General features: G+C 39.0%; 1 protein-coding gene across 1 annotated transcript; it reads right to left on the minus strand.

The window, feature by feature from the left end:
• Positions 1-12,830: 12,830 nt before the first annotated feature.
• On the minus strand, positions 12,831-41,563 carry LOC139701727 (cytoplasmic polyadenylated homeobox-like protein 2). Its single transcript, XM_071601273.1, has 3 exons — positions 41,443-41,563; positions 15,622-15,815; positions 12,831-13,700 (listed from the first exon to the last, which is right to left on the minus strand). The coding sequence occupies exons 1-3, from the start codon at positions 41,561-41,563 to the stop codon at positions 12,831-12,833; spliced, it is 1,185 nt and encodes a 394-aa protein (XP_071457374.1).
• Between the last annotated feature and the right edge of the window lie 30,526 nt (positions 41,564-72,089).

The raw sequence follows: 72,089 nt of genomic DNA on the forward strand, positions 1-72,089 counted from the left end.
TTGTGATCATAATTTTTGATTACAAAACAGTGTATACTCATTATTGTCATTTAAGCAAAACCAGGAATAGTGAAGAGATCTTGCATTTATGGTTGTTGTCCTTTGCCCACCCTCTTGGAACCATTGTGAAGAGTTTCACATGCTATGTTTGTCATGTGTCTCACATTTATTTAAGTGTGAAATTCTGAAATGATATTAAATTACTTAATAAAACGTGTTTTGCATGCATTTACAAGGCATGAAACATAGAAACCTTTATTTTGTAAACATCTTCCTTCATATAATGAGACTGAGAATACGTGGAAAAACAGCAACTCTTACAGGGGGAATGTCTTATTTGGACAGTCACTTGCAATAGTGATTGAAGTGGCAGATGCCTGGCAATTCTGCTTCTAGATGTTTCCACAGGAAAATGCTATGCTTTCTTACAGAACACTGAATCCCCAGATAAGAAGGCTCACATAAAGTTATCAAGTTTTCTGACACAACATCTAATAGCTGTGATGAGGCTTATTTTAAGTTTTTTTTTTTTTTTTTTTTATGGCCTGAGTGTTGAATCCAGGGGTCTTCTCCACTTAGCTAGTTTGCCAACCCTCTTTATTTTTGGAGACACTGTCACACTGAGTTGCTTAGGTGGTTTAAAATTTGTGACCCACCTTCCTCAGACTTCAGAGTTGTTGAAATTATAGATGTTGTCCACCTTACCAGAATTAGTTCATGGTTTTGGAGGTTTCAGTCCCTAGTCAGTTGCCATGAATTTCTCATACTTGGTTGGGCATTCCACAGTAGTTTAGCTCAGTGGGAAATTATCAAAGAATACTTAAATACACAAAAATTCTTATAGGTCAAAGTAGGGATTGGTTGCTTAATATTGTGAATTTAAGATTAGAAACACCCCCCCCACACACACACACACACACACACATACACACTTTGATTTCTTGTTATGTTAGAGCACGAAGTAATAAAGTATAAAATGCAAAATATCAAATTCCTCCCTGTCATTAATTTCCTCTGCCCAATAATTCCTGTCCAGTTCCCATAATGTGGTGGTCTCTCCTATTTATTCTCTACATATAACCTGTGTTTCTAGTTTATATGGAGAAAAAAAATATACACAGGGTATCAAATAATAAATATTTTGGTTATACATTCATGTCTACATGAGTCCTAGCATCAAATCTTGGGAGATCATCAAAAATGTGGAAAAAGTTCATAAATGTGAGTACACATAAATCTACTTTATTCCATGTCGGAGCTGCAAAGGATCCTGTGGATGGATATACCATTATTTACCCAGAGAGTGCCCTATTCATGGACACTTGGGGGGTTTCTTTTTTTCCCCAATATAAAACATGCTTCATGAACATACTTGTGCATATATCTTTTTAACAGTTGCATGTATTTATTTATTTAGGTACTGGGTTTTAAACCCAGAGACATTCCACCATTGAGCTATATTTCCAGCCCTATTTAACTTTTTATTTTGAGATAGGGTCTCATTAAGTTGCAGAGTTGCATGCCCCTGAACTTGCAATCCATTGCCCTCACCTCTGGAATACTTGAGATTACTAGCATATGGCTTCCTATATTTTAATAGCAAATTTATAAAAACAGCACAGAAGATGGACAGTATTAAAAACCTGCACTAGCATGTAGGACAACTCAGAAAGGCATAGTGAGTGAAATCCACTATATGATCAAAATTCTACAAATGACATTTAGTGGCTGTCAATAAGAAGTTAATCATTTTTTAAAAAGTGAAAATGCTTCCATGGTCCCAAAAAGAAAAAAATAGCAGTACCTATATTATCCTTATACAGTTGAATCACCAGAAGTTTTTCACTGAAACATTTTGGTCTGCATTCCTGCTTTGCATGCTTTACATTTATATAAAAAATTCACACACAAATAAAAATGGAAAAGCTGCCAATATCTGATTCCGCTCCCCTTGTTTTCTACTTATATTCATCCCCTGAGATGCCTTTTGACACCTTGGGGACAAAGGGAATGTTTAACATAAGATCTACCAAGAGTGGTTTGGTTTGTTGTTTTTGAGATGCTGTGGATCAATCCCAGGGCCTCGTGCATGGGAGGCTTTCTCACAGCTACACATATGCCCAGCCCCATAGGAGGTTCTTATGTAAGTTCTCAATGTGTCAGAGTGCTATTTGGAGGTCATTTGGCATAACTGCTGCACGTTTGGCATGGATAGCATATGTGTGTGATTTATTTGTGTCTTCTAAAAAGACAACCAGAGAGTCTTCATTTGCCTCCCACCAAGCGGGATAGCTGCCCTCTGGAAGCACAAATCTGTTTTTAAATCGGAGCAGTTTCTCGCAACCGACTCTAAAAGGCAAGTAAGTGAATCTGAATTTTTTTTTTCTTTTTTTTTTATTATTAGTTGTTCAAAACATTACAAAGCTCTTGACATATCATATTTCATACATTTGATTCAAGTGGATTATGAACTCCCATTTTTACCCCCTATACAGATTGCAGAATCACATCAGTTACACATCCACGATTTTACATACTGCCATACTAGTGTATGTTGAATTCTCCTGCCCTTCCTATCCTCTACTATCCCCCCTCCCCTGAATCTGAAATTTAGTGGACAAACTAGATGTCACAGCACCACAATACTGGGCCTGTAACTCTCAGTTTTCTTCGTCTCTACACTAGAGGGCACTAGATTCAAGCAGTTTTTGTAGCCAATGACTTCTTGGGCATTTTACCACTTGTGGTTTGGGGGAAGGTGGGCTTTGTTGGAGGACTCCTTTTGAGACCTTCTTGCTCCATTCTACTGGAGTTCAGAGCACTTGAAGCAGTGCAGGTGTTAGAGAGGGAAGGCAGCTGTAAATACTAGGTTTCTTTCCTTCTTTTCTCCCTCCCTTTCTCCCTCTTTTCCTTCCTTCATTCTTTATCTCTCTCTCTCTCTCTCTCTCTCTCTCTCTCTCTCTCTCTCTATCTCTATCTCTATCTCTATCTCTATCTCTCTTTATTTCATTTTCTTTCCCCTGTTCCGGGGATTGAACCCAGGACCTCTATGTGCTAGGTAAATGCTCAACCACTGAACCTCATTCCCAGTCCTCATTTTCATGTATTCTGAAAAGGCTAGATTCCTGGCAGGACAATCACAGAATGAGAGAACCTTTATTTTTTGATCATAAAGAAAACATTGCCCCCAAATCTCACTAAACCTCAGGTGAGCCAGTGTGCTCCCAACTATGACATCACTGTCTGTGTTGGAATAGTGCCAGAGGAGGTGTCCTTTATATAAAATACTTCTGGAGTGGCAGGACTTGAGGTCACAGAGCCAGTTGTCCAGGGCTGTTCCCCAACACCTGTTTTTTTTTTTTTTTTAATAAAATCATCCTATGCTACAAAATGGTATTTTCTTGTTGTTTTTATTTAGTTGCTGCTATTTAGAAGTGAGATTGGGTTGCATTTGCCTGCTCAAATACTTTTACCTTCTATTTCCCCTCTTTTATGTGTATATTTTGATTATTGATGTCAATGTCTTTTATTGGTGGTGGCAATGTTTTCCCCAGACCTCCCTTTTACAATCTTTTTGTTATCTTTGCTCAGGAACTTTAGATATTAGGTAGCCAAATTTCTCAAGGTTTTCCTTTATGACTTCTAGTGTTGCTTATGATTTCACACTTCAAAATTATAAAAATGTTTTCCATGATTTTCTCCAAGTAGTTTTAAAGGTTATTAAAGATGTAATCTCTATTCCATTTACAATTTTCTGTGGTTTTGTATAAATATTTGAAAAATATTTTTAACTTGAATTTTTCCCCAAATGGACATCTAAATATCCTCCTGCTCTATTGTACAGACTATACTTTAGCTGCTAATTTTCTTTTCTTCTTTCTTTTTGTATTAGGGATTTAACACAAGGGTAATTTACCAATGAGCCACATCCCCATATTCCTGGACTTTTTACTTTTTATTTTGGGTTTCTCAATAAGTTGCTTTGAGCCTTGCTAAGTTTCCATACTGACCTTGAAGTTGGGGTCTTCCTGTTTCAGCCTCCCAAGTCAGCCAAGTCATTTAACTGATAATTGAGAATAAATTAAATTGTTGGCTGACTATTCATTCCCAAATGGCATTCTGAAAAATTTTTGGTCTGCCATGGCTGTCCCATGATTAAAAATACAAAAATAAAAATAATGGTATCATTTCAATAAATACTTATCTATTGAAATAAACACCCATTGATGACTTATCTATAATGATAAACTCTGAGGTATAAAGTAAGGGACATATCCATGAATAATTACTTCTGAGGAGGTGGCCCAAGGTACACAGAGACTATTTAGAGGTGTGGGGATTTGCCTCTACAGTGCTAGGGTGTACCAGTGCCCGTGGTATGTACTCAGGTTTTCCGCCTGCTCTGGGGCTTGCTCTTCTGGCTCATGCCCAAAGCCAGGGTCCAAAAGAAACAGGAAGCTGGGCAGTGGCCCTCTCTCTAAGCACAGGTATGGGGAGAGAGCCCAAATGGAAAGCCTCCTGGCTGGGAGTGCCTGAACCCCCAAAATGTGTCCTTGTGTTTGGCTTTTGGCACCAAGAAGGATTCCCAGATCCACCAGTGAGACCCAGCCGGGAGAACCCTCAGTGATGCCCCACGAGGCAGCATGGGCTTTGACTAGGAGGCTGCTAGCCCAAGACACACAGCAAGCTATAGCCAGAGAAGAGAATCAGGGCATCTGGGGCAGGGTGGGGAAAAAAGGAGAGAACTTGGAAAGTTGAGATTTAGGAAGCTTTTTGGTTGTTTATATTTTGTTTTCAAGCTACCATCTTTTTAGTATGCAGTCCCAAACTCCTGCCAGGTGGGAAAAGATATAAGAGGAGAGGAGGGCCTGCTTGGATCAGGGAGAAGTGAAATGCAGGTTCAGGGTTAAGGTTTAGTGTTCAATATTGTAACAGTATCAACAGCTCAAATGCCAGGATTCATCCATTCTGACTTTGGGTTAAGCTCCTATGAAGTGGCATAGAGTGTTTCTCAGTCCTTCTCATCAAGGGCTGGGATGTAGCTCAGTGGTATGTCCAGCTCCCCTGGGCTCAATGCCATTAATGTGGGGAAGGAAGAGGGTGTGATAAAGGTGATGGCTGCATGATCTCTCTACTGTACAATTGTCCTTTTCTAATAAATATCTCATGGGAGATACTTTAATTCTATGTAAGTATCTTATCATGTATTTTTACCTACTAATCCTTTCATTCATTGCTGATTTTCAGCTCACTATTCATGAACACTGTGTTTCCAAAGGGTGGTTTTCTTGATGTAGAAGGGCTTAGGCAGTCAGGGCAATATAGCAAGTGAGGAGGTTGGAGTGGGGCCAGAACAAAGAAGCAGGGAGAGGGTCTTCTGAGGAGGATAACTTCCTGCTTGATGAAAGTGCTCATGGAGGACAGAAGTGGGGGACCCAATCAGACAAACACTTCTGTATTCATGCTCCTAAGTGGGGGATGCAATAGAAAAACTAAAAAAGACATGTGGACAGAGAGGGACATCAATCAATAATATTGAGGAGCACGTGGACAGGAGAGGAGACAAGGAAAGGAGGAAATTCCAGAGATCACAAAAAGAACAAGCAAAATCTCCCCCATCCAGTTTCCAGCACTGGAGTCCCTTCTCTTCAGAGAGGCCTATCTCTGTAAGTCTGTTGCTTTTACAATCAGTCTACTTCTTGCTTGCTATCTCTGTGTCCTGTTCTTCAATTCTTTGCTGAACAGAGAAAATAAACCTAGCACCCCTTGATAGTAGCACATTGAACAATTCTTTATATATTTATTCATTTAGTTCTAGAGTATTTGGGATAGTACCCATGGCTTTTCACATGCTAGGCAAATAATATACCATTGAGCTATACCCTCAGATTTTAAAATTTTTTTGTGAGACAGGGTCTCACTGTGTTGCTCACATTGGCCTCAAGCTTGTGATTCCCCTGCCTCTGCCTCCTGAGACCCTGGGATTACAGGTGTGCATCACTGCATCTGGCCTCTTCTTCTCTTGCTTGGGGTTCTCTTTGTGCCCATTGCTACTGGAGCACCATTGATCCCAGGCCCTCTCAGCAGACACAGCTAGGCAACACAGGTTAGCCATTCTGAAATTATTTTAGAGGTTTCTAGGATTGAGCACATAATAAACATGCTACATTTAGTAGGAGCTAGTTTTCTCACTGTGGATGAAATGAACTACAACAAAGAAAGGAAGAGGATAAAATGAACCTTGTTGTTTTACATTAGATCAAAGATTATCAAGGTGAATTCATGTTTTAGACAGATGGGGAAATAAATGTGACTTAACCATTCCACTCGTTGGTAGAAATTGCACTACTGTGAAAACATACCAATAGGAATGTCCATAAATGTTCTATCTTAATAGTCCTAAATGGAACTACCCAAATTTCAATTGACATCAGATGTGGTAGTGAATATTCTACCACTGTATGCAGAATTGTGGATGAAAACATAATCAATGACAGGAACTTTCACAAAAAATGCTCTGATTTAATTTAAAAGAAATTCAAAAATAGGCAAAATTAATTCAAGCTTTGAGAACTCAGTGTCAAGTTCTTTTGTGGGCCAGGGGAAGGTAGTGATTGTGAGAAAAGCAAGGGAGTCCCTGATATGGTTCTGTCCTTTGACCTGATGCTGGTTACACAGTGTGTTCAATTCTTTTATTTTTTGTATCCAAGATTGAACTCAGAGGCACCGGGCCACTGAGTCATATTTCCAGGCTTATTTTTTATTTTATTTAGAGACAGGATCTCCCTGAGTCACTTAGGTCCTCACAGTTGTTGAGGCTGGCTTTGAACCAATATTCTCTTGTCTCAGCCTCCCAAACTTCTGGGATTAAAGGCATGTGCCACCAAACCTGACAAGTGTGTTCAATTCTGAAAATGTCTTTGTTACTTCAATATAAAATTTTTGAAAAATCTTCATCTCTTAGTCTAAATCTCATGTTGCCTTCATTTCAACTCAGGTGTTACAGAAGCCTCAATTAAAAAAAAAAAATAGAATGATTCTGAACAAGCTCACCCTGCTTCTTCTTTCAGACCATATTGCATAAGCATGATGATGATCCTTTCATGACTGATACCATCTCTAGAGGAAGTGAAAGGATTATTTTCACCCCACCTATCCTGGAGCACAGTGGAAGGGAGGAAAGTGACTTGCTCAAAGGTTACCCCCTGCAGAGGGAGAGAGAGAGAGAGAAAGAGAGAGAGAGAGAGAGAGAGAGAGAGAGAGAGAAGGAATGAAGAGCTGTTGATGGTTAATCCAGCTAGCCATCTTTTCTTCTTTAATTCTCCACCTAGTTAATGTCTTCTAGGGATTTTCCACCAAGGTTAAGGGTGAGAATTAAACTCTAAAGCCTAAGGCTTGTCTTGTTTTTAATTAACATTTAAGCTGTGCATTGTTTGAAAACATATATTTTTAAAGGTCAAATCATGACCTTCAAACAGATATAAAATGAACACGTGCTAGGGATTTTTACTGGATCAATGAGGAAACTAGGCAGATTATAACTGACTCAAAGGAGAAGTCAAAAAGCAAAGACTTATAGCAAGCAAAGGAAAGTTAAAGCAGAAGCACAGATAGCACTCACATAAGCTTCTTCCAGGAATGGAAAGGAAAGTTATTTGAACCTGTCTGCAACAGCAGAATATTTCTGTGTAGAGGTGAGTGTTATTTTGCATTGTAAAAGTTTTTGTGATTTTCAATGGGCTTTATTAGCTCAGCTATCATTAGTTTTATTCCACACCCTTGGTTTGTTTGTTGGTACTGGGGATTGAACCCAGGGACACTTAATCAACAAATCTACATCCTCAGCCCTTTTTTTTATACTTTACTTAGAGGCAGAGTCTCACTAAATTGCTTACAGCCTCTCTAAATTGCTGAGATTGGCTTTGAATTTGCTATCCTCCTGCCTTAGTCTCTGGAGCTGCTAGGATCACAGGCCTGCACCACCACGCCAAGCCTTTTATTCCACATTTAGGACTGATTTGAGAAAGGTGAAAATCCAAAACTGTTCAATGTGAACCCTTAATTAAGAGCCATGTGTGCTTAGAGATAATACTTGTTTTGTTTTTGAAGGGGACATTTAAGAATAAACTTAGAAAGTGACAGGAACTGTAAAGAAGTTTAGTTCTCTACTCAGTGAGGAATTTTATTTTATTAAATAATCAAGGGGGTAATGAAATCAATGCAAAAGTTAGAAAATTATTCTGGAGAAACAAACCCAAAATCTTTCAACATAGATAAGTTACATAGAAAAAAGAAAAACCCTTTGTATCATAGTTGAAGATGGCAAATACCAAATCAAGGAAATGAGGCCATCAAAATTACACAAACTTTGCTAAGATTTCTAAAGTATTTTGTAATGTAAAAAAGTGGATGATACTTTTTATTCATTTATTTGGTACTAGGTATTGAGCTCAGGGGCACATTACCACTGAGCTAAACCCCATTCTTTTAAAAAATTTAATTTTGAGACAAAGCCTCACTAAATTTCTGAAGCTGGTCTCTAACTTGTGAACTTCTTGCCTCAGCCTCTCCTGTAGCAGGGTTTATAGGCATGTACCACTAGGAGTGATTTTGCCTATGATGAATTTTATAAGCATTGCATGTATTATGTTATAAATATTTTTATACACTGTGTTAATTTTGTATGATAAGTTATGTAGTATGATAAAAGCAACCTTTCATAAGATATTTAATATTTTTCATCATATTTAACACATTTCAGTCTCAGGTATTATAAGCAAGTAAGTAATATTTGTTTTATTTAATTATTTTTTTTTTTCCTGTGCTGGTGATTTAACCCTGAGCCTTGCTCATGCTGGGTAAGTGCTCTCCTGCTGAGCAACATTTGTGGCCCTAAAACTCATTTTAAATTCTTCATTAGCCTTTTTCATATTTTGTAACAATATGATTCTTTCCTTAGGATTAATTTTTTTTTTACAATTTCTTTTTTTTTTTTTTTTTTTTTTGGTACTGGGATTGAGCCCAGTGGTGCTTAACTACATTCCCAGATGTGTATGTATGTGTGTGTGTGTATCTATCTATCTATCTATCTATCTATCTATCTATCTATCTATCTATAGTAGATAGATAGATAGATAGATAGATAGATACACACGTCCCCCATGTCATATTTCTTTCAAGCACTTTCTATTGAGAGTAAATGTGTTCCTTTACAGCTGAGTCCATTTTCCATAATAAAGACAACAATCCAAGGATGTCAGTGTGATTCTGAGGGGTAGGCCTATCTACCATTCGAGTATTCATTTTCAGGTGATGGGATAAATATCAGAGATGGTAGATGGATGGATAGATGTATCTCACATGTGTCTAAAATATGGCTGCATTTGAACCAGTGCTGTGGTCATCTACCAAACCTGAAGTGAATTAAGGTGAAAAAACTACATGAAGCTGGGCACCGTGTGGCCTGAATGTAATCCCAGCAGCTCCATAGGCTGCGACAGGAGAATTGCCAAATACAAATCCTTCTTCAGCAAATTAGCAAGGCTCTCAGCAACATAGCAAGATCCTGTCTGGGGGGGCGGGGGGCTAGGGGAACCAAACCAGGATAAATCAATTTGCTAGAGATGTGGCTTATTGATTAAGAACCCCATTTATCACAACAACCTGAATAAAATAATACAAAATCTACTTGGAGCAACTCTAAATTGATGGGAATACCTGTGAAAATTCATATGGGAATTTGTTTGAGACACATCTTATATGGCCCAAATAATGACTCAATTTTCAAACGACTGAATCTTTCATTCACCTGAAACTTCTGCATATGTAGGTCCCAATAAACATGAGAGGTTTTAGAGTAATTCCTGCTCACCTGGAGTACTCAGAGATCTTTAAGTAGATATCATGTTGTTACTAGGAATAGCTGAGATACCTTGTCAGGCTACCTATGTATCACATGTGCCATGCCGGGTCCTACTATTTCCTGGGGAACTTAGTACTGCTGGAGCTGGAAAGAGTCCTTCAGATACACCTGGCAAGGTCAGCATCATTTGTTTGTGACCAGACACAAACATCTGACTATTGGCCTCAGAGAATTTTCAACTGCACCCCTGAGGATTCAGTCCCCCACTCCAGCCAGAAACTTCACTCTGACTTTGCTCTTCAGTGCAGAAAATCCCCCTGAGAGCTGGCAAATGATGATTCATTGCACCTCACTTTGCTAAAGCCTGATTTGGTCTCCAAAAACCATAAGGTGCCAGCTCCTTCCTACTAAGGCTTCATCTCATGTAAGAAATATTCTTGAAAGAAACCTCTAAAACTGCAAACAGAAGACAGAGACAGACATGCACACAGCACAGAGGCAAGAAGAAAATGTGGCCACATCTCTCCACAGCTGCATTTATTATTCCAAAAATTACATAGCCCCCGTTACCCTGACTACATTCTAACTTAGTATTTTTTAACCCCAAGGCTAGGTAACCTGCTAGCGTCCTGCCCTAGTGGGGTCCAGAGAGTCCTGAGGGATGACTGGCATCAGTGAAAAGCAGGAGACAGGAGTCTTTCCATTGGAGCAATCTCCAGAGAGAGAGCTCAAATGCAGGTTTCTCTGGGTTGTCTTTTATTGCACTTTTTCTCATCATTATGTATTCAAAATACGTCATTAACTATACAATTTCAAAACTTTGTCAAGACATGACATTTCCTTAATGATCATTAGGGGACAGAAAAGTGTACTATCAATTTACATTTTTCAAGATTTGATGTTTAGTTTTCAATTATTAAGGGTACAGAATCATTAATAAAATGCATCACTAAATTACATTTTTCAGATTTTCCCAAGATGTACTCTTTTTCCCAAGATATATTATTTTCTTATTAACTAACGCCAAACTATCTAATAATACTCTAAATCTCTTAACCTATCATTAACCATTAATCTTAAAGTACACCTGCACTTTATTTCTAATCCAAACATCTTCCTTCACTCTATGAAGGAAGATGTTTACAAAATAAAGATTTGTATGTTACACGCCTTATAAATGCATGCAAAACACATTTTATTTAGTCATTTAATATCATTTCAGAATTTCACACTTAAATGAATGTGAGACACTCGACAAACATAGCATCTGAAACTCTTCACAATGGTTGCAAGAGGGTGGGCAAAGGACAACAACTATAAATGTATGATTTATAGATGTTCACTACTCCTCGTGTTGGTTAGATGACAATAATTATTAACAATATTATACTGTTTTGTAATAAATTATTATGATAACAAACTAAAAAGGACTGACAAAAAATTCTGTAGCCTTGCCCTGCTTCTACACAAAACACCTCAGGAGTCAACACGATATTCAGGAAGAGCATCACCAGCTGCAATGTGTGAATGGTGCCCCATAGTGATGCGAGGGATGTAGCCTGCAGAGCTGTGTCCACAGGAGCTGTTGGAGAGACAGGAAACTCTCTGGTGGAAGACTTCAAGGTGTTCTATGTCCTTGAAACCCAAATGGTGAAACTCGTTCCAAGTGAAAAGTTCCATGATACAACTGTCTTTGAGGTTTGTCTCAAAAACTCAGATCATCAATATCCAAAGGCTGCCCTGGGCACCCTCACATGTCATGTACCTCACGCACAGGTGACGGTCAGAACACTATGGACTCACACACAGGCCCTCATCTCAGTGCAGGAGCCTCGAGGAGTTCTGCAAGTTGCAATCGCTGGAGCTGTGGCTTCAGTACAAGTTCTGCTTTCAGTGCCAAAACTCGGGGAGCCCATTTAGGAGGATGGAGGTATCCAAATAAATATGGTCAGAGAAAGATTCTGCCAAGAATGTGAATTGGAAATGGAATGACAGAGCAACAGGCACATGCCTGCCACAGTACACCCCAGGTACATTCACTGTGAGCACAATGGGAGAGTTGAAGGCTGCGGGGAAATTTTAAAGGCAAAAGTAAAAAGAACTACAACACATATTTCTAAACAATAAGTCTTGGCAACTGTGTTAAAGAACCAGGGAGATGAGAGTCCAAACTTAAACAGACAGTTTCTGGACACCCATACCAGCAGAAGTCTTTTCTAAAAGGCTAAATTTAAGCACTCTTGTGAGTTCTTTTCAAGCCATTCTGGCTGAAGTGTTTTCTTCATATATCCAGGCTTGGTTTTTGTTTGTTTGTTTGTGAGGGTGGACACACATGAAAATCCATTGTGATGCCAATGGCACTCTCAAATTTCTGAGGGTACGGGCTGTCCTGGCAGGCTACAACATCTTGAACATGTTGTTCTTTTTCAGAGAAGAGAGCAGGAATCTGCAGACCCATCCATACAAAGGCATTTTAGAGGATCTTATATCCAAGTTGGAGATCATTTGTGAGACAGGGCTGTGCAAGATGGATCTACCTAAAGCACACATTGATTTGAATTTGGCAAGTGTTGTCTTTGTGCCTGTTGCTGTGGTAGTGGCTGAGTGAGTCCAACTTTCTCCAGAGCACTACAAGAGGCACAATCCGGGATCTACCACTGGTGGATACTGCTACCCCTCCAAAAGACACTGAGAGTTCAGGAAGCTGTGAGGAGTGGGCTGTTAGCTGGGATAAAGAAGGCTGTATGAAGGATTGTGGGAGTTGTTATTTATTATTTAGTTGGTTTTTAATTTTTTAAAATTTTTGTGGGCATTTGTGTGTTTTTTTTTGTTGTTGTTTTTTTTTTGTTGTTGTTCTTATTTTTCATGGAAGTTTTCTGAACTGAGCAACTTTATGTGGAGATTCAAGAGAGTCCTAGCTCTCGCCCTGAGTCAGATTATAGGATGACTTATGCCTATTGTTCTCTAACTAAAAGCCAAGTACTACATTTATAATTTGTGCCCATTCATCATATTCTTCATACCCCTCACCCCAGGCCTGTTGTGTTGGAGATCTGGCCTGCTCCCTAGCAACTTGTTGTCCATCTAATACAAAAGACTCTGGAACCAAACACATCTCATTTTGTGGAGGAGATGTGCACTGAACCTGAGAACTGGAGTCTTCTCCATTCTCTTGCCAATTGGCATCCTGCTCTTGTTGAAGGGACGGCAACTTCTTCCAGAATTCATCATGCTTCTGATACATTTGAAGTGGGCCCTGAACTGAGAGCTTCTCTTGGTAACTCTGTGGCTGTTGCAGCTGTGGATTATAATAAACCCAGTCACTCTGCCCCTGTCCTTCACACAGACCAGAGGGCTGCTGTTCCTGCTGCCGCTGCATCTTTCCCTGCCCAATACTGACACAGGACAAAGGCAAGTGCATGCTCTGATGGCTTTTTTCTGTTGTGATCAGGACCTTCTCAAAATTCTGCACAGATGAAGCAGAATGACTATAGATGGCTTGACTGAACCTGGGGGAAGGTCCACTTCCTCTGGCCCCTTGAACCAGTGAAGGACAATTTGGTTCTCTTCTAATGCCTGTGAACACAGCATCACATGAGCCATTCTCTTCCCGGGGATGTCGCCATGTCTCCACAGGAACGAAGCCAGCTTTTCCGTGAGGAGCCTGTTGGAGGCCAGAAGACTGTGCAGTGGTGTTGCTGTCATACTGCATCTTGGACTCCTGGTTTTCTAAAACAGGATGATGCCCTTGGACCTGGAACTGTCGTCGTCTCCTGGTGACAAATACTCTCTGTTTCTCTCTAAGTCGTAATCTGGATCTTTTGTTTTGATACCAAATCTAAAAAAAAAAAAAAAAAAAAAAAAAACACATATTTTCAGACAAATATTTCATACTAAAGCTTAGTTTCAGCATTATCACTGATTTGATCCTGACCTGGAGTAGACCCCCAAAAAACAATCCATTCTGAGGTGAATCATGGAGATTATTGTTCAGGTTATAAAGAGTACACAATTCCAAACTCCCAACTCTTCTCAGAATCTGCAACACACCCTTCTGTCCATATTAACACAGGATTTTCAAAGTCTCTCAGCAATCTCTTTACAACCTAGAAGGTGTCCTACACACTTTCCCACAGCCTCTTAATTTTTCTCAAGCTGCCCCATCAACACCCATTCATGACTCCATGTACTGTAAGGTCATTCATAAATTTGTTGCATTCAAAAGCCCTAAACAGAACAAACAAATGTTTGTCAAAGCTGGACATTGCATTACAGATGTGATCCTAATAATTGAATAGAACAACTCTAGTCTATGTTTTTCTTTCCGCATCAATTGAGGATAATTGCAATGCCAGCCATGTCTACCAAGCTTTGAGGGATGTGTTTAAAAATGACAAAATGCTTTTCAGACTACGTAACTTAATTGCGTAGGGTTGTAGAGAGTCACAGTCAATAGTGTCTAGAAGCCTTTTGGATTTGATCGCTCCTGAAACCTATCTCCAAATCAACATGAGTTTAAATTAACATCTAGAAGAATCTTTGATCCACACTTTGGCTGTTTACAATTGTAACTCTACATAACAAAACTGGTACCTCAAAACACATGCTCTCATTTTCTCCTCAAATATAATTAATCACAAAGAAAATAAGATGTGAGCATCCGTAATTTGTCAACAGTTAGTTAGTTGGTATAAATGATGAGACCAAAATGCAGAAGCTTGCTTTCTCATATCCAGACCTCCTAGGATCCTCTCCCTGACCATTGTTTCTTCCAGAACAAATGGGCCAATTCTAAACAATTGCACTGCTTTTCAAACAAATTCCTCTCCCAGTCATTATCTTGTTAAGATTCTCTACTTATTTGTATAGCATCATTGATTTACAGCATGTTTGAAATGTTTCCAGTACATGGAACTTTTGTAATACAATACCTTCATAGCTTACAGAGAATTTGCTATTCTTTTATTTTGCAACACTGTTATTATATTCCCTTTCTTATTTTCTCTAAGAAAATGTTCTCCTGGTCTCAAGCAACAAATATTTTCAATAACCAATGGATAATTTTGGAAGAAATATATATGCAAATCCAATTTACTGTGTAGTAGGGCAATCCAAATACAGTAAAACATTGTGCAGCTTAAACAATAATTCAAAAAAATGACCATATGAGAAATTCCCAAAACAAAATATTGGTTCATGTACCAAATGACTACAACGTGCCTACTAATGCTGTGAGGTACCTCATTTGGGACATAATTCGAACCAATTCCTTTATCCTGCACCTTGGGTGATCACCTCTTGGCAGTTAGATTGGCATACCATACTTAACAGATCTCAAGTAAAAACCTCTATTGTCTCTGCCACGAAACAAATCAGGACAAATTGAAGTGCCATCCTTAACTCCTTTCACTGAATATTCAGAATCTCTGCAAACACCTTGTCCCACATTTAAAATATCCAATCTTCCCAGTTCTCCATCATTCCATAGCCAGCACCATGATCAAAAGCCGGCACAGTTTCTATTCTAAATACTTACTGAGCATGTTAATGGGTGCCTACTCCCAAAGTTGCTTCACAGTTGTTGATTTTTTCATAAAAGTAATATAATCAAGTCACACCCACACGGAAATGAATATTTGAAAAGGATCAACAATATCCTATGTGAAGAACTGACATAAAATATTTTCAAACAATTTTTGTATTTCCTGTATCACATACTAAAAGATATGTTCATGCAAGTTTTCCAAATTTTGACTTACATTGATTGCACTTATGGGGCAATTTATTTGTTTCGCCAGCTCTTCCCGGATCCCAAAATCTGGGTAGGAATTCTGTTCAAATGATCGATTAAGAATCTCCAAGTCATGTTTTGTAAATGTGTGCCGCGGTTTTCCTATTCCTCTTTCCTGTTTTGTTTCTCCTACTTCCATTGAACTATCTTCAACTGAAGATGCTGAAAGTACAAAAACAGAAAGAAAATGATTGAGGGTTGCCAGTAACATCCAGATGAAAATAATACTATTTGTTCTCCAAGATTTTTACAATGCAGAGCTCTGCCTCACAACTTATTCATATTAATAACACCCAAAATGGATTAACTGCTGATCCTTAAAAATATGAGGAAAACATGAGACTATGATCTGCATGGTAGAGAAGAATTTTAGTCTAACTATAATTCAAAATATATAAAAAGAGACCAATTAAAAATGCTCAGTCATAACAACAATAGAGGAAATACAGATAAACCACCTCACATCAATCTGATAACCAACACATTAAATGGTTGGTGGGAGAGTACGGGAGGAATAAGATTATATAAAATAGGAAGGAAGCATTGGGATGGTACAAATATTGATCATAATGACCACTTTGATATTTTGCTCAAACTAGGACATTCAAAGTGAGCTTATCCTTCAACATAATAGTTAAATAAAGGATACTTGAAGTTTGGGGAGCATGTTTACATGACTTACACGACCCTTCATGCTTCAAATGTTTGAAACACATGAGGCATTTGAAGTGGAAGCTCAGTAGTAAAGATGGCAATCAATGATATAGACCTGTGGACTGCAGTAGCCCCATAGGTAGAAGCAGGGCCTCTGGCGCCTGCTCACCTGAGATCCATGATGGCTTTGTGGAGACATTCACATCCCAAACAGACTGCAGTAATTCAACACTGTTGTTGTCTTTGGGGTGAGGGGGGCTTTCCTGCATATTTTTGTCTCTGAGACCATATGCCCAGTGGACTCCTGGGTCCACTATGTTCATTTGGGGAGGAGGGTCATGTATAAGTTGCAAGACAGCAAGACCTGAATGCACAGCCTTCACCTTTCAGCAAGGGCTCATCTACAAAAAAGAAATCAGGACTACAACAAAGACTTTTGAAAGTCCACTAGTCACACAAACGATGTGCCAATATCTCTTCCTGTATCCTAGGTTTACATTTTTCCAATTTGTTTCTAAATTGCACAGAATATTAAAAAAAAAAAAATTCTGAACTCAAAAAACAATCCCCAGCACCACTCATTAAATTTTTCTAGTATATTTTCTCACCCCTCCTTCACCCTTGGGTTCTGGATATCTAACCTAGGACTTGGGAAATGCTAGGCAAGTATCCTACACTTAAGCTATGCCCAGATCTTTCTTTGGCTTTGGTTTCTTTGGATTGTGCTGGAGGAAGCCAGAAGAGACCCAGGGCCTCATTCATGTAGGCTCCTGCCTGCTAGGCAAGCACTCTGCTACTGAGCCACACCCCAGCCTATCCTGTTGATTTGTATTTAGTTTTCTCTTCACTGTGGGCCCTTTACCACCTCTATCCCCATTAATATCTAAAACCCCTAGACTGGCCATGAAGTCAGGATCCTCCCGCCTCAGCTACCCACATACCTGGGATGATAGGCACACAGAACATGCCTGCCTATCTCTTCATCTTACAAGAAAAAAAAAAAAAAAGACAACAAAAACCCAAAGAACTTATCCCTGGACCTCAACCCAGAGCAGTACCTGGCCAATCTTACTTGATCCATTCAACCATGCTGCACAACTTCTTGGCATGCTGCTTCATTTTTGATTTTTTAAGTGGGACTACCAGATATATGGTTTGGCTTGGAAATATTTCAAAATATCTCTAAATATTATAAGAAATCTCTTGCACGCAGACCACACCGTGCCACAAAATATCATATCTCAGTCCTCCAACAAAGAACCTCACCTTTGGAAGCCATGTTGCACTTCTACTCCTCAGGCGTTCTCCCTGATAAACTGAGGAACTCTGGAGCAGCATCCTCTAATATACCCATTCTAGACACGCCCACAGATGGCTCCACCCCCAGTGATGACGCCAATAACCATATCACGCCCCCTGCCCCAGGGCCTGACAAGGTCCCTGGGGCAGCCAACTCAGCCCCGCCCTAGCCCACAGCACAGCCTAGACTCTTCTGATGACTTTTAACATAACATACTTCTTCCAATCCTAGCTTCCCTTTATTGAGCACCCACTGAAAATAAACTTATTTAATCTCTGCAACACCCATAGAATGTCGGTACAACTTAATGCCCACTTGGACTTGAGGGTACCAGAAACACAGCTGTTTAGGCCTTCTTGAGCCACTGACCTCAAACCTCCACTCATCACACTGTCACAGCCCACACACTCTATGAGTTCTGACAGTCTGACTCAAACAGGATCCACATCACTTGATATAGTATTGCTTAAGCAGTTTTGAGCTTAAAAGTAGGAGAGACCATGCACTAGAATTGAATGAAAATATTTTAAGACATTGACTAATATTTTATGAAAATTAGATCATTGTTAAAAAAAAAAACACCTTTTATTCTTGTTTTCAGTAAGGTGGCATGAACATATAGGCACTCTACTGCAAACTACACTCACAGTCGTTTTTTAATTTTTTTTTTATTTTATTGTTTCTTCTTGGCAAGTTAATGGCAATAGTGCAGAAATTAAAATTTTAAAACAAAAATAGCTGAAGGAATACAGTACTCTAACTTAATTCCACGATAGACAGTTTCTCTGTAACCAAAAACGAAGAAGAGTCCCAACAAACAGATTTGTTGGCAGTTAAATTCATGGAGGGCCTTCACAGGCTATGACAAACCAGAAGGTTTGGAGGAGATCAGAGACTGAGAGATTAGAGCAACCAAAATTGGGTTGAGCCAACAGTTGCCCCCAAAGCCATCTGCATTGTTCTGAGATCCCACTCCCGCTAGCCACAGGTTCCTCTGCTGATGGCTAACATTGATCACTTTCATGTATGGAGGTCCACCAACTGGTTCTAAGGAGGCCCATCTCCCACTTATTCACTGCCACCAACAGATGACATGTTCTCTCCTGCCACTCACCAAAACCACAACATGACTGCAACACAGAAGGCTCCTTTCTTTTTATTTCTTCAAAGTACTTTAGAAAGAAAAATTTGTAGTTTTTATTTTCATTTTACATTTTTTTGTACATTTTCATAGGTGTGATGCATATTGAATAACCAAACCAGCCTTTTGAGCCTTTATGTACTTTGACCATGTTCAATATAATCTCAAAGGAGAAAAAAAGAATGTTTTAAAGCAAAATAAAATATGAATGCAGTGGCACAAATCTGTAACCCCAGCCACACAGGTGAGTGAGGCAGAACATCATAATTCTGCCTGGCAATGGAGCCAGGGCCTGGCCTTAAAATAAATAAATTAAATTAAATTCAAGTTCTCACTATAATACTCAGTGTTAGTGGCCACTGGTTCATTCCTAGAAGCAAAGTGGAAGCGGGTATCTTATTCTCATTCCAGAAATTTTTGTGTCTATGTACTTAGCTTGATTATAAGTACATTGTTTGTATGAGACCATTTTAAAGGTCAGAGATTAAGGGTCTTTTTTTTTCTTTTCCTTTATTATTTATAAACTTGCTGTTTTTTAAAATTTGTTGGTGTTTTAGTATAAAATCATTTTGTCCAATTTTATACCAAAATTTGATATTGGTGAGTTCTTCTAACAGTCCAATGAAACGGATGGCCTTACATTGATTTCTCTGGATTTTTTTTCCTTTTTTGATCTCAGTAATTCAAAATTTCCATCATCTTTGTTTCACTCCTTTCGGAGTACCCTGAATTCAAGCCAAGTAGTGACATCCTTTCCTCCCCTCCTCCATCAAATCCACCTGGACAGACACCCTTGCTGCCTTGTTCTCACTCTCTTCTCAACTCCTGTCAGGCTCTCCTCAGAGCTCACTCCATGATTTACACCAAGGAATCAGCTCCAAATGGCCCGTTCTCCTGGGTAATTTTTCCAAGTCATCAAACATTTTGGCCAACCTTTTTTGTTTTCTCCTGGTTCACATTTTGTATGAGAAGCTCGGCTTCAGAGCATGTGATCTAAGTCCTTCATCCTTGTTATAAATGTCTGTGAGGGTAAGAACCCAGCACACACCAGGTCCTGCAGATGGAGCCATGCAGTAAAGGAGTTGTGAACAGCCAATCTCAGGCTCAGAAATATCAACATTCTGGTGAACTCAGTTTTTTTAAAAAAATAATTAGTTGTAGATAAACATGATATGTTCATTTTATTAATTTATTTTTATGTGGTACAGAGGATCAAACCCAGTGCCTCAGAAAAAGGAGGCAAGCACTCTGCCATCAAGTAAAAATCCCAGCCACTCAGGTAAACTTTTAAGAATACATAATCCTGCATGGTATGGGGCTGCACACCTGGAATCCAAGTATTCCAGAGGCAGAAGCAGGAAGACTTTAAGTTCAAGGCTAGTCTGGATCATAGTGAGAAACTAAGTAACTAAATTAGAGCATGTCTAAAAATTTTGAAATAGAATAAAAAGAACTTGGGAAAAGGCTCAATGCCAAAGTGCCCCTAGGTTCAAAATTAAAATCAACAACAACAACAACAACATCACAATAACACTTCTTTGTTTCATGATGGAAAGGAAACATGGTCAGGAAGGCTAATTAATATTCCTGTGGAAGTCTCAAAACCGCACTCCATAAATTAGATTCATTTGGCAAACTGATTACTCAACAGTTGGCTTGTAGAACATTAAATTTTGTTGAGATAATTTGATATCAATTGACCATACACTGAATTTCTATTTTGTCCACCTAAACTTTAGCTGCTTGCCTCATTCTCCCACACCTCAGAATTTAGTTCACTTAACCATAATAATGCTAAGAAAAATAGCTAATATTTATTAGTAGATACTTTGTTCCACCTCTAACCTCTTCAAGGGTACATAAAAACCAGTATTCTTTAGGACAAAATGGAGTAGATACTTCAATTATCAACAAAATTAATCATCGTTACTTTTTTTTTTTTAATTACTTTCTTTACTTGTACTTGATCCAAAGGTCACTTGGCCATGAAGCTCCATTCCTAATAATTTTTATTTTTTATTCTGAATCAGGGTCCCCCTAAGCTGCTGTGACTGGCCTAGAGATAGAAACCCTGTTATAGTCTCACATGTCCCTGAAATTCTAGGAAAAAATTGCAGATTTTAGTCAGAAAATTCACCTCTGGTGTCCCCTTTGCCTCACAAAGTCTCCACACTTATTATGCCTTCCTCTTTGTTCATTAGTTAATCAATGCCCTGAGGACATTCCTGGTCACAATCCCTGAATGCAGAATCTCACAGGATCAATGCAAAATAGTGAAAATTGTCCCTATTAAATCCCTATGATTGATTTTCCTGTGAGGTGAACTACACTGTGCCAACCCGAGAGCCCCCGACTGCATTGACCTTCATCTCTGATGTACTTCTGGGACCATGCATTACCCCTGGCACTAAACAGGCCCTCAGGAATATTTCTTCCAGTGGGGCAATGATTAGTGTGGCACATTTAAACTAAATCACTGGTCAGTATTGAAGCACGACATTAAAATTTGTTTGTCATGGCAGGTGAGAAGAGTAGCAATCAAGTCCCCTCTGCGATCTTTGACATTGTGCATCAGGAAGGGTACGTTTTTATAGCTAAAAACCACAATCTACCAGTAAGTCATAACCATAGTAATGTAGGAAGTGGGTCAGAATCACCCAGTTCAGGGTATAGTACACATGCGAGAAACATTCAGACAAAATGAACAACATCTTACATTGTATAAAAGAAACATTTTTCAAAGGCTATGTGTTGTTGACCTAGCTGTGCTAAGCAGAATGGCAGAAACTGGGTCTTCTCATGGGAGAAGTATTTTTATATAAAATGGAGTCTCAGGGTAAAATGAAGTTTGTTTGCTCAAGGCAAATTAAGTTTGGCTCATAAAATCCCACAATTCTCTAAAATAATGAAACTTTGATTTCTCTTGAATTAGGTAAGCATTTCTCATGGCCATGCATATGCATTAATGTGACTGGTGAAATGTGGTTTTTCTACCAGTTTGGGCCTTACCACATAGTCCTAGCAAGGAAAAAAAAAAAAAAAAAAAAAAAACTACCCATCCTGAAGAGGAGGCTAGCCAGGGAAACCTGACCACAAAAAGTCTCAGAAAGAGTCTGAGATATTTAAAAATAGTATTTCTATCTTGATTACTGGCAATTCAAAGCTTGGAATGTTGAAAGACATTTTCATTTTGCATATCTGCATCCTAGTAAAGGAACTCCAAAAGGAACTGTGGGTTTTATTTTGTTCTATATATGTATAGATATTTCAGAACTGCCACATATCTCTATCATTACTGGCAGATGTTTGACACTTCACCAGTGACAAAAAAGGTAAAAAAAAAAAAAAGCCACTGAAATTCATAGGAATAATTTTTAAAACCTTTGTTGCCAGGAAATTGTATCACTGAGTTAAATGTCTAGGGATTTTTAATTTTATTTTGAGACAGGATTTCACTAAGTTGCTTAGGGCCTTTCTTAGTTGAGGCTGGCTTCAAACTTGCAATACTCCCACCTTAGCCTTCTCAGTCTCTGGAATGACAAGCACACAACCCTACACCCAGCACCGTAGGAATAATTTCACTGGTGGTTTCAGTGACTGCTTCACTCTTTCACAGAATTTTCCCCTTCCTTAAATTTTTAACATTGTTGAGTCCATGATTACATTTTATGGCTTTTTAAAAGTATTCTCTTTTAGGAGGCGATCCCCCAAGATGGCAAAGCAGAGGAAGGAGGAGCTTCCCTTGTACTCTGTTGTTTGGAATTTGAATGACAGAAATAAGGCTTCATAATAAGGTGAGTGTATGAAGAAAACCATTATAAATCATTATTTGTATGTTCAAGATTTGGAGAATCCCAAAGATTCTAGTGCAGTGAACAAAGGATATAAGAAACTACACTAAAACCTTGCAGAAACACTGGTGCTATGTCACTACAAAGGAAGTGGAAACCAAATGGGAAAGAGAAACACAATGGAAAAATTCACACACAAAAAGTGCTCTGTGTTTCTCACTTTGTAGGTGAGAAGGAGACCCAGCTTGAGGGGATTATACTGAGTTTTGTTTCTATGGGAACCTGAGAGTCCTTAACAAATGTTTTCATCTGTCTCAGCAAGTGTTTACTCTATGACCGAAAGCACAGCTATCAAATCACAATCCCAAAGCATTCCCAGAGAATAGTGGATCCAAGGGAATTTGGGACAGAGATACAGAAGAAAATGCATCCTGTTTGCTCTTTAAGGCCACTGACACATGAATGACCAGCAGAAAAGGGTCAGGGAAATTGTGCAGGCAGGAGTACATCAGGTAAAATAAGAGTGATTACAATAGGGTCAGAAGAATGCAATCCAATTTCCTTTAGAGCTCTGTGGTACCAATGATCAACTGCAAAGGGTAAGGGGAGATGGATCAGGTGGGCAGAATTACATTGGGGATGAAGACTTGGAAACTCAAATTTGGGCGGTAGATGGGCTACAGGAACCCTGCCTTGCACCATCCACCCAGAGTTCTGTCAATCCACCCTGAGTAGAACTCGGAAGGCAATAGAGTCCTAGATGCCCAGGTAAGCTTAACTTCTACTCTGCCCTAGGGGTGCAAGGATTTAATCTCTCCAGAGTACTTACACCTAACAAAGATCCAAAGGCATGAAGAGTTTTGGTCAAAAACCCAGTAAAAAGTCATTCAGTTCCATTCCCTCTGTACTGACTGGCGGGTAAGCAGAGAAGCTGAGAGCAGGTTCAACGGGCTGCAGTTCGAATTGACTCCAGCAGATGGAGTGGCAAAAATCACAAAAGAACATTGGGCTGAACCTTACCTAGTTCGGAATCTTTCTAAGAGGCCCAGTAAGGGACAGAAAGATAGTTTGGTATAGAAAGTAAATACAGAATTTCAGGTACCTCAGTGGGAAATTTTCAATATTTTATGAAAGAATTTTTTTAAAAAGCAAGAGAAGCTACTTTCACATCTGGCAGAATAGGTTTTAAGCCAAAATTAGTCAGAAGAGACATAGAAAGTCACTTCATTCTAGTTAAGGGAATCATTCAACAAAGAGATGTAATTGTTTTAAATATTTATGCCCCAAACATTTGTGCACCTACATACATCAAACAAGACCTACTCAATATAAAGAATAAAATAGAGTTTAGTACAGTAATAAGAGGTGACTTCAACACATCTCTTACACAAACAGATAGGTAATCCAGACACAAAACAAGTAAAGACTTTTCAGAACTTAAAAAAATTCACATTAATCTTATGAATACAAGAGATATTTATAAAATATCCCATACATTAATATCTAAATTTATTTTCTTCTCAGCTGCATATGTAAACTCAAAAATAGACCATATTTTATACAACCAAAAAAATCTTAGCAATTACAAAAATACAGAGGTAATTCCTTGCATCCTATCTGTTCATAATGAAAAAGTAGAAATTAGTAATGAAATAAAAACAAATCATTTTAATATCTGGAGATTAAATTATAAGCTTTTGAATGATAAATGGAATCCAAGAAGAAACCCTGGAAAAACAAATCCTTAGAGGGAAATGAAACCAGAGGTACAACTTATAAAAATGTCTGAGACAGTGTGATGGCATTTCTAACAGGCCATTTTATGAAATGGAGTGCCTATATTAAAAAAAAAAATAGAAGGATTGTAAATAAATAATATAATGTTACACCTCAAAGTCCCAGAAAAGGAAGAACAAACTCATTCCAAAATCAGTAGAAGACAGAAAATTATTAAGATCAAAGCCAAAATTAATGAAATTGAGAATAAAAAAGATACCAAAGTTTAATGAAGTGCAGAGTTGGTTTTTTGAAAAGATAAATAAGTTGGAGTATCCCTAACCAAAAGAGAGAGAAGACCCAAATCAACAAACTTAAAAATGAAGAAGATGTCACCACAAACACTTCTGAAATCCAGGGCATCATTAGAAATTATTTTGAAAGTGCATACTCCAATAAACAGGAAAACCTAGAAGATATTGACAAATTTCTACACACATATGATCTATTCAAATTGAACCATGAAGATGTAGAAAACCTAAATCTACCAATATCACGCAGTGAGATAGAAGCAGCAAGTAAAAGTCTTCCAACAGAGGAAAGCTCAAGATCAGATGGATTCTCAGCTGAGACCCTCAAACTCTGAAAGATGAACTAGTGCCCCTCTACTGAAAAACAAAACTCAAACTGGATGCAGTACTACACTCATATAATCCCAACTGCTGGGAGGCTGAGGCAAGAGGATCTCAAGTTCAGAGCAAACTCAGGAATATAACAAGACTGCATGCAACTGAACAAGACCTTGTCTCACAATAAAAGGTGAAAATGACTGGTGATTTTTCAGTGGTTAAGCACACAGGCTTTAGTCCCTGGCCTCCCACCCACCCCAACCCCCCCAAAAAAAAAGAAAAAGAAAAGAAATAATGCCAAAATTCCTCTAACAATTCCTTGATATAGGAAGAAAAGAAGCACTGTCAAATTTATTATATAAAGCCAAGATCACACTGATATCAAAACATGACAAAAATACATCAAGGAAATAAACTACAGACCAATATTCATGATCAACATAAGCACAAAATCCTTAATAAAATATAAACAAATCACATTCCAAAACACATCAAGAAAATAATACACCATAATCAAGTGAAGTTCATCCCAGAAATGCAAATTTGGTTCAACATACACAAATGAAATTCACCATATAAATAGAATTAAGAACAAGAATTAAGGCAGAAAAAGCCTTTGACAAAATATAGCACCCATACATGTTAAAAACTCTGTAGAAACTAGGGATAAAAGTAATTCTCCTCAACATTATAAAAGATATATATGATGAACCCAAAGCAACATCATCAAGCTGGATCAAAAAATTTTGAAAATATTTTCTCTAAATCAGGAACAAGACAAGGATGTATGCTTATCACTCTTATTTAATAGAGTTCTTGAAACTCTAGTCATAGCACTGAGGCTAGTAAAGGAAATTTAAGACACACAAATAGGAAACAGACAAGTCAAATGATCGCTGCTTGTGACATGATCCTATATCCACAAGACTCCAAAACTTCATCAGAAGTCTCTGGAGCTGATAAACAAATTTAGCAAAGCAGCAGGATACAAGATCAGCATAGTGAAATCAATAGCTTTTCTATACTGGAATAATAAACCAGATAAGAAAGAAATCAGGAAAACTATTTTATTCACAATGACCTCAAAAGTTTGGGAAGGGGGATACATGTAATCAAGCTGCATGAAACGAAATAAACTTAATTTAAACCCCTATTCCTCACCCTGAATAAAAGTTTGTAAAAATGTGGATGTGTAACCGATGTGATTCTGCAATCTGTATTTGGGGTAAAAATGAGAGTTCATAACCCAGTTGAATCGAATGTATGAAATATGATATGTCAAGAGCTTTGTAATGTTTTGAACAACCAATAAAAAAAAAAAAAGTGGATCAAAGACTTAAGTACTAGAATAGAAACCCTGTGCATAAAAGAAGAAAAAGTAGGTTCAAATCTTCACCATTTCGGCCTAGGATATGACTTTCTTACCGATATCCCTAAAGCACAAAATAAAATAAAATCAACAAATCGATGGATTCAAACAAAAAAGCTTCTTCACAGCAAAGGAAACAATAACACAATGAGAGAGCCTACAGAATGGGACAAAATCTTTACCACATGAACCTCAGATAGAGTAATAATCTCCAGGATACATAAAGAACTCAAAAAACTTAATAACAAAAAATAACTAATAACCCAGTAATAAATGGGCAAAGGAATTAAACAGGCACTTCACATAAGAAGAAATACAATCAATCACAAATACATGAAAAAAAAATATTCAACATCTTTAGCAATAATCGAAATGCAAATCAAAGCTTCTCTAAGATTTCATCTCACCTCAGTCAGAATGGCAATTATCAAGTACACTAGAAACAATAAACATTGGCAAGAATGTGAAGGAAAAGATATACTCAGACATTCCTTGTGGGAATGAAAATTGGTGCAACCATTGTGGAAAGTGATATGGAGATACCTCAGAAAACTTGGAATGGAACCATCAGTTGACCAACTTATGTCACTCCTTGTTTTATAACCAAAGACTTAAAATCAGCATATTACATTGACATATCCACACCAATGTTTATAGCAGCTCAACTCACAATAACTAAACTTGGAACCAACCTAGGTGCCTTTCAACAGATGAATGGATAAAGAGAATATGGTGTGGGATTCTACAACATGTACAACTAGAAATATGAGAAATTATACTCCATCTATGATGGTGCATAAAGTGCATTAAATGTCACATATAAACAATTAAAACAAATTCTAAAAAAGTTTCTGCCCAACAAAGGAAAGAAGCATAAAGAAAGCGCCTACACAATGTAAGAAAATATTTGCCAGCTACTCATCTGATATGGGATTAATAACAGTATATAAAGAACTCAAAAATACTTAATACTAAAAAAACCCAAATAACCTAATCAATAAATGGGCAAAATAACTAAACAGACATTTCTCAAAAGAAAAAATACAAATAGCCAAAAAATACAAGAAAAAATGTTCAATATTCTCAACAATCAGAGAAATGCAAATAAAAAGTACATTGAAATTTCATCTCAATCCATTGAGAATGGCAATCATCAGGAATACAAATTAATAAATGCTGAGGAGGAAGTGGGGAGAAAATGTAAACTCATATACTGTTGATGGGTTATATATTAGTACATCTACTCTGGAAAGCACTATGGAGAATCCCCAACAGACTAGAAATGGAATGACCACATGATCCAGCTATTTCATGTCTTTGTATTTATCCATAAAGAACTAAAATCAGCATACTATAGTGATACCGGGGCCTCAATGTTTAGAGCAGTGCCATTCACAATAGTCAAGTTATGAAACCAGCCCAGGTGCCTATCAACAGATAAAGAAAATGTGGTATATAGACACATGGAATTTACTCAGCCACTAAGAAGAATAAAATTGTGGCATTTGCCAGTAAGTAGATGGAACTGGAGAACATCATGATAAGTGAAATAAGCCAGGCTCATAAAGTTAATGGTTGAATGTTTTCTGTCATTTCTCGAAAAGAACAAAGTAAGGGGGGAAAAATGAGAGAGGGACACCATGAAAATAAACAGGACCTAATGGAGTATAGGTACAGACTTGGGACTAGGAGGAGAGACAGGAAAAGGGAAGAACCCTGGAGTGAAATTTACCAAATTATGCTCTGTACATATTTCAATATACTACAGTGAATTTTACTTGCATGTATACCTCTAAAGCACAAATATAACAATACAATAAATAGAAGGAACATCAGAAGAATAGAAAAAGAAAATGGGGGAGGGAGAAGAACAGGGAATGAGGAAGTAGTGGGGACTGCAATGAAGCAAATTTTATTCCACACTGTATGATTATCTCAAAACCAACCTACTATTTTGTGCACTAATATAAAACATTAAAAATTTACTTTTCATTTATGCACGTAACTTAAAATTATGTTTGATTGGCACATATAACATAGAGTTTTCTTGCAAACAACTTTAAGATAATTTTAAATATATCTATAAAGCACTAAAAAATAAAAAAGATAGTTTTTAAAAATTCATGGTCATTTGGAGGTTTATAATTTCAGTCAGTCTTAGTTGGAAGGAAAATATCTGAGATTAAGTCCTAAACTCATAAGAGTGTTAAAAAAAACATAAAAGAGCTTAAAAAAATACTGACAATGCTTGTCTGGAATTTTGGTCATTCTGGGTTATCTAGAAATAATTGTTAAAAGTAAATAAACTAGATTAATGTGATTGAGATATGTGTTTATAACTGTGTTCTTTATGTACAGTCTAAGTTATGTGACAAATATAAAACATGATTTATTTCTAAGAAAGCTTAAATACTGAAACATTAGAAGTTAAATAGTGGGTTTTTAAAAAATAATTTTTTTTTTTTTGTTTCAGATACATGACAGTAGAATGTATGTTGACATTTTATACATATGTGGAGTATAACTTCCCATTCACTTATGGTTATTTAAATCTTATAAAGAACATATATTTGAGCCTATTAATAAAATGTGTTCTCATCAGTTGTTAGTGTGGGGAAGATGATGGGTTTTCATTAATAAGCAAAATGACTTAAACAAAATGTCTGGGGATTAAGGACCACAGGGAGCTGTGTTTTAGTTTTATAACTTCTGAACTAAGCTCATTGGTAGAAAGAGTGGGTAGAGCTCTCAATCAAAAGATCTATTGCTAGCCTATCATGCACACATCAAGAATCCAGATATCCTATAAGGTTTTTAGTTAGATGTGAGTAGTTTATGGCAATCCATGAAGAATCCACAGTCAAACGGATGTTCAGAAGGGCATCCTCTCTTCATCCAACTTGCCTTTCACATGGGACATGGATCTTAAATTCTGTAACCCTCAAGGCATCCTGCATTGTTGTCTCCTCTGGGCTTACCCCTGGACACTTTCTCCATTCTGGATGGCTTGATGACCTAAGCAAGGAAAACAAGAACTATTTCTTTCCCCCTATAAGATTGGTCTATGAGGTATCAAGACACATTATAAAGAACTGTAACAGTTAAAAACCTTTGGTATTTGACAGGCAAAAACCAACAAATTGATCAATGGGAAATAATACTCACTAATAGAACTCATGGGAGGGGGGATAGTAGAGGATAGGAAAGGCAGCAGAACACAACGGACACTAGTATGGCAATATGTAAAACAGTGGATGTGTGACTGATGTGATTCTGCAATCTGTATACGGGGTAAAAATGGGAGTTCATAACCCACTTGAATCAAAGTGTGAAATATGATATGTTAAGAACTATGTAATGTTTTGAACAACCAACAATAAAAATTTAAAAAACAAACAAACACACAAAAAAACAAGAATTTGTTTTATGAAACTTATTTTTCAAATTAAGGAGAAAAATAGACAAACTGCTAAATTCTTCTGGGACAATTAGTGAACTATTTGGATCTCACTAATTTGCTGAGGCTGACCTCAAACTTGTGATCCATCTGCCTCAGCTACATGAATTGCAGGGATTATAGCCATGTACCCACCATGCCTGACCTCATTATCATTTGGGAGGAAAAAAAAAAATCTTTAAACCTTATTCCCCATCCCGAAGCAGAGATTCTCTATGCAGTATCAGGGAGTACAGAGATAAATAGTACCCCTGTGTTCTGTGTTCTGAGGAAATGACTACAGAGTAGAATAGGCATGTGCCAAGATGTAGTAAAAACCTTCCTCCACACTTTCTGAGGATAATATTGGGGTGGGAGCAATCTAAACATTTTTTAAAAATATTAATCAAGCACTTTATATCCAGACAATCAAAAGCAGTATTTTTTGTTTTGTCAAGCATTGTATGTCCAGACAATCAAAAGCAGGATTTTGGGAGGTTTTTTGTGTTGAAGAAATGAATGTGAAATTCAGTGAAGTAAGATGAGGGTGGAAAAGCAGGAAGTGTTCTAATCATAAATGGCACTGGGTATCAACCTGTTGTGATCCTACAGCCAAGGCAAGTTAGGGAAGGGTTTTTACATCAGGGAATTGAAAATGACTGTTGCACATTGGATGGAGGTGAGATTGGAAGCAGGGGAAATGAAAGAGTGACAAAGCTCTATATGAGGGGAATGAAGGAGAAATTTCATCATTCCCTCAAATACAAAGAAGTATTTCTCAGGGCCCCTGTAGTGCCAGGGGTGATGCTTAGTGCCAGAGCTACAACAGTGAAGAAGGCAGATGCAGTCTGGGGCTCTCAGGTTTGGTTCAGTGTAGTTCAGTTTAGGAAGTAAAGGATGACTAGGTCACATGACATTTAAAAAACATCTTAACTTTTCATTGTTTCTCTCCGTGTTTTCGTTTTCTTTTTCTTTGGTGCTGGGGACTGATCCCACTGGTGTTTTTTACCACTGAGCTTCATCCCTGGTTCTATTCGTTTTCTATTTTGAGGCAGGGTCTCACTATTCTACTGCATCTAGCTAAAATGCTGAGGCTAAGGCTCCAATTTGTGATCCTCCTGCCTCAGCTGCCTGTCTGTGTTGCTGGGATTACAGTCCTGTGCCACCATGCCTGGCTTAGTTTTTCTTTCCTTGCTGTCTTGGCATTGGTATCAACATTGCCATCCACATCACCTTCAGCTGCCTGTTTGCCATAGGTACCACAGCCTCCTCCTTGACATCTCCATCCCCTTCCTCACCACACCTTCTTGCCCTTCTTCACCTACTTCATTGTGTGCCTGGCCTCCTGTTCCACATCATCCTCATTAGCATTGCCATTAGCAGGGGCGCTTCCATTCTGACTCTGCCACAATTTCTTTTTTCTCACTGAAGTCCTTGGTGGTGATCTCAGAGCTGGGACACATGGCTATATTTCACATGGTGGGAAAGTCATGATCCATGCAGAGGGTCCAATAAGAAAACATGAGACTTAGATTTTAGAGTCAGACCTGCTAGAGTCCAAGAGTGAAGGAGGCCATCAGCAGAGGAGCCTGTGGCTAGGGGGAATGGAATCCTAGAATAATGCAAATGGCTTTTGGAGCTGCTGGGGGCTCAACCCAATTTTGGTTTGCTCTACTCCCTCATTCGCTAATCTTACTAAAGCCTTCTCTTTCCTAAAATATTCTACCACATACCCTAAATCACCTTTATTGTCTCAAATGACAGGTTGAGTTGCCCAAGCAGAAAGTACAGGACCCATCTGCAGTCATACCCCAGGAAATGACCTCCATGAATTTATTTGCCCATCAATCTGTTCCTTGGGCCTTTTTTTTTTTTATTTTAGATGCAGAGACACCATCTATCCTGGGATCAAGTTATAAAACTACATTCCTTTCCCCTGCCCTTTAAAATTTACCTTCTGTAGTGCTGCCATTAACTTGCCCAGTTGCAAACTTATTTTATTTATTTATTTAGGTACTAGGAGTTGAACCCAGAAGCATTCAACCACTGAGACACAAATCCAGCTCCCTTTTATATTTTATTTAGTGATAGGGTGTCACTACATTGCTTAGGACTCTGCTACATTATGGAAGTTGGCTTTGAACTTGTGATTTTTCTGCCTCAGAGCCCTCTGGGATTACAGGTTGCACCACCATGCCTGGCAAACGTTATTTTTCTCTGATTTATCTTGATGTAGTCAGTCTCCTCAGAGTTTGGCATCAGGTAATTTAGTTAATCACTTTGAGCTTCAGGACTCTTCAATATAATCATGTATATCCCCATAAGGCTGCTAGGAGATAATGTGGGAAAAAGCAGTTCCAGCTGCAGAATTAGCCTTCAAACATTTGGAGGTTCAATCCACAGGATGAAAAAAGAAAAAAAAAGTCAATTGTTTCAACAGAAAGAGGGACAGGCATATTACTCTGATTCAGAAGAATGAGAAACAACTGTCAATCATGGGTTGCATTCTCTACACCTGAAGTACAAAAAATATCTTCCAAGTATTATTACCTTCTCCCCACATGTGGGAAACTATTAAGTCCCAGAGCTGTGAAGAAAATTGAAAGGCCTGCAGTTTCCCCATGTGTAAAATGAAGATTTTTGCTCTGTATCACAGGACTCTATGAAGAACAAGATGAATTAAGCAGACTCTGTGGTGCATACTTGTAATTCCGTACCTGTAATTTTGAGGCTGAAGCAGGAGGATTGCAAATTGGATGGCAGGTTCAGCAAATCAGCAGAACTCTGACTCAAAAAAAATCCTGAGGGATGTGGCTCAGTGGTAGAGTGCCTCTGAGTTCTATCCACAGTACTGACAAGAAAAAATATGTATCTATTGTGATTATTTTTTTGACCACTGATCTAAAGATCATAAAACATAAGTGTTATGTCTTATAATGTTCCTATTGTTCCTATGTCCTTATTCAATTTCAATCTGTGGCCTCTTTTGCTTCTAAGCTCAGAACTCCATAATCAATACCCTATCAAGTGTTGCAACTCATCTTTGAGTCAAGAATGATTAGAGTGTGATAGAGGAGCACAAGGGTTTAGGTTCAAGATCAGGGGCATACTATAGCTTAAACGTATGTGTTCCATTGAACTCAAGTCCGGGTGGGGAAAAAATAGTACCCTACTATGGGGGGGGGGAGGCGGATAGGGGGGATCAGGGGGTGCTGGGGTTGTGGCTCAGAGGTAGAGCACTACCATGAATGAGGCACAGGGTTTGATCCTCAGCACTGCATAAAAATAAAGATATTGTGTCCACCTGAAACTAAAAAAAATAAGTACTAAAAATAATACCCTAGCTTATATGGATGTGGTAGGGATTAAATATGATTAGTTTCAGTGGGTGCTCAAGGAATGGAAACTAGGATTTGCTGAGGTAGGTGTTAGGTTAAACATAATCAGATGTGTCTAGGGTGGGTTGCAGGCTAGGGCGGGACCAATTCTGCTGGCCATGCCTCTATTGGGTGGGCTGGTTGTGTCCGTCAGGGGCCAGGCCATCTGAGGGTGTGCCTTAGGTGGGCTATATTAACAGATGCTGCTCCAGAGTTGCTCATTTTACCACTGAGAAAGCCCGAGGAGCGGAGATTCAACATGACTTCTAAAGGTGAGGTTCTTTGGTGGAGGATTAACATGTGTTTTTTCGTGGCAGGCTGTGGATTGCATGAACTAATGTTGGGGAGTGGGGGTGTTTCAGCTGCATTCTTCTTCTTCCTCTTCTCCTCCCTTCTCCCCCTTTTCCCCCTTCTCCCTTGTCCCCCTTCTCCCCCTTGTCCCCCTTCTCCCCCTTCTCCCTTGTCCCCCTTCTCCCCCTTATCCCTTCTCCCCTGCCCCCCTTCTCCCCCACACCCCGTCTCCCCAGCGCCCTGTCTCTCTCCCACTGTCTCCTTACTGTCTCCCCTGTCTCCCACCTGTCTCCCCTCCCCTGCCCCCATCTCCCCCACCCATCTCTCCCCTGTCTCTCCCCCGTCTCTCCCCCCTCCCCCCATCTCTCCCCCCTCCCCCCATCTCTTCCCCCATCTCTTCCCCTCTGTCTCTTCCCCCATCTCTGCCCTCCTGGCTATCCCAGACGCCCTTCTCTCCCCCGTCTCTCCCCCATCTCTCCCCCTCCTCTCTTCCCCCAGTCTCTCCCCCTATCACTCCCTCCCTGTCTCTCCCAGCCCATCTCTCCTTCTCCCCCCTGTCTCTCCCCTGTCTCCCCCAGTCCCCCCTGTCTTCCCTCTCCCCCTTCCCCCTTTTTTTTCTGGGCTAGGGATTCACCCAAGGCCTTTTGTAAGACAAGCACTCTACCAACTGAGCTCTATCCCAAGCCCCATTTTATAATGGGCGGGTTTGGGGGCCAGGGATAGTCCTTGTTACTGACAGAATTGTCTATGGCTGCTGCACAGTGGAACTGGGGAGCATGGCTACTCCAAAGCCTTTTATATTTAACAACTAGCTCCTGGTCACATTACATAAAAGGGATTTCTTAGAGATACGGAAGTATTTTCAGGGCAACTATGTTTGGGATTCCCATTAAATCAATGAAGGGAAATGCCAAGGAGATGTGGATCAAATAAAATAAAATAGCCAGGAAGGGCTTGGTGTTAAGGTGGAGGGATAAGTTTATGTTCTTTTTCTTCTTTCCTCTGAGTTAAAAAGTTGGCTGGTCGCCATGATATGCACCTGTGATCCAGACACCACAGAGGCTGTGGCACGAGGATCCTGGCTTCATGGCCAATCCAGGTGTTTTAAAATTTAATGTGGGTGAAGGCAGTAAAAGGCTGCGAAAAAATATAAAGAAATAAAAATCAGCCGAAGAGGCTGGGGGTGGTTCAATACTAGAGTGCTTGCTCAGCACTGTAGGCCTGCAAGTGTGAGGCAGTGGGAGGTCCTGGGTTCCATCTGGCTACTTTCCCATCAAAACAATAAAAAGCAAAGGAACGCATGGGTATAGCTTAATGGTGCAGTGTTGCCTAGCAAGCCCAGGTTAAGGATTCCATTTCCAGAATCCCAAGGCAGGGAGGGCTGACAAACTACATTGCAAGAATTTTATGAGTATACCTGGGGATTGTTTCTTAAGTACACATTTTTTTTAATCTACTGTAAAATTCAGAAATAAATTGGAACTTTTGAAACCTAGGATAATGGAAGAGATTTTGGCACGTGAGTTTTTTGAGGAAGCGCACTTACAAAAGTCTTGATTTTGGCTCTGATTTCTTTTTTTTAGATGAGCCCTAGTTCAGAGGAGAAGTTTACAGGGTCAGCTGTAGCTGTCTTGCAACTTATACACGACCTCCCTCCCCAGCTGTACAGAGTAGACCCAGGTGTCCACTGGCCACATGGACATAGAAGGAAAAACATGCATCTAAGGGCCCCACACACAGTGATAACTCAAAGGCAGTCACTGCGGGATGTGAATCTGCAATGGATCTCTGGTCAGCAGGTGGCAGAATCCTGCTTCTAACCATGGGGCTAGAGTGACTCAAAGGACTATCTCTTTTATTGCTCCTCCTTCTACTGAGCTTTCTTTTGAAAAACTCTCAAGTCTTTCAAATATTTTGAAGCAAGCACTTTTGTTTTTCAGAAAATCTGAGACTTTTTATATGAGTTATGGGATAGGGTGTAGGATAAAACAGACCAGAAACTTCCCTAGAATCTTGTTGGTGCTCATCTGAACACACCAAGTGTGATTTTGCTGTGAATAGCGTTTTGTTTTGTTTTTTAATTTTAAATCCCCACATAGGTGTTGTTTCCAAACATGGGGAACTTGCAGTCTCATGGCTACTTCCTCCTGCTGCACATCTTTGATGGTTCTCTAGAACAAGAGATTGAAAAGTGGTCCTGCATATTAAATGTTGGGGAAACTTTCTGTCTCCTGGTTCCCATTATTAAAAGCATTGCTTCCTTTACTCTTCTCAACAGCCCATCCTAGAGAGGGAGAAGCTTCAAATGTACTCTGCAGAGTTCACTGTCATGACTAAATCCTGTGTTCAAATTGTTTTTGTAAAGGAAATTGTACTTTGCTCCATAAGACAGAACACAGAACGCCTGTATTTTAGGGACAACTGTATTTGTCATATTAAAAATATGTCCAAAAAGAAAAAGAAGCAATTCCAATCAGGCATTGCTTATGGTGAGCGTTGTTTCTGAGAAATGTATGAGGAGATTTTTGTTGTGTGGACATCATAGACTGCACATACATAAACTAATATAACTCTGATGTCAATCTTCACTTGCTGATATGCTCCGTGGCATCACCACCATATATCCAATCCATCCTTCACCACAGCATTGTTACTTGGTGCATGACTAAGAGTAAAATAGCTCTGGGGTCAGTCCAAATGGAATGAAGTCTATGATGAACCCCTTGAAGTTCCTGTGTGAAAAACTTTATTTGCTCAATGGAACAGCATTGTGAGATGTGGTCTTTAAGGCCAGGGAGGCTCCATCCGCAGAGTGAATTAACTCTGTTATGTGGAGTGGGTCAGTTATCACATAAGTGGCTTTGGTGTAAAGGTGAACTAGGTTTGTCTGAAGTGTAGAGATTCAGGTCTTCTCTTTTGAGACAATTTCCTTGTTTATTTTTTTTAAATTTTAATAAAACATCATGTACAATTTACCCTCACCACCATTTTTGAATGTACACATTAGTGGCATCACCTACAGGACATTGTCCTATAACAATTACCAGCAACTGTCCACAGAGCTCTTTTCTTATAGAACTGATTCATTGCACTGCCTCAATGCCCCCTCCCCAGCCCCTGAGGACTATCATTGTATGTCTATATGACTTTGACTAATCTAGGTACCTCATACAAATGATACTGCTGGATAGCATAGTTCTTTTTTGTGTGTAAGCACGAACCATGTTTTTTGTCACAATAACTACACCATTTTGTCTTCCTACCAACAGTGCATCAGGGGTTCCAGTTCCTCTGCAGCTGTTTTGTTTAGGTTATTTGGTTTGGGGATGGTAGCTGTCCTCACGGGAGTGAGGGGTTATTTTTCTGTGGATGTGAATTTGGTTTCCCTAATGATTTGTAATATTGACCATCTTTTCACGTGCTTAATGAAAATTTGTTTATCTTCTTCAGAGAAATGTATATTCCAATCCTTTGCCCACTTTAAAATGGAGTTCTGAGTAAGTTGTTGTTCTCTTTGTCTTGATATCAACACTTTGTCAGATGTGACTTCCAAAGGGATTCTCCTATTCCACAGATGGTTCTTGCCTTTTCTTCATGTGTCCTTTCATGCCACAGTTCTTTATTTAAATGTAGTCCAGATTTTTTGTGTATGTGCTTTTGGTGACATATCTAAGAAATCATTGCCAAATTCAATGTCATGAATCTTTCCCCCAAGTTTTTTTTTTTTTTTTTTCAGAAGGTTTAATGTTTTCCTAGGTTTATTTTTTTCAATTTTGAGTTTATTTTTCCCTATGGGGTGAAAGGTCCAACTTGATGCTTTCATGTGGATACCCAGTTTTCCAGCACCATTTGTAAAATCCTGCGTATTTTTTCTTTTGAATCAGAAATAAGTATTCCATTTTTGTTTTCTATGGAAGAATGGATGCCTTCCAAGTGGATTAGTTCACCCAGAGAGGAGGGGAGAACAGAAACAGGGAGGGCCTATTAATCAAACATTTTTATGCATGTTTGAGCTTTTCACTTCAGAATCCCATTATTTTGTACAATGAGCAATGCATTAGTAGCGGTGCACAGGGATGCAATGCATGTCATTGTAGTGACTCCTGGAGCCTAAGGCAGGAGGACCTCAAGTTGAGGCCATTGTGTAGGAAGGACACTCTCTCAAAATGAAAATAAAAAAGAACTGAGAGGAAGCTCTGTGGTAAAGCCAGTGGGACAGCTGCTGGGTTTATCCCATACCCTTCTGAAAGACCAAGTCAATGGAGGGAGGAGGAGGAGGAGGAGGAGGAGGAGGAGGAGGAAGGACTACTACTACTGCCATTATCCTTGTTTGTTTATATTACAGCTGTGTGTGTGTGTGTGTGTGTGTGTGTGTGTGTGTGTTCCTCCTTTGTTCTACTGCATTGACTTGGGTTTTCTCTTTTCTCTTTGGTAGTGACATGTTTTGACTTCCTTGTCATTTCCTTTTGTGTCAATTGTGTAGCTCTTTTTCTTTATTTTTTCTTTATATAAAGAACATCAAATGTAAAATATTTTCATGTTAATACTAACTTCAATCTCATAAAATCTCTATTCCTTTGCAGTGGTATCCCACACTTTATGTTCTCACTTTTCGTTCTTTATTATGTTGTTGTGCTGAGATTGAATGCAAGGATGCTCTACCACTGAACTACATGTCTAGCCTTTTTGCTTTTTCTATTTTGAGTGTTAACCAGAAGAAAAGTGTTTGCCTAGCATACCCTAGGCCCTGTCTTCAATCCTCACTACCACTAAACAAACCATCCCTCCATACAAACTCTTGACATCCCATTAGAGAGGGGTTAGAAGAGGGTCAAGTAAACATGCTCCAAAAACCTTAAGTATTATTTATTTCATTGCTAATTTAAATGGTAAGCTCACTTTGGGTTTTTTCTCTGTATTATGAAGTTCAAAGTGGTCATAAAAATCAATACTTGTCCCATAGCAATGTTTGTCAACTATTTTATTTAATCTTATTCCTCCCCTACTCCTCCACCAACCACTTAAACTGCGGGGTATGAGATTGATGTGAGCTGGTTTATGGTACTTTCTCAATTACTATTCTGACTGAGCATTTTGCATTTGTCGTCTTCCTATATTTAAATTTTTGTTAGACTAAAATCCTTTCCTACCCTGTAGAATATAATCTCATGTTATCTTCATATTTTTAAAGATAGGCCCTTAAATCGTCCCACCCCTTTTTTTAAAATGAATAAGATGTGATGCACAGCTCCACCTTTTAAAAATCTTGGTCAACAAAAAATCTTTTCTTTCTCTGGATACCTCTATTGTTCCTCAATTCTTTTCTTTCTGTTACCATATTTTTTTCAACGTCTTCAGTTGAAAATTGTCATGAGGAAGTAGGAGAAGCAAAACAGGAAAGTGGAAAAGGAAAACTGGCACACATTTATAAAACATGATTTGAAGATTGTTAATCTATCATTTGAACAGAATAGGTACCTGGATTTTTCCATCACGGAGGAACTGACCAAACAAATGCATTGCCACATATGTGAAATCAAGGTAAGTCAAAAGTCCAAAAATTACATGAACCTATCTTTGTGTAGATGATAAAAGAAATACAAAGAATTTTTGAAAAACTTTCATGCCATTTCTTCACATAGGACAGTGTTCATAATTGTCATGTATTCATTTCAGTGTGGATATGAATGTATAATATGAATTTTATGGAAAAATCAACTATTGTGAGGCATGTTTGGGAGTAGGCACCAATTAAGATGCTCTTGTAATTATCCTGGATAGAAACTGTGCAGGTTTTGATCAGGGTGCTACATGTGGAATTCTACAGAATTAGGAAGATTGAATATTTTAAAGGTACTTTGCAGAGATTTGAGTGCTCAATGAGAGGAGTTAAGGATGCCTCTAAAATTTTGTCCTGAACAGTTTTATGCCAGGGGAAAGCAACTATTTTGTTTGTGTCTCACTCAGGGCACCTCCCAATATTAGTTGGTACTTAGCCATTTGTTATGTGAGCCAATATTTTGTTTGGGGAATTTCTTATATGGTTATTTTTGTAAATTACTGTTATAGTTGCACAAAATTTTACTATACTAGGATTGTCCTAGAATGCACTGAAGTCGGTTCATATATATATATATATATATATATATATATATATATATATATATATATAGTGTCATTATCTATGGTTCGTTGAATGTTTTGGTTTCTTGATAGTTGAACATTTTCTTAGAGGAAATGGAATATAAGAACAGCATTGGAAAATAAATGAATAGCAAATACTATGTACGCATGAGGTTATTCTTTTATAAATTTTCATGAATTAGAAATATTTCAAAGTTCCCGATAAAGCAATGATATTATATAAATAAGTAGAAAATCTGAACAAGATAATGACTGGAGGGAAATATGAATTGAAATGAGGTACATGTGCTTAGGTCCATGTGATCAGCAGGGAGCATGGTTGGGGAGAGGATCCCAGGAGGTCTGAATGTGAGATAGGGAGCACCTGCCTCTTGCTTTAATCATTTTGTAACCTATCTGCTACCTGGGTCTGTTGTCACTGAAAAATTATAGATACTTGTACCCCATCTTTCTATGTACAACTATATTGGGAAGATAAAATGAGAGCATGTTGCACCATACCTACATGCCCAGGTGAGCACTCTGGATTCACAAACAGGGGCTCTCAGCTCAGTGCAGGAGCTTCCACGACTTCTTGAAGTTGCAGTAGCTGAACCTGTGGCTTCAGTTTAAGTTCTATTTCAGTGGGGATGTAGGCTGCCCTCTAGCAACTTGCTGTCCATCTAACACAAAAGGTAGCCCATTTAGGAGGGTGGAGGTATCCAAATAAATTTTGGTCAGGGAAAGATGCTGCCAAGAATGTGAATTGGGAATGGAATGACACAGCAACAGGCACATGCCTGCCACAGGACACCCCAGGCACATTCACTGTGAGCACTGTGGGAGTTGAGGGCTGGGGGAGATTTTTAAAGGTAAAAGTAAAAAGAGCTACAACACATATTTCCAAAAATAAGAATTGGCAACTGTGGTAAAGAACAAGGGAGATGTGAGTCCAAAGTTAAACAGACAGTTTCTGGACACACATCCCTACAGAAGTCTGTTCTAAAAGGCGGAATTCCAGCTGAGTCTTGAAAATTCTTGTCCAACAATCCTGGCTGAGATGTCTTCCTTCAAAATGTCCTGGCTTGGTTTGTTGGTTTGTTGGTTTGTTGGTGAGGGTGGACACACATGAAAATCCATTGTGATACCAATGACACTGTCAAATTTCAGAGGACCCAGGCTGTCCTGGCAGGCTATAATTTTCTGAAGATGCTGTTCTGGTTCAGGGAGAGCAGCAGCCTGCAGACCCTTCCAAACAAAGGCACTTTAGAGGATCTTATCTCCAAGGTGGAGATAATTTGTGAGACAGGGCTGTGCAAGATGGATCTAGCTAGAGCACACATTGGTTTGAATCTGGCAAGTGCTGTCTTTGTGCCTGTTGCTGTGGTAATGGCTGCATGAGTCCAACTTTCTCCAGAGCACTAGAAGAGGCACAGTCAGGGATCTACCACTGGTGGGTACTGCTACCCCTCCAGAAAACACCAAGACTTCAGGAAGCTGTGAGGAAGCGAGGTGTCAGCTGGGATAAAGGGGGCTGTATAAAGGATAGGGGGAGTTTTTTAATTGTTATATATTTTTAAACTAATTTTGAATGGCATTTGTGATTTTTTTAAAATTGTTTTTGTTTGTTTTTGTTGTTGTTTTCATGGAAGTTTTCTTCACTGACCACCTTTATGTGCACATTCAAGAGAGTCTTAGCTCTGACCCTGAGTGGATGATTACAGGATGACATCTGACTATAGCTCTCTAAAACTGAATGCCAAGTACTTCAGTTAAAATTTCAGCCAAGTCATCAAATTTTTCATAACCCTCACCCAGACCTGCTCAGTTGGGGAACTGGGCTACTTCTAGCCCCTTGCTGTCCATCTAACACAGGAGAGACTGGAACAAAACTCATCTCCATTTGTGGAGGAGATGCACACTGAATCTGAGGACTTGAGTCTTCTCCATTCTTTTGACAACCTGCATCCTGGTCTTGTTGAAGGGAAGAAACCTGCTGCCCAAAGTCCTCATGCTTCTGAGACATTAGAAGAGGGTCCTGAACTGGGAGATCAGAGAGCTCCATGTCCTGCAGCTGCTGCATCTTTCCCTGCACACTATCAACACAGGGCAAAGGCAAGTCATAAAATAGCTCATACCCATCAGCCCAGACCTGCAGATTTGGGGACCTGGGCTGCTCTATAGCAAATGGCTGACCATCTAACAAAAAAGGCTCTGGAAGAAAATTCATGTCCATTTGCAGAGGAGATGCACATTGAATCTGAGGACTTGAGTTTTCTCCATTCTTTTGACAACCTGCATAGTGCTCTTTTGAAAGGAGGTCAACTTCTGCCCTAAGTCATCCTGCTTCTGAGATATTAGAAGTGGGCCCTGAACTGGCAGTTGTCTTGGTAATTCTGGGGCTGTTGCAGCAGTGGATTATAATAAACCCAGTCACTCTGCTGCTGTCCTTCACACAGACCAGAGAGCTGCTGGTCCTGTGCTGCTGCATCTTTCCCTGCACACTGTCAATATAGGGCAAAGGCGAGTGCATGCTTTGCTGGCTTTCCTCTGTTGGGAACATGGCCTTCTCAAAATGCTGCACAGATGAAGCAGGATGACTATAGATGGTTTGACTGAAGCTGGGAGAAAGTCCACTTCCTCTGGCCTCTTGTACCAGTGAAGCACAACTTGGTTCCATTCTAATGCCTGTGAACAGAGTCACATGAGCCATTCTCTTCATTGGGAAGTCCCCATTTCTCCACAGGAAAGTAGCCAGCTTTCCCTCTGGAGACTGCTGGAGGCAAGAAGGCTGTGCAGTGGCACTGTTGTCATATTGCATCTGGGCCTCCTGGTGACCTAAAACAGAATGATGCCCTTGGACAGGGAAATCGTGTCATCTCCTGGCAACAGATGCTGTTTCTCTTCGAGTCATAGTCTGGATATTTTTTTAGATTTGACTTCAAAATAAAAGAAATTATTCTCAATAAAATATTTTATAGTGAAGCTTTGTTTCAGCATTATAACAGACTTTCTCGTGGACCTGGAGTAGAAGCAAAAAAGGCAATCCATCCTGGGCTGAATCATGGAGGTTATTGTGCAGGTTATGTGTAGTTAAAATTCCAAACTCCCAACTCTTGCCAGAAGCAGCTCAAAACCTTCTGTCCATGTGAACACTGGCTTTTCAGTCTCCCAGAAACCTCTTTGCAACCTAGGAGAGGCCCAGGTGTCCTGCTCACTTTCCCATAGCCTCTTTATTTTTTTCCCAAGTGGCCCCATCAACTCATTCATCCTTCATGTTCTGTAAGATTATTCATAAATGTGTTGCATTTAAAACCCATAAACAGTAGAAGCAAAAGTTTGTTAAAACTGGACAGTGCATTATAGATGTGATCCTAACAAACACGTAGAACAATTCTAGTCAACATTTTTTCTCCTGCATCAATTGAGGATAATTGCAATGCCAGATATAGTCCCCAAAGCTTTCCTGTATGTGTTTAAAAATGACAAAATTCATTTTAGACTATGTAACTTAATTAGCTAGGGTCTTAGAGGCTCAGTCAAGAGTGTCTGGAAGCCTTTGGATATTTGATCACTCCTGAAACCCATCTCCAAACCAGAATGAATTTAGGTTAACATCTAGAAAAATCTTTGATCCACACTTAGGAGGTTTAAAATTGTAACTATGCATAACAAAATTGGTACCTCTAAACACATGCTCTTGTTTTCCCTTCCAACATAATTGGACATTAAGAAAATAAGATGTGAGCATCCATAATTTGTCAGTTAGCAGTTTGGTTTAAAATGATGAGACAAAAGGCAGATGCTCCCTTTCTCATATTTAGACCCCTAAGGATCCTCTTCTGGACCATGCTTGCTTCTGCATCACATGGGCTTACTCTAAACAGTGGCACTGCTTTTCAAACAAATTCCTCTCCCAGCCATTATCTGGTTATGATTTTCTACTTCTTTGTATAGCTTCATTGATTTGCAGGATGTTTGAAATGTTTCCAGTTCATGCAACTTTTGAAATACAATAACTTCATAGCTGACAGAGAATTTGCTATTCTTTTATTTTTCAACACTGTTATACATTCCCTTATTTTCTCTAAGAAAATGTTCTAATCTCAAGCAACAAATATTTTCAATAACCAATTGATATTGATAGAAGAGAGATGCAAACCCAGTTCACTGTACATTAGGGCAATCCCAATACAGTAAACTTTGTGAAGCGTAAAAAAATAATCCAGAAAAATCATCAGAAATTCCCAAATCAAAATATTGGCTCATGTCCCAAATGGCTACAAAGTGCCTACTAATGCTATGAGGTGCCACATATGGGACATAATTGAACCAAGTCCTTTCTCCTGCACCTGGGGTGATCACCTCCTGGCAGTTAGATTGGAATACCATATATAGTAAATCACAACTAAAAACCTCTAATGTCACTGCCAAAAAATAAATCAGAACAAATTGAAGTGCCATCCTTCACTCTTCTCATGGAATATTCAAAATCTCTACAAACTATTCGTCTCACCTTTAAAACATCCAATCTTCCCAATTTTCCATACTTTCATAGCTAGCACCGTGATCAAAAACTGGCAGAGTTCCAATTCTGAATAATTACTGAGCATGTTAATGGTGCCTATTTCCAAAGTTGCCTCACAGTTCTTGATTTTTTCATAAAAGTAATATAATAAATTCACACCACACTGAAATGAATCTGACAAGGTCAACAATATCCTATGTGAAGAAATGACATGAGATATTTTCAAACAATCTTTGTATTTTCTGTATTATATACAAAAATATGTGTTCATGTAAGTTTTCCAAATTATGACTTGCATTGATTTAGCTTATGGGGCTAAGCATTTGCTTGGCCAACTCTTCTCAGATCCCAAAATCTGGGTAGGAATTCTGTTCAAATGATCCATTAAGAATCTACAAATCATGTTTTGTTAATGTGTGCCATGGTTTTCCTATACCTCTTTCCTGTTTTGTGTCTCCTACTTCCTTAGGACTATCTTAAACTGAAGATGCTGAAAGTATAGAAACCGAAAGGAAAAGACTGAGGATTGCCAGTAGCATCCAAAGGAAAAGATATTATTTGTTCACCAACATTTTTATAATGCAGAGCTCTGCCTCACACTTATTCATATTAATAACACCAAAAATGGATTAACTGCTGATCCATAAAAATATGAGAACATGAGATTATGAACTGCATAGTACAGAAGATTTTTAGTCTTACCAAAATTCAAAATATACAAATAGAGACAAATAAAAAAATGCTCAGTCATAAAAAATGAGGAAATACAGATAAACCAGCTCACATACATCTGATAACCAACACTGTAAATGGTTGGTGGAATAGTAGGGAAGGAATAAGGTTATACAAAATAGGAAAGAAACATTGGGATGGGACAAGTATTCATCACAATGACCACTTTGATCTTTTGCTCATATGATGACATTCAAAGTAAGCTTAGCCTTCAACATCACAAATAAAGGATACTTGAAGTTTTGGGAGCATGTTTACATGACTTACATGACCCTTTTTAAACCCTCTTCAATAGGATACCAGCCTTAAAACAATGGACATGGCATGTCACATCAGGTACACAGAGTATGTTAGTTTCATGATAGTGAGGATTGAAGCCAGGCCTCAAGCATGCTAGACAAATACTCTAACACTGTGTCACACTCAAAACAAAACTGGAAAAAAGGCTAGGGTTGTAGTTCAGCTCTACAGCATCCTGGGTTCAATCCTAGCACCACAGAAAAATAAAGGAAGAAAAATGAGAACATACAATGGGGAATAGAACTCTAACGGCATAGTATCTTTATGAGATTGAAGTTAAGTTAGTATTAACAGGAAAATAAAATATTGTGAATTTAATTTTCTTTTCTATAAGAAAAAGAGATACAGAATTGATACAAAGAAATTGACAAAGTTAAAACAACACAATACCAAAAATAAAAGTAAAATCCCAAGTCAAATCAGTAGAACAAAGGTGGGAGAAACACACACACACACCCACACCCACACCCACACCCACACACACACCTGTAAAATATTCCAAACAAGAAAACTGGGAGTATTAGACCTAATCCATCCTCCTTGTGTCTCTCTCTCTCACAAGTGGCTTGGTTTTCCAATATTGTTCAGATAGGAAGGGGATAAATCCAACTGCTGTCACACTAGCTGTAGCACAGAGCTTTATTCCAGACATTTTTTATTTTTTCATTTTGAGATGGGGTCCTACAAAGTAAATTCAAACTTGAGATCCTCCTACCTCAGGCTCCAGGAGTCACTGCCATGGCAGACATGCTCCCCATGCCCTGCTACTGGTGCACTATTTATTGTAGAGAACATTGGAATTCTGGGAACCATGCTCAACCATTCATCAATACATTTAGATTGATACACCCTCCCTGTTTCTATCCTCTCCTCTCTGGGTGAACTAATCCAATTGGAAGGCATCCATTCTTCCATAGAAAACAAAAATGGGACATTGATTTCTGATTCAAAGAAACACTAGACAGGATTAAACCAAAAGCACAAATAAAAACAAGTATTAGACTACCAGGTAATAAAGAACTGTGCTTGAAAGGACACAAGGAAGAAAATGAAAGGACAATCTGTGGAATATGGGAATCACTTTGAAAATCACACCTGATAGTGTGTTGATATCAAGACAAAAAGAACCTTATCTCTAATGTGGGCAAAGGACTGGAATAGCATTTCCCCAACAAAGATAAACAAATTGCCATTAAAACTGTGAAAAGATGGTCAACATTACAAATCATTATGAAAGCCAAATTCAAATTCACAGGAAAATAACACCTCAATCCCATCACGAAGGCTACCATTCACAAACCAAATAACAAAAACAAACAACTGCAGAGGATGAGCAGAGGAACTGGAACCCCTGATGCACTGTGGGTGCAAAGACAAAATGGTGTAGTTACTATGGAAAAAAAATATGGTCATTGCTCATAAATAATTAAAAATAACTATATTATCCAGCAATATCATTGCTGTGAGGTACCTAGAGTCATCAAAGTCATCAAGACAAAAATACAATGACAGTCCTCAGGGACTGGAGAGGGGACACTTGGGGGTTGTGCTTTAACAGTTACAATGTATCAGTTCTGCAAGATGAAAAGAGCTTTGTGGACAGTTGCTGGTAATGGTAACAGGACAATGTCATGTACCTGATGACACTGAAGTGTACATTTAAAAATGGTGGTGAGGTAAATTTTACATGTTTTATTAAAATAAAAACAAACAGTAACTCAAGGAAAAAAGACCCCAAAGAGAAAATCTGAATCTGTACACTTTACACGAACATAGTTCACTTTTGCAGTAAACTCACTTATAAGAAAACTAACCTATGCCTGAAAAAAAGATTTAATTCACTCTCAAACTGGAGCTTCTCTGGCTTTAAAGGTCCCATCTACAAATAACTTTCCAGGGCACATACATTTTTCACACAGGAACTTCAGGGGCTTCACCATTGACTCCATTCCAGTCAGACTGAGCCCACAGCTATTCCCTCTCAGTCAGGCACCAAGTAACAATGTTGTGGCCAAGCATGGACTGGATATATGATGGAGATGCCTCAGGGCATATCATTGAGTGACTATTGACATCAGAGTTATATTCGATTTTGTAAGTGCACTCTATGATGTCCACACAAGAAAAATCTCCTCATAGGTTTCTCAGTAACAATCTCTCACCATTAAGCAATGTCTGATTCGAAACCTTTTTTTTATGATTTTACTATGAGAAATACAATTCCTCTTAAAATATGGGCATTTTCAGTTCTGTCTTATGGAGCAAAGAACAATTTTAAATAGAAAAAAATTTTGAACATGGTATTTAGGCATCATAGTGAACTCAGGAGAGTACATTTGAGGCTTCTCCCTGTCCAGAAGAGGCTGCTGAGAAAAGTAAAGGAAGCAGTGCCTTTAATATTGGGACCTAGGAGACAGAAAGTTTCTTCAACTTTTCATAAGCAGTACCACTTTTCAACCACTTATTTTATAGAACCATCAAAGATGTGCAGCATGAGGTACTAGCCAGGAGAATGCAAGTTTCCCATTGTTTGGAAACAACACCTAAATGGAAATTTAAAATTTAACAACGACAACAAAAATCACCTTTTCACACCAAAATCACACCTGGGGAGTCCAGATGAGCACAGCTAAGTTTTCAGAAAACCTTCTGGTCTGTTTCATCCCACTCTCCACCCAATAAATCATATATAAAAGTCTCAGATTTTCTGAAAATCAAACGTTCATGCTTCAAATGTTTGAAAAATGTGAGAGTTTTTAAAATGAAAGGTTAGTAGTAAAAACAGCTACCAAATATCCAGTCCTGTGGACTGCAGTAGCCCCATGGGAGAAGCAGGGCCTCTGGCGCCTGCACACCTGAGATCCATGATGGCTGTGTGGAGACATTCACATCCCAAACAGACTGCAGTAATTCAACACTGTTGTTATTGGGGGGAAGGGGGGCTTTCTTGCACATTTTTGCCTCTGAGACTATGGTGCTCAGAGGACTCCTAGGTCCAATATGTACATTTGGGGAGGAGGGTCATGTATAAGTTGCAAGACAGCTAGAGCTGAACCCACAGCCTTCACCTTTCAGCAAGGGCTCATCTACAAAAAGAAATCTGAACTACAACAAAGACTTTTGAACTTCCACTATGCACACAAAAGATGTGCCAAAATATCTTCTACTATCCTAAGTTTACATTTTTCCAATTTATTTCTAAATTCCACAGAATATTTAAAAAAAATCTGAACTCAAAAAACAATCCCCAGCACCACTCAATAAATTCTTCTGGTATATTTTCTCACCCCTCACCCAACTTTGGGTTCTGGAGATCTAACCCAGGACTTGGGACATGCTAGGCAAGTACCCAATCGTTAAGCTATGCCCATGTATATGTTTTTTTTTTTTTTTTTTTTTTTTTTTGTTTAGTGCTGGAGGAGGCCAGAAGGAACCCAGGGCCTCACACATGTGGCTCCTGCCTGCTAGGCAAGCACTCTGCTACTGAGCCACACACCAGCCTATCCTGCTGATTTGTATTTATTTTTCACTTTGCTCTGTGCCCATTACCACCTCTATCCCCATTAATATCTAAAACTCCTAGACTGGCCATGAAGTCAGGATCCTCCCGCCTCAGCTATCCACATAGCTGGGATGACAGGCACAATCCACCATGCCTTCCTAACTCTTCATCTCACAGGAAAAGAGAAAGAGAACAAGAACCCAAAGAACTTATCCCTGGACTTCAAACCAGAGCAGTACCTGGTCAATCTTATTTGATCCACTCAACCATGCTGCACATCTTCTAGACATGCCACTTCTTCTTTTTTATTTTTTTTTTAAGTGGGACTACCAGATATATGGTTTGCCTGGAAATATTTCCAAATATCTCTAAATTTTATAAGAAATCTCTTGCATGCAGTCCACACCCTGCCATGAAATACCATATCTTAGTCCTCCACCAAAGAACTTCACCTTTGGAAGACATGTTGCACTTTTACTCCTCAGGCATTCTCCCTGGTAAACTGAGGAACTCTGGAGCAGCATCCTCTAATATAGCCCACCATAGACACACCCACAAATGGCTCCATCTCTGAGTTAGGATGTCAATACCCATACCATGCTCCCTGCCCCAGGGCCAGATAGGGTCCCTGGCGCAGCAGACTCAGCACCCCCAGCCCACAGCACAATCTAGACTCCTCTGATGATGTTTATCCTACCTCTTCCAATCCTAGCTTCCCTTAATTGAGCACTCACTGAAACTAAACTTATTTAATCTCTACAACAGCCATATAATGTCGGTACTATTTTATGTCCACTTGGGGTTGAGGGTACCTAGAACAGAGCTATTTAGGCCTTCCAGAGCCACTGACCTCAAACCTCCTCTCATCACAATGTCACAGCCCACACACACTATGAGTTCTGACAGTCTTGACTCAAAGATGAGCCACATCACTTGAAATAGTATTGCTTAAGTCGTTTTAAGCTTACAACTAGGAGCGATGATACACGGGAATTGAATAAGAATATTATAGGACATAGAACTAATATTTTATGAAACTTAGATCATTTATCCAAAACAAACAAACAAACAAACAAAAACACCTTTTATTCTTGTTTTCAGTAAGGCATCATGAACATATAAGCACTCTACACTTAACTACATTCACAGTCGTTTTTTAGTTTGTTTAATTTTATTGTTTCATCTCGGCAAGTTAATGGCAATAGTGCAGAAATTAAAATTTTAAAACAAAAAACCTGAAGGAATCCAGTTTTCTAACTTAATTTTAGACAAAATAACAAATCTACAAATTTCTGTTGCATTTTAAAACTGTATCTTACAATTGAGTTTTTGAAAGTACTTCTCAAATTTCCAGAAATACATTCATTATAATTGTATTGTATAATTCTTTTCTCAACTGAAGTAAAATTTCTCTGAAACTTACAAGATAAACCATTAACTAACTGAAATGTTCCAAGAGGCTTGTCATTCTCTTGTGATAGTAGGAGCAAATGCTACTCTATTTTGTTTTATGACTTCATTCTGTAAAACTACAATGCCAAGTAGAAGAGTCAAGACTGGGGCAAGATGTTCTTTTCCTTTTAATATAGAAACCTTTAAGAACACAAAACTACCTAATGGGGTATTGTTTCTGTAACTAAGATAACGGGGCTCTGTTTCTGTAACTGGGATGACTGGGATAACTGTGATTGGTTAGGTTTCCCTCTGCTTGACTGCACTGTCCCATTTCTGTAACCTGGCTTGCTTGCATTGTCTGGGCCCCCCAAAATCCCTTTTGCAGTTTTCAGGCTTATAAGGAGTGCCCTTGCAATTGGTTGGGGCTGATCCAGGGAACAGCTTTATGTTCTGGTCAGCCACTACAGATGTGCTTCAATAAATGATTGATTTGTTTACATGTGAGTGGTCTGGAAGTCAGCTAATGAAACCCTGGGATGAAGCTTTAACTATAAAACACTCAGGCTCAAAAATAAAGACATAATAGACAAGAACCTTACCACATCAAGGATCATGGGAAAGCATTTGCTTTCTGCACATCATGTGCAGAATCTGATTTAGGGATTATTCAATAAAATGTGTGGGAAGCCATTGATTTGGCCTAAGCTCCTGCATAGATTCAACAGCCCAAATCAACATGGAGTTCCATCTCAGTAGTTGAGTGCTATGAATCTCAGATGGCCCTAATGACCATTGATGCAGGCCTGTTGACAGCCTATGGTACTACTGGGAATTGGTAGAATCTTTAGAATGTAAGACCACATTGGAGTATGTTAGATGTTTGGGCACATGTCCTTGAAGGGGATGTTGGGATCCTGACCATTTTCCTCTGGTCCCTTTTTGCTTCCTGGCCACCGTGATGTGAAAAGTTGTGTTCTACCTTATGCTCCCCACCATGATGTGCAGCCTTACACAGGCCCAAATTGATGAGGCCAAGTGATCCTGGACTAGAACCTCTGAAACTGCTTTGAAGTTGCTTAACTTAGGTATTTTTTTCATAATGACAGAATGTTAACACTGAGTGTAAGTTAACATGGGAATCTTTTAAACCACTTAAGCTGTAACTAATTAAATTGTCCCTATTTCACACTTCCATTGTCTATAAATGCTACCTAATTATGTTGTTGTCCACAGATCTTAGAACCTTTTCTGTTTCTGAGGGATACCTAATATTTTGTGTGTTTCTTAAACAAACTCCGTTTGAATTAAACCTATCTTAAATTTTTCCTTTAAAAGAACCAAATAAATTATCAGCTGTTCCTCATAAAAGAGCATGACACAAATTATAGGAAGATGTCTTCCCAGCTATTCAGATTTTTCTTTAGAAAAATGGGAATGTTACTATTTTATACCAAATCACTTGTTGTAATTTTTCTTGATGAGGAAGGGGAAGGCACAAACTCACAATCCACAAGTCAATATAATGAACTAGAGTGCTCCCTCACACAAACCAAGAGAGGTGTGTCGGCCCCTGCTCATTAAGAAGGTTCCACTAAACCCAAGTTAGAGCCATTATGCAGCACCTGGGTCTTTTCTGCACACAGATCTTTGAGAACTCATCACTTTCAACAAAGCTTTGACAGCATATTACATATTACCTGAGAACAAGGTAATTCCGGAAAAACAGGTGCACAAATTTTATTTGAAATATTAGCAACCTTAATGTAGAAAGAAACACATAAAGAGGATACATGTGTCATGATCTACTTGGGTTCCTCAAAAACACTGTGATCTTTAAAAAATTAATCTATGCAAATCACTATATGACTAGGCTATATCTTGCAATCAACAAAAACAGCTATTTACTATTCAAAATGTGCAAAGAGGGAAGGCAATAAAAACCTCAGTTAAGGGTGGGGGTTGTGACTCAGTGGTAGAGCACTTACCTAGCATACATGAGGCACTGGGTTCAATTATTAGCAACACTTTTAAAAAATAAATAAAATAGAAACTGAGTTAAGAAATTCTCATAATATTGAATAAAACAAAACATTTCCTCCAAGTCCAAATGCAACTGTCACTAATTTACTGTACATAAATCTAGTTCATGTTTTTGGTTTCACTGGATGAATACATATGTGTGATTCCAAGATAAATCATTATTGTTTCACTCCTTATTTTATTTTCAGGCAACATACTGTAAAACTAACTTAAGAACTTGATATTTCAGTGGACAGTGTATCCTTTGAATACTGTCAAAATAACATATGACTAGTCAATTATTTATTTATTTATCTGACACCAAAGACCATTGTTTATTATGGTATTTGTTAAAGGTAATTACAGACATTATTTTCAAACAAGAAACAATTTTTGGCTTAAAGATCTCACCCTCCCAATACAAGGGCAAACAATGTGTACACATAAAGTGATTAAAAGTTGTAGAAATTCCTGTTGGGTTGGGTAATGACACCAAATGTGCCTGTCCTAGAGAAGTTGCTGGATAATCTCTTGTGAACAGCCTGATACACAAGGTAACCATGTTTCCAAATGTTGAAGCTGTTTAGATTTTCAGAATCCAAATCAATGGCAGTTACTTATCCCTGGAACTGACCATCCTCTGGGAGATAAAGCCTCCACAAGGGCTTAGGTGCTTCCACCAGGTCTATAACGTGCATTTCAGGGCTCCATACCAAAACCTTTGAAAAGACAAATGCTCCAGGCTCAAATACTCACCTGCTGGTGATCCTTTTCCTAATATGCAACCTTATGACAGGCCGCTCCCTTCAATATTCTATGTTAAGCCCGCCATCCATCTTTGTCATGGCTGCGCAGTCCCCATGATGGGCCGGGGTTCTGGGTCCTTAAACTTGCGGAACCGAGGCACCTGCTGTGGTAGCCCTTCACAAAGTTCAGAGGCTAGTCTATTATTTTTAACTGTACGGAGCTTATAACTAAGATCTTAAACATCCCATAAAACTACACACCGCATGGTGAAATGGCAACATGGTGGGATGTTTATGAGGACTAGTAGGAGATCTTCAGGTCATTGGAGGCAGGCCCTCAAGGGGATTATGGGACTTTAGCCCCTCTCTCTTTCAACCTATGACTTCCTCATCATGTGGTTCATAGTTTTTCTCTAATGTGCTGTCACCCCTTTGGCCAAAAATTGGGAACAACTGACTAGGGACTAAAACCTCCAAGCCTGATGTGGTGGACAATACCCTAATACCAGTAACTTGGCAGGCTGAGGCAGGAGGATCACAAATTCAAGGCCAGCCTGAGCAATAGAGTGAGGCCAAGTCTCAAAAAATAAAGATGGCTGGGAAAGTAGCTCAATGCAGACGAACCCTGGTTTCAGTCACCAGACCCCACACACAAAGTCAAAATCAGTCTCATCACAGATATTAGATATAGTGGTGGAAATCTGACTAACATACCTAACTTGATTACTTTATGTGAGCCTTTTTATCTAAGGGTTCTGTGTTCTGTAAGAAAGTATAACCATTTTCCTGTAGAAAACATTTAGTAGCAGAATTACCAGACATCTGCAAATTCAATCAACATACCAAGTAACCATTCAAAGTGATTGTGCAGATAATACATTTTCCCAGTTGGACAGTTGCTATTTCCCGCTGTTCTCTATCTCACTTTAGGAAGAAGGATATTTACAAAATTAAGATTTGTATGTTACATGCCTTGGAAATTCAAACCATTTTGTTGTGCAGTTTAATAAGTCTAATAATTCATAATTTCACCATCAAATATGAGACATCACAATCAGGATCAGACTCATTATGATGGTCCAAGAGGGTGGACAAAGTGCAAGAACCACAAATGCAAGCTTTTTTCACAACTTCTGCTGTTCTTTAAACAATCATAAGCAGTACACACTGTTTTATGAACAAATATTGCCAGAGGAAAATGGAAAGAACTACCAAAGAGAGCTCTAGTCTTGGCCTGCCTCTACACAAAACACTCCAGGAGTCACTGGGAATTCAGCAGTTGCTCCACTATTCCGGTGGCACTGTGTAAATGGTGCCCCTTAGTGGTTAGAGGGATGTAGCTTCAGAGCTGTGTTGGCAGGGGCTGTCCCAGGGACAGAACATTCTCTGGAATACTTCAAAGAATTCTATATCTTAGGCTCAAAATTATGAAAATGTGTTCAAAGTGGGAGGTTCCCAGATACCCTCATTTTGAACTTGTCTCAAAAATGAAGATCAACTCTATCCGAATGCTTCCCTGAGCACCCCTCAGATATCATTGATCCACATGCCCAGGTGACAGAACAATCTGGATTCCCAAGAAGTGGCTCTCAGACCTCTGAAGGAGCCTCGAGATTGCAGAAACTGGAACTGTTTTTAGTGGAGAGAACTCAGGTACCATGTGCCTTTAAGGTGGATGAGGTATCAATCAATCTAACAGAGAAAGGGTCTGCCAACGATGTGGATTGGAAATAGAATGACACTGCAATAGACAGATGGCTGCCACAGGAAACCCCTGGCACACTCCCTATGAGCACAGTGGGAAGAGTATGGCTTGGGAGGATTTTTAAAGGCAAAATTAAAAAGAATTACAACATATGTTTCAAACCAATAAGTCTTGACCACATTGGTGAATAACAAGGTACATGTGAGTCCAAAGTTAAGGAGATAGTTGCTGGGCAGATATCCTTGCAGAAGTCTGTTCTCTTTAAGGCTTCATTCCAGCAGAATTCTCGTCAAGCAATAATGGGAGAGATGGCTTTTTTCATAACCTCCTCACTTGTTTCTTTCTTTCTTTTTCTTTTTTTTTTTTTTAAGGTTGGCACACAAGCAAATTCATTGTGATACCAATGATGCTGATAACTTTCAGAGAGTCCAGCCTGTCCAGGCAGGCTATGCTGTGTCCTGAAGATGCTGTCCTGAGCCAGGGAGGAGAGCAGCAGCCTGCAGACGCCTCCATACAAAGGCAGCTTAGAGTATCTTACCTCCAAGAGGGAAATAATTTGTAAGGCAGGGCTGTGCAAGAAGTGTCTACCTAAAGCACACATTGGTTTGAATTTGGCAACTGCTGTTATTTGGGGGTGGTCTTGCATTCTTGTGCCTGTTGCTGTGGTAGTGGCTGCATAAGTCCACCTTTGTCCAGAGCACTAGAAGTTGCACAGTCAGGGATCTACCCCAGGGGTGAATGCTGTCCCATCAGAAGACAGTGACAATTCAAGATATTCCCCCTCTCTCTCTCTCTCTCTCTCTCTCTCTCTCTCTCTCTCTCTCTCTCTCTCCGTGTGTATCTGTGTGTGTCTGTGTGTGTGTGCTTGCTAGGGAGCAGGGGGTTATATGAAGGATTTGGGGTTTTCCTTTGTTATTTGTGTGTGTGCTTTTGCTTTTTGATTTTTTTCTTCTTATTTTCTTCACAGGGTCTTCCTGAACTCAATAACTTATATGCAGATTCAAGAGAGTCCTTTGACTTGAAACCCTGTGGATAGTTACACATTGTCCTATGTCTATAGCTCTCTAAAATGTAATGCCATGTTGTTCTCCAGTTATAATTTTGACCCAGTCATAGACCTCTTCAGATCCCTCATCCCAAAGCTGCTGTATTGGGAACCTGGGAGGCTCTGCAGCACCTTGCTGTCCAGCTTACCCAATGGGCACTGACAGAGAACTGACTACTATTTGTGGAGGACATGTATATCTGAGAGCTCAGGACCTCTCCATTCCTTTGACAACCTGGACCCTGCTGTAGTAGAAGGGAGGGCATATGCTGCTCTAAGTCCCCGTGCTTCTTGGGCATTAGAAAGAGTCCTGAAATGGCAGTTTCTTTTGGTAATTCTGGGGCTGTTGAAGCTGCTGAAGATAAATATCAGTCATTCTGCCATTGTCCTTCATAGAGTAAATACTTACAAGGGACCTGCTGGTCCTGCTGCTGCTGCATCTTTCTGTTTGAAGCCACCTGTTTCAAGGTTATCCAGTTGTAAGCCACCAAGATTCCCAAGATGCGATCTCTCAACAGCACCACTGCCCAGCCCTCTTCCCCCAGCAGGCTCCATTGGGAAGAGCAGGCTGGTTGTCATCCTCTGGTGACAAGCAATCTTTTTTTCTCCCTAGGTCATAGTTGGGTTCTTTTGTTTTGAAATCAAATCTAAAAAGAAAGAGAAATTATTTGTAATAAAATATAAGGTAGAGGATCGGGCTGTGGATCACTGGTAGTGCACTTGCCTGGTATGTATAAGGAACTGGGTTTGATTCTCAGCACCACTCATAAATAAATAAAAAGTAATAAAGGTAAACAACTATATATGGTAGTTTAGCTTACTTTCATAACTATCACTTACTTCCTTCTTGACCTTGAGTAGACCCCAAAAAGATAATCCTTCCTGGGATGTCCATATGACTGAGGTTATGAATGGTGCATAATTCCAAACTCCCAACTGTCCACAGAGTCTGAAGCAGCACTTCTGCCCATTGGAACCCAGGCTTTTAAAATTCTCCCAGCAACCCTTCTGCAAACTCTGTATTTAGACTGACCAGATCTCCAGCTGCCCTACATACATTCCTAAAACTTCTTTATTTTTCTCAAGATGCCCCATCAAGTTACATTCATGACTCAATGTATTGTAAAAACATCCTTAACTATTTTTGTATTTAAAAGCAACAAACAGAACAAGCAAGGGTTTGTCATCACTGGACTGTGCATTTTACAATAGGTCCTAATAAGTGCACTGAATACTCTAGTCTTCATATTTTTCTCCTGTAAAAATAGAGGACAATTGTAATGTGGGCCATAGTCCCCAAAGCTTAGAGGTAGGTGTTTGGAAATGATAAAATGCTTTTTCGACTATAAAGCATTATTAGCCAAGGGTTAGAAGGGCATAGACAAGACTTTCTGGAAGCCTTTTGATATTTGATCACTCCTGGAACCCATCCTCAAGTTCAGAATGGCTTTAAGTTATCAGGTAGAAGCATCATTGATTCATACTTAAGATGATTAAAATTTTAACTATACTTAACAAAACAATGATATCTGAGGGTGCCCAGGGGAGCCTTTGGATATTGTTGATCTGAGTTTTTGAGACAAACTTCGAAGAGAGCTGTATCACGGAATTTTTCACTTGAAATCATTTTCATAACTTTGGGCTTAAGGACATAGAACACCTTGAAGTCTCCCATCAGAGAGTTTCCTGTCTCTCCAACAGTTCCTGTGGACACAGCTCTGCAGGCTACCTCCCTTAGAACACTAGTGGGCATCATTCACACAGTGCAGGTGGAGGTGCTCTTCCTGAATATCCTGTTGACTCCTGGGGTGTTTTGTGTAGAAGTAGGCCAAGACTAGAAAATTTTTTGTCAGTTTTTTTTTCATTTTGTAATCATAATGTTTGATTACAAAACAGTGTATACTCATTATTGTCATTTAAGCAACACCAGGAGTAGTGAAGAAATCTTGCATTTATGGTTTTTGTCCTTTGCCCACCCTCTTGGAATCATTGTGAAGAGTTTCACATGCTATGTTTGTCATGTGTCTCACATTTATTTAAGTGTGAAATTCTGAAATGATATTAAATTACTTAATAAAACGTGTTTTGCATGCATTTACAAGGCATGAAACATACAAATTTTATTTTGTAAACATCTTCCTTCATATAAAGAGACTGAGAATAGGTGGAAAAACAGCAACTCTTACAGGGGGAATGTCTGATTTGGACAGTCACTTGCAATATTGATTGAAGTGGCAGATGCCTGGCAATTCTGCTTCTAGATGTTTCCACAGGAAAATGCTATGCTTTCTTACAGAACACTGAATCCCCAGATAAGAAGGCTCACATAAAGTTATCAAGTTTTCTGACACAGCATCCAATAGCTTTGATGAGGCTTATTTTAAGTCTTTTTTTTTTTTTTATGGCCTGAGTGTTGAATCCAGGGGTCTTCTCCACTTAGCTAATTTGTCAACACTCTTTATTTTTGGAGACACTGTCACACTGAGTTGCTTAGGTGGTTTTGAATTTGTGACACTCCTTCCTCAGCCTTCAGAGTTGTTGAAATTATAGGTGTTGTCCACCTTACCAGAATTAGTTCATGGTTTTGGAGGTTTCAGTCCCTAGTCAGTTGCCATGAATTTCTCATACTTGGTTGGGCATTCCACAGTAGTTTAGCTCAGTGGGAAATTATCAAAGAATACTTAAATACACAAAAATTCTTATAGGTCAAAGTTAGGGATTGGTTGCTTAATATTGTGAATTTAAGATTAGAAACACCCACCCCTCCACCCAAACATGCTTTGATTTTTTTGTTATGTTAGAGCACGAAGTAATAAAGTATAAAATACAAAATATCAAACTCCTCCCTGTCATTAATTTCCTCTGCTCAATAATTCCAGTTCAGTTCCCATAATGCGGTGGTCTTTCCTATTTATTCTCTACACATTGCCAGTGTTTCTAGTATATATGGAGAAAAAAATATAAACAGGGTATCAAATAATAAATATTTTGGTTTTACATTCATGTCTGCATGAGTTCTAGCATCAAATCTTGGGAGATCATCAAAAATGTGGAAAAAGTTTATAAATTTGAGTACATATAAATCTACTTTATTCCATGTCAGAGCTGCAAAGGATCCTGTGGATGGATATACCATTATTTACTCAGAGAGTGTCCTATTCAGGGACACTTGGGGTCTTTCTTTTTTCCCCAATATAAAACATGCTTCATGAACATACTTGTGTATATATCTTTATAACAGTTGCATTTATTTATTTATTTAGGTACGAGGTTTTAAACCCAGAGACATTCCACCATTGAACTATATTCCCAACCCTATTTAACTTTTTATTTTGAGAGAGGGTCTCACTAAGTTGCAGAGTTGCATGCCCCTGAACTTGCAATCCATTGCCCCTACCTCTGGAATACTTGACATTACTAGCATGTGGCTTCCTATATTTTAATAGGAAATTTATAAAAACAGCACAGAAGATGGACAGTATTAAAAACCTGCACTAGCATGTAGGACAACTCAGAAAGGCATAGTGAGTGAAATTCACTATATGATCAAAATTCTACAAATGATATTTAGTGGCTGTCAATAAGAAGTTAATTATTTTTTAAAAAGTCAAAATGCTGCCATGGTCCCCAAAAGAAAATAAAATAGCAGTACCTATATTATCCTTATACAGTTGAATCGCCAGAAGTTTTTCACTGAAACATTTTGGTGTGCATTCCTGCTTTGCATGCTTTACATTTATATAAAAAAATCACACACAAATAAAAATGGAAAAGCTGCCAATACCTGATTCCTCTCCCCTAGTTTTCTACTTATATTCATCCCCTGAGATGCCTTTTGACACCTGGGGGACAAAGGGAATGTTTAACATAAGATCTACCAAGAGTGGTTTGGTTTGTGGTTTTTGAGATGCTGTGGATCAATCCCAGGGCCTCGTGCATGGGAGGCTTTCTCACAGCTACACATATGCCCAGCCCCATAGGAGGTTCTTATGTAAGTTCTCAATGTGTCAGAGTGCTATTTGGAGGTCATTTGGCATAACTGCTGCACGTTTGGCATGGATAGCATATGTGTGTGATTTATTTGTGTCTTCTAAAAAGACAACCAGAGAGTCTTCATTTGCCTCCCACCAAGCGGGATAGCTGCCCTCTGGAAGCACAACTCTGTTTTTAAATCAGAGCAGTTTCTCGCACCAGACTCTGGATGGCAAGTAAGTAAATCTGAATTTTTTTTTAATTTTTTATACTATTAGTTGTTCAAAACATTACAAAGCTCTTGACATATCATATTTCATACATTTGATTCAAGTGGATTATGAACTCCCATTTTTACCCCCTATACAGATTGCAGAATCACATCGGTTACACATCCACGTTTTTACATACTGCCATACTAGTGTATGTTGTATTCTGCCTCTCTTCCTATCCTCTACTATCCCCCCTCCCCTGAATCTGAAATTTAGTGGACAAACTAGATGTCACAGCACCACAATACACAATACTGGGCCTGTAACTCTGAGTTTTCTTCATCTCTACACTAGAGGGCGCTTGATTCAAGCAGTTTTTGTAGCCAATGACTTCTTGGGCGTTTTACCACTTGTGGTTTGGGGGAAGGTGGGCTTTGTTGGAGGACTCCTTTTGAGACCTTCTTGCTCCATTCTACTGGAGTTCAGAGCACTTGAAGCTGTGCAGGTGTCAGAGAGGGAAGGCAGCTGTAAATACTGTGTTTCTTTCCTTTTTTTCTCCCTCCCTTTCTCCCTCTTTTCCTTCCTTCCTTTCTTCTCTCTCTCTCTCTCTCTCTCTCTCTCTCTCTCTCTCTCTCTCTCTCTCTCTCTCATCTCTATCTCTATCTCTCTTTATTTCATTTTCTTTCCCCTGTGCTGGGGATTCAACCCAGGACCTCCATGTTCTAGGTAAGGGCTCAACCACTGAACCTCATTCCCAGTCTTCATTTTTATGTATTCTGAAAAGGCTAGATTCCTGGCAGGGCAATCACAGAATGAGAGAACCTTTATTTTTTGCTCGTAAGGAAAATATTGCCCCCAAATCTCACTAAACCTCATGTGAGCCAGTGTGCTCCCAACTATGACATCATTGTCTGTTTTGGAATAGTGCTGGAGGAGTTGTCCTTTATATAAAATACATCTGGAGTGGCAGGACTTGAGGTCACAGAGCCAGTTGTCCAGAGCTGTTCCCCAACACCTGATTTTTTTTAAATAAAATCATCCTATCTACAAAATGGTATCTTCTTGTTGTTTTTGTTTAGTTGATGTTATTTAGAAGTGAGATTGGGTTGCATTTTCCTGCTCAAATAATTTTACCTTCTATTTCCCCCCTTTTATGTGTATATTTTGATTATTAATGTCAATGTCTTTTATTGGTGGTGGCAATGTTTTCCCCAGACCTCCCTTTTACTATCTTTTTGGTATCTTTGCTAAGGAAGTTTAGATATTAGGTAGCCAAATTTCTCAAGGTTTTCCTTTATGACTTCTAGTGTTGCTTATGATTTCACACTTCAAAATTATAAAAATGTTTTCCATGATTTTCTCCAAGTAGTTTTAAAGGTTATTAAAGATGTAATCTCTATTCCATTTACAATTTTCTGTGGTTTTGTATATATATTTGAAAAATATTTTTAACTTGAATTTTTCCCCAAATGGAAACCTAAATATCCTCCTGTTCTATTGTACAGACTATACTTTAGCTGCTAATTTTCTTTTCTTCTTTTTATTTGTATTAGGGATTTAACACAAGGGTAATTTACCAATGAGCCACATCCCCATATCCCTGGACTTTTTACTTTTTATTTTGGGTTTCTCACTAAGTTGCTTTGAGCCTTGCTAAGTTTCCATGCTGACCTTGAAGTTGGGGTCTTCCTGTTTCAGCCTCCCAAGTCAGCCAAGTCATTTAACTGATAATTGAGAATAAATTAAATTGTTGGTTGAATATTCATTCCCAAATGGCATTCTGAAAAATTTTTGGTCTGCCATGCCTGTCCCATGATTAAAAATACAAAAATAAAAATAATGGTATCATTTCAATAAATACTTAACTATGGAAATAAACACCCATTGATGACTTATCTATAATGATAAACTCTGAGGTATAAAGTAAGGGACATATCCATGGATAATTACTTCTGAGGAGGTGGCCCAAGGTACACAGAGACTATTTAGAGGTGTGGGATTTGCCTCTACAGTGCTAGGGTGTACCAGTGCCCGTGGTATGTACTCAGGTTTTCCGCCTGCTCTGGGGCTTGCTCTTCTGGCTCATGCCCAAAGCCAGGGTCCAAAAGAAACAGGAAGCTGGGCAGTGGCCCTCTCTCTAAGCACAGGTATGGGGTGAGAGACAGCCCAAATGGAAAGCCTCCTGGCTGGGAGTGCCTGAACCCCCAAAATGTGTCCTTGTGTTTGGCTTTTGGCACCAAGAAGGATTCCCAGATCCACCAGTGAGACCCAGCCGGGAGAACCCTCAGTGATGCCCCATGAGGCAGCATGGGCTTTGACTAGGAGGCTGCTAGCCCAAGACACACAGCAAGCTATAGCCAGAGAAGAGAACCAGGGCATCTGGGGCAGGGTGGGGAAAAAAGGAGAGAACTTGGAAAGTTGAGATTTAGGAAGCTTTTTGGTTGTTTATATTTTGTTTTCAAGCTACCATCTTTTTAGTATGCAGTCCCAAACTCCTGCCAGGTGGGAAAAGATATAAAAGGAGAGGAGGGCCTGCTTGGATCAGGGAGAAGTGAAATGCAGGTTCAGGGTTAAGGTTTAGTGTTCAATATTGTAACAGTATCAATAGCTCAAATGCCAGGATTCACCCATTCTGACTTTGTGTTAAGCTCCTATGAAGTGGCATAGAGTGTTTCTCAGTCCTTCTCATCAAGGGCTGGGATGTAGCTCAGTGGTATGTCCAGCTCCCATGGGCTCAATGCCATTAATGTGGGGAAGGAAGAGTGTGTGATGAAGGTGATGGCTGCATGATCTCTCTACTGTACAATTGTCCTTTTGTAATAAATATCTCATGGGAGATACTTTAATTCTATGTAAGTATCTTATCATGTATTTTTACCTACTAATCCTTTCATTCATTGCTGATTTTCAGCTCACTACTCATGAACACTGTGTTTCCAAAGGGTGGTTTTCTTGATGTAGAAGGGCTTAGGCAGTCAGGGCAATATAGCAAGTGAGGAGGTTGGAGTGGGGCCAGAACAAAGAAGCAGGGAGAGGGTCTTCTGAGGAGGATAACTTCCTGCTTGATGAAAGTGCTCATGGAAGACACAAGTGGGGACCCAATCAGACAAACACTTCTGTATTCATGCTCCTAAGTGGGGGATGCAATAGAAAAACTAAAAAAGACATGTGGACAGAGAGGGACATCAATCAATAATAGTGAGGAGCACGTGAACAGGAGAGGAGATAAGGAAAGGAGGAAATTCCAGAGATCACAAAAATAACAATCAAAATCTCCCCCATCGAGTTTCCAGCACTGGAGTCCCTTCTCTTCAGAGAAGCCTATCTCTGTAAGTCTGTTGCTTTTACAATCAGTCTACTTCTTGCTTGCTATCTCTGTGTCCTGTTCTTCAGTTCTTTGCTGAACAGAGAAAATAAACCTAGCATCCCTTGATAGTAACACATTAAACAATTTCTTTATATATTTATTCATTTAGTTCTATAGTATTTGGGATAGTACCCATGGCTTTTCACATGCTAGGCAAATAATATACCATTGAGCTATACCCCTCAGATTTTAAAATTTTGTTGAGAGACAGGGTCTCACTGTGTTGCTCACATTGGCCTCAAGCTTGTGATTCCCCTGCCTCTGCCTCCTGAGACCCTGGGATTACAGGTGTGCATCACTGCATCTGGCCTCTTCTTCTCTTTCTTGGGGTTTTCTTTGTGCCCATTGCTACTGGAGCATCATTGATCCCAGGCCCTCTCAGCAGACACAGCTAGGCAACACAGGTTAGCCATTCTGAAATTATTTTATAGGTTTCTAGGATTGAGCACATAATAAACATGCTACATTTAGTAGGGGCTAGTTTTCTCACTGTGGATGAAATGAACTACAACAAAGAAAGGGAGAGGATAAAATGAACCTTGTTGTTTTAGATTAGATCAAAGATTATCAAGGTGAATTCATGTTTTAGACAGATGGGGAAATAAATGTGACTTAACCATTCCACTCATTGGTAGAAATTGCACTACTGTGAAAATATACCAATAGAAATGTCCATAAATGTTCTATCTTAATAGTCCTAAATGGAACTACCCAAATTTCAATTGACATAACATGTGGTAGTGAATATTCTACCACTGTATGCAGAATTGTGGATGAAAACATAATCAATGAGAGGAACTTTCACAAAAAAGCTCTGATTTAATTTAAATGAAATTCAAAAATAGGCAAAATTAATTCAAGCTTTGAGAACTCAGTGTCAAGTTCTTTTGTGGGCCAGGGGAAGGTAGTGATTGTGAGAAAAGCAAGGGAGTCCCTGATATGGTTCTGTCCTTTGACCTGATGCTGGTTACACAGTGTGTTCAATTCTTTTATTTTTTGTATCCAAGATTGAACTTAGAGGCACCGGGCCACTGAGTCATATTTCCAGGCTTATTTTTTATTTTATTTAGAGACAGGATCTCCCTGAGTTGCTTAGGTCCTCACAGTTGTTGAGGCTGGCTTTGAACTAATATTCTCTTGTCTCAGCCTCCCAAACTTCTGGGATTAAAGGCATGTGCCACCAAACCTGACAAGTGTGTTCAATTCTGAAAATGTCTTTGTTACTTCAATATAAAATTTTTGAAAAATCTTCATCTCTTAGTCTAAATCTCATGTAACCTTCATTTCAACTCAGGTGTTACAGAAGCCTCATTAAAAAAAATGATTCTGAACAAGCTCACCCTGCTTCTTCTTTCAGACCATATTGCATAAGCATGATGATGATCCTTTCATGACTGATACCATCTCTAGAGGAAGTGAAAGGATTATTTTCATCCCACCTATCCTGGAGCACAGTGGAAGGGAGGAAAGTGACTTGCTCAAAGGTTACCCCCTGCAGAGGGAGAGAGAGAGAGAGAGAGAGAGAGAGAGAGAAGGAATGAAGAGCTGTTGATGGTTAATCCAGCTAGCCATCTTTTCTTCTTTAATTCTCCACCTAGTTAATGTCTTCTAGGGATTTTCCACCAAGGTTAAGGGTGAGAATTAAACTCTAAAGCCTAAGGCTTGTCTTGTTTTTAATTAACATTTACCCTGTGCATTGTTTGAAAACATATATTTTTAAAGGTCAAATCATGACCTTCAAACAGATATAAAATGAACACGTGCTAGGCATTTTTACTGGATCAATGAGGAAACTAGGCAGATTATAACTGACTCAAAGGAGAAGTCAAACAGCAAAGACTTATAGCAAGCAAAGGAAAGTTAAAGCAGAAGCACAGATAGCACTCACATAAGCTTCTTCCAGGAATGGAAAGGAAAGTTATTTGAACCTGTCTGCAACAGCAGAATATTTCTGTGTAGAGGTGAGTGTTATTTTGCATTGTAAAAGTTTTTGTGATTTTCAATGGGCTTTATTAGCTCAGCTATCATTAGTTTTATTCCACACCCTTGGTTTGTTTGTTGGTACTGGGATTGAACCCAGGGACACTTAATTAAAAAATCTACATCCTCAGCCCTTTTTTTTATACTTTACTTAGAGGCAGAGTCTCACTAAATTGCTTACAGCCTCTCTAAATTGCTGAGATTGGCTTTGAATTTGCTATCCTCCTGCCTTAGTCTCTGGAGCTGCTAGGATCACAGGCTGCACCACCACGCCAAGCCTTTTATTCCACATTTAGGACTGATTTGAGAAAGGTGAAAATCCAAAACTGTTTAATGTGAACCCTTAATTTAGAGCCATGTGAGCTTAGAGATAATACTTGTTTTGTTTTTGAAGGGGACATTTAAGAATAAACTGAGAAAGTGACAGGAACTGTAAAGAAGTTTAGTTTTCTACTCAGTGAGGAATTTTATTTAATTAAATAATCAAGGGGGTAATGAAATCAATGCAAAAGTTAGAAAATTATTCTGGAGAAACAAACCCAAAATCTTTCAACATAGATAAGTTACATAGAAAAAAGAAAAACCCTTTGTATCATAGCTGAAGATGGCAAATAGCAAATCAAGGAAATGAGGCCATCAAAATTACACAAACTTTGCTAAGATTTCTAAAGTATTTTGTAATATAAAAAAGTGGATGGTACATTTTATTCATTTATTTGGTACTAGGTATTGAGCTCAGGGTCACTTTACCACTGAGCTAAACCCCATTCTTTTAAAAAATTTAATTTTGAGACAAAGCCTCACTAAATTTCTGAAGCTGGTCTCTAACTTGTGAACTTCTTGCCTCAGCCTCTCCTGTAGCAGGGATTATAGGCATGTACCACTAGGAGTGATTTTGCCTATGATGCATTTTATAAGCATTGCATGTATTATGTTATAAATATTTTTATACACTGTGTTAATTTTGTATGATAAATTATGTAGTATGATAAAAGCAAGCTTTCATAAGATTTTTAATATTTTTCATCATATTTAACACATTCAAGTCTCGGGTATTATAAGTAAGTAAGTAATATTTGTTTTATTTAATTATTTTTTTTTTCCTGTGCTGGTGATTTAACCCTGAGCCTTGCTCATGCTGGGTATGTGCTCTCCTGCTGAGCAACATTTGTGGCCCTAAAACTCATTTTAAATTCTTCATTAGGCTTTTTCATGTTTTATAAAAATATGATTCTTTCCTTAGGATTAATTTCTTTCTTTTTACACTTTCTTTTTTTTTGGTACTGGGATTGAGCCCAGTGGTGCTTAACTACATTGTCAGATGTGTATGTATGTGTGTGGGGGTGTATTTATGTATATGTATATATATATATATATATATATATATATATATATATATATAGATAGATAGATAGATAGATAGATAGACAGACATAGATAGATAGATAGATAGATAGATATAGATAGATAGATAGATAGATAGATAAATAGATACACACACACGTCCCCCATGTCATATTTCTTTCAAGCACTTTCTATTGAGAGTAAATGTGTTCCTTTACAGCTGAGTCCATTTTCCATAATAAAGACAACAATCCAAGGATGTCAGTGTGATTCTGAGGGGTAGGCCTATCTACCATTCGAGTATTCATTTTCAGGTGAAGGGATAAATATCAGAGATGGTAGATGGATGGATAGATGTATCTCACATGTGTCTAAAATATGGCTGCATTTGAACCAGTGCTGTGGTCATCTACCAAACCTGAAGTGAATTAAGGTGAAAAAGCTACATGAAGCTGGGCACCTTGGGGCCTGAATATAATCCCAGCAGCTCCATAGGCTGCGACAGGAGAATTGCCAAATACAAATCCTTCTTCAGCAAATTAGCAAGGCTCTCAGCAACATAGCAAGATCCTGTCTGGGGGGGCAGGGGGCTAGGGGAACCAAACCAGGATAAAACAATTTGCTAGAGATGTGGCTTATTGATTAAGAACCCCATTTATCACAACAACCTGAATAAAATAATACAAAATCTACTTGGAGCAACTCTAAATTGATGGGAATACCTGTGAAAATTCATATGGGAATTTGTTTGAGACACATCTTATATGGCCCAAATAATGACTCAATTTTCAAACGACTGAATCTTTCATTCACCTGAAACTTCTGCATATATAGGTCCCAATAAACATGAGAGGTTTTAGAGTAATTCCTGCTCACCTGGAGTACTCAGAGATCTTTAAGTAGATATCATGTTGTTACTAGGAATAGCTGAGATACCTTGTCAGGCTACCTATGTATCACATGTGCCATGCTGGGTCCTACTATTTCCTGGGGAACATAGTACTGCTGGAGCTGGAAAGAGTCCTTCAGATACACCTGGCAAGGTCAGCATCATTTGTTTGTGACCAGACACAAACACCTGACTATAGGCCTCTGAGAATTTTCAACTGCACCCCTGAGGATTCAGTCCCCAACTCCAGCTAGAAACTTCACTCTGACTTTGCTCTTCAGTGCAGAAAATCCCCCCTGAGAGCTGGCATATGATAACTTATTGCACCTCACTTTGCTAAAGCCTGATTTGGTCTCCAAAAACCATAAGGTGCCAGCTCCTTCCTGCTAAGGCTTCATCTCATCTAAGAAATATTCTTGAAAGAAACCTCTAAAACTGCAAGCAGAAGACAGAGACAGACATGCACACAGCACAGAGGCAAGAAGAAAATGCGGCCACATCTCTCCGCAGCTGCATTTAGTATTCCCCAAATTACATAGCCCCCGTTACCCTGACTACATTCTAACTTAGTATTTTTTAACCCCAAGGCTAGGTAACCTGCTAGCGTCCTGCCCTAGTGGGGTCCAGAGAGTCCTGAGGGATGACTGGCATCAGTGAAAAGCAGGAGACAGGAGTCTTTCGATTGGAGCAATCTCCAGAGAGAGAGCTCAAATGCAGGTTTCTCTGTGTTGTCTTTTATTGCACTTTTTCTCATCATTATGTATTCAGAATACGTCATTAATTATACAATTTCAAAACTTTGTCAAGACATGACATTTCCTTAACGATCATTAGGGGACAGAAAAGTGTACTATCAATTTACATTTTTCAAGATTTGATGTTTAGTTTTCAATTATTAAGGGTACAGAATCATTAATAAAATGCATCACTAAATTACATTTTTCAGATTTTCCCAAGATGTACTCTTTTTCCCAAGATATATTATTTTCTTATTAACTAATGCCAAACTATCTAATAATACTCTAAATCTCTTAACCTATCATTAACCATTAATCTTAAAGTACACCTGCACTTTATTTCTAATCCAAACATCTTCCTTCACTCTATGAAGGAAGATGTTTACAAAATAAAGATTTGTATGTTACACGCCTTGTAAATGCATGCAAAACACATTTTGCTAAGTCATTTAATATCATTTCAGAATTTCACACTTAAATGTATGTGAGACACTCGACAAACATAGCATCTGAAACTCTTCACAATGGTTGCAAGAGGGTGGGCAAAGGACAACAACTATAAATGTATGATTTATAGATGTTCACTACTCCTGGTGTTGGTTAGATGACAATAATGAGTATACACTGTTTTGTAATAAATTATTATGATAGCAAACTAAAAAGGACTGACAAAAAATTCTCTAGACTTGGCCTGCTTCTACACAAAACACCTCAGGAGTCAACAGGATATTCAGGAAGAGCATCACCAGCTGCAATGTGTGAATGGTGCCCAATAGTGATCCCAGGGATGTAGCCTGCAGAGCTGTGTCCACAGGAGCTGTTGGAGAGACAGGAAACTCTCTGGTGGAAGACTTCAAGGTGTTCTATGTCCTTGAAACCCAAATGGTGAAACTCGTTGCAAGTGAAAAGTTCCATGATACAACTGTCTTTGAGGTTTGTCTCAAAAACTCAGATCATCAATATCCAAAGGCTCCCCTGGGCACCCTCACATATCATGTACCTCATGCACAGGTGACGGTCAGAACACTATGGATTCACAAACAGGGGCCCTCATCTCAGTTCAGGAGCCTCGAGGAGTTCTGCAAGTTGCAATAGCTGAAGCTGTGGCTTCAGTACAAGTTCTGCTTTCAGTGCCAAAACTCGGAGAGCCCATTTAGGAGGATGGAGGTATCCAAATAAATTATGGTCAGAGAAAGATTCGGCCAAGAATGTGAATTGGAAATGGAATGACACAGCAACAGGCACATGCCTGCCACAGTACACCCCAGGTACATTCACTGTGAGCACAATGGAAGATTTGAAAGCTGGGGGGAAATTTTAAAGGCAAAAGTAAAAAGAACTACAACACATATTTCTAAACAATAAGTCTTGGCAACTGTGTTAAAGAACCAGGGAGATGAGAGTCCAAACTTAAACAAACAGTTTCTGGACACCCATACCAGCAGAAGTCTTTTCTAAAAGGCTAAATTTAAGCACTCTTGTGAGATCTTTTCAAGCCATTCTGGCTGAAGTGTTTTCTTCATACTATCCAGGCTTGGTTTTTGTTTGTTTGTTTGTGAGGGTGACATGAAAATCCATTGTGATGCCAATGGCACTCTCAAATTTCTGAGGGTACGGGCTGTCCTGGCAGGCTACAACATCTTGAACATGTTGTTCTTTTTCAGAGAAGAGAGCAGGAATCTGCAGACCCATCCATACAAAGGCATTTTAGAGGATCTTATATCCAAGTTGGAGATCATTTGTGAGACAGGGCTGTGCAAGATGGATCTACCTAAAGCACACATTGATTTGAATTTGGCAAGTGTTGTCTTTGTGCCTGTGGCTGCGTGAGTCCAACTTTCTCCAGAGCACTACAAGAGGCACAATCCGGGATCTACCACTGGTGGATACTGCTACCCCTCCAAAAGACACTGAGAGTTCAGGAAGCTGTGAGGAGTGGGCTGTTAGCTGGGATAAAGAAGGCTGTATGAAGGATTGTGGGAGTTGTTATTTATTATTTAGTTGGTTTTTAATTTTTTAAAATTTTTGTCGGCATTTGTGTTTTTTTTTTTTTGTTTTGTTTTGTTTTTTTTGTTCTTATTTTTCATGGAAGTTTTCTGAACTGAGCAACTTTATGTGGAGATTCAAGAGAGTCCTAGCTCTCGCCCTGAGTCAGATTATAGGATGACTTATGCCTACTGCTCTCTAACTAAAAGCTAAGTACTACATTTATAATTTGTGCCCATTCATCATATTCTTCATACCCCTCACCCCAGGCCTGTTGTGTTGGAGATCTGGCCTGCTCCCTAGCAACTTGTTGTCCATCTAATACAAAAGACTCTGGAACCAAACACATCTCATTTTGTGGAGGAGATGTGCACTGAACCTGAGAACTGGAGTCTTCTCCATTCTCTTGCCAATTGGCATCCTGCTCTTGTTGAAGGGACGGCAACTTCTTCCAGAATTCATCATGCTTCTGATACATTTGAAGTGGGCCCTGAACTGAGAGCTTCTCTTGGTAACTCTGTGGCTGTTGCAGCTGTGGATTATAATAAACCCAGTCACTCTGCCCCTGTCCTTCACACAGACCAGAGGGTTGCTGTTCCTGCTGCTGCTGCATCTTTCCCTGCCCAATATTGACACAGGACAAAGGCAAGTGCATGCTCTGATGGCTTTTTTCTGTTGTGATCAGGACCTTCTCAAAATTCTGCACAAATGAAGCAGAATGACTATAGATGGCTTGACTGAACCTGGGGGAAGGTCCACTTCCTCTGGCCCCTTGAACCAGTGAAGGACAATTTGGTTCTCTTCTAATGCCTGTGAACACAGCATCACATGAGCCATTCTCTTCCCGGGGATGTCGCCATGTCTCCACAGGAAAGAAGCCAGCTTTTCCGTGAGGAGCCTGTTGGAGGCCAGAAGACTGTGCAGTGGTGTTGCTGTCATACTGCATCTGGGACTCCTGGTTTTCTAAAACAGGATGATGCCCTTGGACCTGGAACTGACGTCGTCTCCTGGTGACAAATACTCTCTGTTTCTCTCTAAGTCGTAATCTGGATCTTTTGTTTTGATACCAAATCTAAAAAAAAAAAAAACACATATTTTCAGACAAATATTTCATACTAAAGCTTAGTTTCAGCATTATCACTGATTTGCTTCCTGACCTGGAGTAGACCCCCAAAAAACAATCCATTCTGAGGTGAATCATGGAGATTATTGTTCAGGTTATAAAGAGTACACAATTCCAAACTCCCAACTCTTCTCAGAATCTGCAACACACCCTTCTGTCCATATTAACACAGGATTTTCAAAGTCTCTCAGCAATCTCTTTACAACCTAGAAGGTGTCCTACACACTTTCCCACAGCCTCTTAATTTTTCTCAAGCTGCCCCATCAACACCCATTCATGACTCCATGTACTGTAAGGTCATTCATAAATTTGTTGCATTCAAAAGCCCTAAACAGAACAAACAAATGTTTGTCAAAGCTGGACATTGCATTACAGATGTGATCCTAATAATTGAATAGAACAACTCTAGTCTATGTTTTTCTTTCCGCATCAATTGAGGATAATTGCATTGCCAGCCATGTCTACAAAGCTTTGAGGGATGTGTTTAAAAATGACAAAATGCTTTTCAGACTACGTAACTTAATTGTGTAGGGTTGTAGAGAGTCAGAGTCAATAGTGTCTAGAAGCCTTTTGGATTTGATCGCTCCTGAAACCTATATCCAAATCAACATGAGTTTAGATTAACATCTAGAAGAATCTTTGATCCACACTTTGGCTGTTTACAATTGTAACTCTACATAACAAAACTGGTACCTCAAAACACATGCTCTCATTTTCTCCTCAAATATAATTAATCACAAAGAAAATAAGATGTGAGCATCCGTAATTTGTCAACAGTTAGTTAGTTGGTAAAAATGATGAGACCAAAATGCAGATGCTTGCTTTCTCATATCCAGACCTCCTAGGATCCTCTCCCTGACCATAGTTTCTTCCAGAACAAATGGGCCAATTCTAAACAATTGCACTGCTTTTCAAACAAATTCCTCTCCCAGTCATTATCTTGTTAAGATTCTCTACTTATTTGTACAGCATCATTGATTTACAGCATCTTTGAAATGTTTCCAGTACATGGAACTTTTGTAATACA

The sequence above is a fragment of the Marmota flaviventris genome, chromosome 14 (assembly GCF_047511675.1).
Source record: "Marmota flaviventris isolate mMarFla1 chromosome 14, mMarFla1.hap1, whole genome shotgun sequence".
In the NCBI taxonomy this organism is placed as follows: domain Eukaryota; kingdom Metazoa; phylum Chordata; class Mammalia; order Rodentia; family Sciuridae; genus Marmota; species Marmota flaviventris.

Bases quoted from the DNA above. Each gene is read 5' to 3' on its own strand.
- LOC139701727 (XM_071601273.1), bottom strand. From the start codon at position 41,563: ATGCAGCAGCTGCAGGACATGGAGCTCTCTGATCTCCCAGTTCAGGAC. The intron at 15,816-41,442 runs GTTGTCAAAAGA...TTGTACTTTCAG, and splicing joins TCAACAAGACCAGGATGCAG to CATCTTCAGTTGAAGATAGT. The intron at 13,701-15,621 runs GTAAGTCAAAAT...TTTTTTTTTTAG, and splicing joins GCCCCATAAGTGCAATCAAT to ATTTGGTATCAAAACAAAAG.